Raw genomic sequence first — 72089 nt, forward strand, 5'->3', positions numbered from 1 at the left:
TTTGTGGAAGAAGACAGTGACCTGTAAATAACATACGGCATTTACTATATGTAGTTGGTAGTAATTACCTTCTTTGTTTATGCCATAGTAACTAGTTATTGTTTGTCATGTCATACCTTTCAGTTGCATAATCTGACTAATGGAGTATGTATGTACCCTTCAACCAGCTCTGAATTATATAATTGGGGGCCTGCCACAGATGACAGATAGCGGGAAATTACCAACGCTGTGTTTTGTTTCGTAAAAACGTTTCAAGACAAATGAATTATCAACACACTACCTGAAGCAGGCAGTTCTGTTTCTCAGCATTGCAGATTGATGGGGGCGGTTATCGTCGAGCGATTTTTGGAGCTGAAGAACTAGACCATGAAGGTGAAGCAGATGGTAATTCAGTGGAAGGTTTCACGACTAGTGAATGGCAAAATGGTCATAACACTTTGGAATTGTCCACGTCGATGGCAATCTGTGCTTTATCTGTTCTGAATGAGTGTAACAAACTGGTTATTAACGATTGAATCATGGCGCTATACCCCGTGAGGTAAAAGTAAAGGAGGTTTCGCTAGCCAGGAGTCATACAGATTGGAACCAACAAACACTGCAAAAGAATGGAGTGACAACGGACATTAAATGGAAGAAAAACCTAAAATTTTGGGAAACTGATATCGTTAAAGGAGGGACAAGGCACGAGAAATACCAGGCGCTAAATAAGTGGACATAGGACCGATTTGTCGAATCTCGTCGTCGTGACGAGAATGTAACAACGAGAATACTCCAGGAGTGGGCGCCAGGTCCAGCGCTTCAATATACGAGGAGCAAGGATATTGCGTTTTCTGCATCATTATCTTGGTTAAGGAATTTCAATAGAAATATAAAATTCGTCAACGACACATGACTAAATATGTTCCCATAAGGAGGAAGAAAATATAGAAGACATACAGAAAGTGGCTACTTTTTTCAGCATGCCAACAGCGTCACTTATGACCGGTTCTAATCGTGGATACATGATCGACAAACAGGATGCAAGTATCGGGTGAACATTCGACACACCTTATCTCATAAGGGATACAAACGAGCCCTTGTCCAAGTTGGTAGTAAAAAAAAATTAACATTCGTACACAGTGCAATATGCCATCACAGCTTCTGGAAAATTGTTGCCAAAAGTTTTCCTATGTTTAGAAGAAATAAATATTACATTTAGTCCTCGGGCTATAGAAGAGGTCAATCACTTAATCGACTCGTTGAAAAATGTTTGCATTACTTGCTCCAAATCTGAGAAATTGACAAATGCGATTTACAGAGCAGTTCTTGAGAATGTTTCCAGATCATACGTTGCTGATAAGAAGTTTAGTCCAATATTGGATTCCTGGGTTGGACAAATTAATACTGTAATGTATGACGCCATGTTTATAGATGACAATTCTCAACCGACATGCACGGTATAATTAATACTGTCAAACTGCACACCTGTGTGCCAGACGTCTGATGTTTATTTCTATCGTCATGTTAAAAACTTTGTTTCGAGGCTTCAGAATTGCAGTGTGCTTCTGGAAACCCAGCAGTAATTGCACAAAAGCGCGGATGCAATAACTATTAACAGCATAATTCATAACCAGCCTTCAGCACCTATTTTTCAGCCAATGATATCGTAGGCGTGGTACGCAACAAAATTATTTCCCTGAAAAGACATTTTTTAAATGTAAGCCAAGTTTGTTTCCCGCCGTCCCTTCGTAAGGAACAGTGTAACTGTCGAAAGATTGCATTCAATAGTTATTCTTGGTGCCGCGAGTATATTCGTTTCAGTTGTTTATGTGACAAGTACCATCCATCTAGGTGCTCGAAGAAAAGTGAGGTGTGTAACAGTGACTGGAAGAGCCATTCTAAAGCGACTAGAACTGAAGTTTGAGTTGTTTTCTATCCCAAAAAATTAATTTCCTACCTTATTATCATTCGTTATTGATTTACTTACCTTGTTAACCCTCAGATCAATAGCAATTGAAATATGGAAAAATACAAAAAAAGTTTCCTCGAGATTCGAACCCGTCCTCCAATTCCCAGCCAGTTACTTTGGCCGTTGCTCTCAGCGAAGAGTGTTTACCATATGGGTAGATAAGGGACAGTTACAAAAGTTTCTTTCTTCGATTTACGGAAAAGTATGGACTTTCGGACCCCATACCTGGTAATAAAAAGGGCTTTATTTACAACTACCTTTCGGTCCCACGAATTATGAGTCGATTGTTCGTCACAACCTTTATGGGTGATTTTCCCAAAAACGGGAGGGTGTTGAGCAAAAATATCTTAGATTCCTCTGTTTTACGTTGTACACAAGCGACCTGCCAAATTTGAGCCGAATCGGTTGGCCGTGTCTGAGGCCTTGCCGTCATTCCTTCTACCTAGCACATATTTTACTGTAACATTGTCTGTTATTGCTTTGCCACTTCAGCGTTAGAATTATCGATGTGTTTTTCTCTCTATTTTCGTATACCTCTACATATTGAATAGCTCACTCAATATCCTCGTATGTTTCCAGTGTCTCATCCCTTTCTGCTTATTACGTCGTCCTGTATGCCTGCGCTATTGTTGGCACTTGTTTATTCACAGGGTGATTCATCTTGCCCCACTACTGCGTTTTATGCAGTCCTCAACGCCTTCAGATACCACGCTCAAGCATTTCATATTCCGTCCACAGCTATTCGAAACCTACTAGCCCTACAGAAAAATATTAACTGGCCGTTTTTACGTTTTGTACGAAATGTAATCTAGTTTATTTCTGTACTGGGTACGTATTTGCTGGAGCCATAGTTATCGAGGTATTCAAGAAAAACCCGTTTGAATGTCAATTTTGTTCGTTTTTCTTGAATAACACGAAAAGTACAGTCCTATTGGAAACATATCCTTGTAAAAAATTTACCATATTTTTTCTTCAGAAAGATTTGTCTCCGATCCCTGTAGGAGCTATAGTATCCACATAATTAGAGAGACAATGTGAAAATGTTGTACACGTTATATGGAGTTCTTGCAGGTTGCATAAAACCCAGAGGTAATGGAATCACCCTGTCGATACAGTATATTTCAATGTCTTAACGACAAACTTAAGGGATGATATTTCACGTTACACTGAACAATTTTTGTTAGAAACATACTGCTGTTTGCTGCACTTATCTGTGACACTAAGCATCATCAAAGATGGGTTATGCCTCTGAAGGTGAGAGGGCATACGCACTGTGAGGTATTTGTGTGCAATGTATGTTGCCTATCAATCAGCCATGCACTCTGCAGGTAATGATTCTTAATTTAATTTTACTTTTTTATGGTTTTTTTGTTACTTCTTGCTAGAATAATTCTATATTTAGGAGGGAGTGGACAAGTACGCTGCTTCTGTTCCACTGATTTTTCTTTATTTCAAACTAATTTTCAGCTTATTAGACCATCTTCAGGAACAACTGACTAGTGTCTGAAAGAGATTAGTTCTTACATAACCAAACATTATAAACGAGATACTCTCAACTTGCATAGAGTGTTAAGCAGCCAACATATTTCTTAACGACGAAATTATAACTTACACAATGGACAAGTTAAGTACAATAAACAAACTGCTCAATATTGTAGGTTAAATGGTTGTAACGTTAAATTTTGTGAGGTCTTGACATTGACTTAGAAACTATTGAATTGAGCACTCCTAATTTTCGTTGTGCAATAAACATGTTTCTTAACATTGTAACTAAACATTATGCAATGGAAAGTCTTACACACAATAATTAAATTACACAATCTTTTAGCATTACAAGTTATATGGTTATGATTCCATAGCCTGTGCAGTCGAGATGTTGGTTGAGAGCTAGTTGTTCTGAATCTGGATGGAGTTTGCTTCTATAAGTTAGCTGCCCCAAAATTCTTATTTCTTGGGTGCTGAGGAAACTGATTCTCTGATTCACTTAAAGATCTGCATGACGGACGCACTTCATAAAAGTTTTCAAGTGACTTAGATGCTCTTCAAATACCAGTCAATGCGAGTTAACGGCCCAAGCCACTCATTGTATATTTTTGATAGTTGAAATGGTTACTGGCACATAGCCTCCATTTGTGAGCCTGGGGACCCTTTTAGCTCTCGAATATAAATTCACTGTTCAACTCAGGTCGAGAATGTTGATTAGAGCTCGTTTACAACTTGTTACGGTAGCTTATCAATACACAACTCCAATAACCTTAGTCTATTAGTGCTTGTGGTGCTTATGTCAAGTCACATCACAGGATAACATTATGGCTATATTCTGGTAAAATAACAACTTCTAAGTTCTACGTTCTGTAACTAGTCGTTATTATCACATTATTATTATTATTTGACATTTATGTGTGTGCTGGTCGTATTTTCGATTAGAAGCCTTCAGCGTAATGGCCTTTCCACCTTTGCACAAAATATTCCTCACCTGGCAACGAGAAACATAAGGTATCTTATAAAAGGCACCCCATAATCGACTAAGACTTCACAGATTTCTGTCGCTATGATTTCCTGACATACCGGTGAAACGTCCCCTTTGAACGATTTTACATGACTGTGCTGAAACTGACACCCAATATTTTCAGCGCAACACAGTCTGACTTTCAAAAATCACTGCAAAAGAATGGCCCTGACTAACATTAACCTATACGTTTCACAAATCACTTACCTCACAAAAATCTTCATTACTCGAACCACTGCAATACAGCAAGCGCCACTACTGCCAGCTAAATAAAAGATTCAAACTACTGAAGGCACTAACTACTGATAGGCACAGTTAGCAAAAGAAAGATTTTGATAGAGAACAAACAATGTATTTACCTTAATATTGTTCAAAAGTTATATTATATATATCTGTTCATGACATCCAGTCTTACAAGTTTACTCTTTCTTAATGAGACACGTCCAGATCGTCCGCTCTCAAAATTCCGCCATCTCTCTCCCCACATCCACCACTGCTGGCGGCTCACCTCCAACTGCGCAACGCTATGTGCTGTTAACATCCAGCTGCCCAACACTACAATAGCAAACAACAATGTAAACCAGCCACAGACTGCACACAGCACTGCCAGAAAAGAGGTGCAGACCCAGTGCAGCCCTTGTAGAAATAATGGTACTGGTGGGCCATCGAAGGTGCAGACCCACTGTAGTCCTTGTAGAGATGGCCAGCAGCCATCTGTTGCAACTGTGCAGGCGCACAATCACCATTGAAGAGTCTTGCAGACAATATAGCAAGTCCATGAACCACCACTTGTGCAATCCCAAAACTTTTTGGAATGTCCTTAGAACCAGTAATGCTGTTAACCAGTCCCTAGCTAAATTATTAACACACATGCGAGCACTAAGTCCTCTTTTTTTCACATATTGTGCATATGCTTTGAGCAACAGAAACGTGTGCGGTGAAGTGAATGCTTACAAGTTACTTAATTTGATGAACTGGTGTCAATTACAATTTTATAACATGATCATACAATAACAAAGATACAAAAAAATCATTAAAGAACACAGCAATACAGACAACATTTGTAGTAATATGGGCTTTACAAAAGATTCGAAATAACATATACATCAGTGTTACAGGAATTATGACATAAGTACATATATAAAATAATGAGAATAGTTTTCGAAACATTAATTTCACACATGATCATTAAAACAGAACAGAATAAATAATGTCTAAACATCTTTACAAAGAAAATAACATAGTATCAGAAAAATTCTACAACGTAAATCTTATTAGCTAAACACATAAAAAAGGAAGAACACAAATACACAAGGGTACACAAACACATAACGGGATAACACAGAAGAAAAGGACAGGGTTTGTTTTACTGCAGTATTTTGCAAACAAAACTTTCTTTGCTTCTTGGAGATCTCCCTTCATTCATCATTATTCCCAAAAGTTCTATCTATACCTCCTTTCTGTATTCTATTCATATTTCTTTCAAAATAATTATTTCTCATTGGACAATTTTTGGCCCAAATCTTTTTCATATAACTTCGGAATGCATTTCTTCCCTATTCTTCATAGTTAGTTTCTTATATAGTCTACCCCCTCTTAAGCTAACTTAAATCTACTGAGCTCATATATATATATATCAAGGGACGAGGCAATGCAGCAACACACAACAAATTAACACAAACAGGAATGACAAAAAAATTCAAATTGGCAAACCAAGCAGCAGTATATCTAAATCAGCAGAGCAAATGCAACATTATCACAAATACGAGCCAATGTGCAGCAAAAAGAAAAATAAATCAATAGTAAAACTGGCTTTACAGAGTAATACAAAGTGAAATTTAATAGCACTATGCCTGACAAGCGGCAGCAGCAAGTGCAATAACTTATACCTAAGCATGACAAAGCTCAAGCAGAGAAAGTATGGCCATGTCTAATACCTATGTCACATCTTAACACTAGACTGATGCATCACAATTTATTCTACAAAAGAAATTACCAAGTACTTGATAAGAAAATTCTGTATGCAATTCCTGTGAAGGGAAATGTCTTTTTGTGCTCCTTCGTTTTTTATTTTAAGTACATCACAAATTTAATTTTTACTAGATCTGTAGGCATAAAATATTGATAATAGTACATCTATAAAATTTTATTTTAACCAATGCTGCAGTGCATCTAGAAACTATAGACATTAAATAAAATAGTCAAAGCAAGGTGTGAAACGTCATTCACTAGCCATAAGGCATTTCATAATGCAGTAAACAATCTTTCAACTAGCAAGACAATAGACGTGAAATGTTTCTCTTCATTTCATTTCAGTAAATATAATAAATTAAGAACTTCACAGTGTAATCATATGTTTTCAAGTTAGAGCGTGTCGTATTTGCGATGCTTTCTACAAAGAAATGTCAATAGCGAGGATAATGGCCTCCTTTTTCCTCCACCTGTACCTCTGAAAGGCATACACTAATAGCTTTTTCCCAGGCGACTGTCGCGCAGCTGGGTGCCCATGACGCATTACGTGAAGGTGGTCACTTAACTTTCTTACCGAAATATTTACGACACCAGTTTGCACTACAGTGACAGTCTCATACAAAAAAATTTCACAGGTCGAGAATTTGCGTTACAAATGTATAGAATCAAAATCCTATAAAATGTCCAAAAAATTTTCGTCGGCATTGTAACACATTCACGCATTTACACACATTTTTAACATCACAAAACCTCAGCCAAATATAAAAAACGTCGTAGCTTTCTGCAATAATTTCGAAACCTAAAAAGAATTCTCTGCTCATTTCAATAGTGTAATCTATCACAAACGTACTTTAAAAATTATGATCCCATACCAAATACATCATTCAAAGATCTCATAGCATCACAAAGGTTCCGAAAAAATATGAACAGTTCACAAAGTACAGACAAAATAAAATTTCATACGTGTGAAGTTATCCAACTGTGTAGTTGTGTGAACATGTGTCACTGACATAGTAAAAAGATGTTTGTTTCTCTGTCAAATATTCAGATAGCTGTGTAATTCTGTGTTAGAGAAATATGGTACCGATCGTTAAAATTGTATAAGCAAATACCATATTAGCTAAGGCTCCTTGTGCTTGCCAAACACATGGTACACAAAGTAAGTGTGTACCCCACTGAGGATTAATCTAATTATGCCCTCAGGAGTTACAGATTACAGCAATGGAATGAAATGTATCACGGAGAACTTTCTTTGTAATTCACAAATCTTGAAAAATAAATGGTTTAAGTACAAAATTAATCACTCAAATGTGTCCTGTAGCGCTAAATGTGCATCTTGCTGTAAGATAATTCTGTGGAAGTGTCGTAGTTATCGTCCTCTATAAGCAAAGTTCTGTTGAAGTCAATGTACTTACCTCATCACAAACAAAAGTGAAATGCTTTGCATATTGATATCGTAGTTATTACATACCTTACCATGATCAAGAAAGTATTATAATGTAACGTGTTGTTGTGCTACGGAAAAGGCTGTCTCATTGTAGCTATACCACAAAAGTTACTACTAAAACATGTTTTACTTTCCAGAATAATACAGAAAGCTGTGCAGATACGAAACAGATGCACCACAAAAGCAACAATGTAAATTGTGTCACACATTAGTAGCGTCGTGATATAGTTGTGTAGCTGTGAAATAAACTAACCACTGTGTCTTCTGGTATCTCTCAGAAAGCAATTTAAATCCATAATGTATTTTCAAGTAAACCAAAATGTTGCAGTAATACCTCATTTGCAGTACTGTTATATGTTCTACGTATGTAAGCCTGATAGTCGTTACGTAATCATGCAACTAACAAGCAAGATTGTACAAATAACAACACTGTGTCGTCTGTTCACTATAACAATGCATTCGTAATTTCTGTTTAAATAAGTTCTCTTGGTTCTTGACTGGATATTTAACTTCAAACATTGTTGCATGTTAACAGTTTCTAAGTCTGGCAAAGCATACTAGTAACGTGAAGTGATAAGTTGTATGGCAAAGACAAAGTTAAAAAGCAGATTGTCTCTCAATAAACGGTTTTACATGTGAAATGTGGTGCAATCCTTTACTCTTCCTAGTACGCAGAGTTTCAACTTCAACGCAATTCTCATGTGGTATACGTCGGATTCTGTAAGGTCCATTGTAAACTAGAAAGAATTTGTGACTCAAGTGTTTCTTCTTATGTGACAATGAATGAGCTTTAATGAGAACTTTCTGACCAATATATAATTTCTTTGCATTTGCTTTACCGTGTAGTTTTCTCCTTTTGTCTGCTGCAGGTTTTATATTTTTAATAGCCAAATCAATTATGTCTCTGTGTCGAAGTTTACGTGTATTCGGGAAAGGTACAAGCTCTCTGATTCTGTTTGGTGGTTCTCATTCTTCAGTACAAGAGTAGGTGATAAAGCAGTGTAGCCATGAGGCATTTCATTCAGCACATTTTGAAATAAGTGTCAATATCTGTCCCAATGCTGATGCTTTCTGTGACAATAAAGTCTGCAAAGCTTATTGATTTCTTTCATAATCCGTTCAGACGGGTTACAATGTGGTGAGTACAATGAAATAAAAACAGGTATGATTTTATGATTCAGAAGCATGCGTGACCAAACAGCAGATCTGAATTGCGGTCCGTTATCTGAAATGACTTTAGCAATGTGGCCAACTTCACGTAAGAAATTTTTAACAAAGGCGTTGGATACAGACCGTCCAGTGGCTTTACATAACGGAGTGAAAGAAACAAATTTTGAAGTAAGTTCAACAGCGACTAGAACGTACGAAAATCCATTCGATGTTCTGACAAAGGGTCCCAAGAGATCAACAACAGCCAGTTCTTTTACTTTAGAAGGAATGATACGAAACAATGGAGCACGATGTGAGATAGTAGATGGTTTCGCCTTTTGACAAAGTTTACAAACAGACAAGACTCTTCGAATTCTGTTTTCCATATTGTTAAAATAACAAGTCGTTCGAAGAATATGATAACATTTTCGTGGACCAAAATGTGCGTAGCTGAAATGAATGTACCAAATGAGCTTATTAACCAAATCGTCTGGAATGCAAAGTACCAATAGCTTATCATCAACAGTGCAGCGTTTGAAGAGTATGTTGTTTCTAACCAGATAATAATGCCGAATTTGAGTATGTGTCTTTTCATGCCATTTACTTTTGATGCCTTTCCAAATCGGATCTTTATCTGGTTCATGAGCAATGTCCTTTAAAGATGTGGTGATGAAGTTTTCAAAGGCGACTTTCTGAATGTAAAGAATACTGAAATTTTTCTCGAGGTTGCCTTCTGTGTTACTTTTCTCAAGCCCAGCCGGTGCTCGTGACATTGCGTCCGCAGCAATGTTCTCCTTGCCGGGAATGTAGACTATTGTGAAGTGGAATTCTTACAGAAACAATGCCCTACTTTTTAACCTGTCATGATTTAATTTTGAAGACATAAGAAATTGTAATGCGCGATAATCACTATATACTTTTACGTGCTTGCCAGAAAGAAAGAAACGGAATTTGTTAAATGCCCAAACGATAGCTAAAGCTTCTAATTCAGTAACGGAATAATTTTTTTCAGATTTTGTTAGCACTCGGCTAGCAAAAGCAATGGCTTTCTGAACAGTAGTGTTATTTTCTGTGGCTTCTTGAAATAAATGGGCACCAAGACCGACTATAGAAGAATCCGTGCTAAGGCAGAAATCTTGTGACAGATCTGGATGAGCTAGTGTTTGCGCGTTAGGTAGCGATTCTTTCAAAGAATTGAATCCTAACTGTGCTTGTTCGTCCCAGTTCCAAATAGTATTTTTTTTCCAGTGAGAGAACAAAGTTTTGGTGTAACTAGAATTTGCATATTCAGAAAACGACGGTAAATATTTATGAGACCTAGAAAACTGCGGACATGTTTCATTGTGGATGGAACTGGAATGGCTCTGATTGCTTCTAACTTTTCAGGATCCGGCTGAATGCCTTTAGAAGAAATAATATGTCCCCTAAAACTTCACCCTTGTCCTACCGAATTCAGACTTTTTCAAGTTAACTGTAATTCCAGATTCTGTAAAAATATGTAACACGCTGTTGAGGATGCGATTGTGTTGTTCCCATGAGGCTTCTGCTATCAGAATATCGTCGACATATAAGGTGTTGTAACGTTTTAAGAACGTAGGTAATATGGAATTTAGCCCACAAATGAATGCTGCCGAAGAAATGTTCAAAGCAAAAGGAAGTTTCCGAAACTGATAACAAACGCCGAAACAAAGGGAAGCTGTGTATTTTCTACATTCTGGATGAAGTTCGATCTGATAAAAGCTGGATCTGAGATCAATAGAAGACAACACGCTTACACCATTAAAATTTTGAAGAAATTCTTCCAACGTTTGCGACCTGTCTGTTTCAGGAATGATGATAGTACTGATTTGTCTCGAATCTAAGACTAGCCTGATCGATCCATTTTTCTTCTCAACAACATGTAATGGATTGTTGTATGAGCTTACTGCAGGCTCAATAATGCACTCGTCAAGCATAGATTGTATTTCTGTTCTAACATGATCCCTATAATGTGCCGGAATTACGTATGGTCTAACACAAAATTTAGTATGCTTACAAACACGAAATTGGTATTGAAATCCCTTGATTGTTCCTGTTTTGTGAGTAAAAACTGTGGAATGTGCTTGTAAAATCTCAAAAAGGTCTTGCCTGTCAGTGTCATTACAATTCTCAATTGTTTGAATTTTATTCTGAATTAACTCATTAGTATCAAATGCGCGGTCGATATCATTCCTGTCAGTACTTGCAGAGTGATTGTTAGTGTCAAGTTCCGTCGAAAATTCCGAACTGTTGTCTAACAGGACGTAGAGCCGATTAATTTCTTCGTCATGATTTGAGAGCTAATCTTCAAATTTCTAAACTATTGACTTACCTTCTTTCTCTAAACTTATTTCAGCATCATGAAAGTTTAAGATTGCTTTGTATTCATTCAAAAAGTCTACTCCCAGTATAACTTCCGTTGACAATAATGGAACAATATGAAAGTTCATAGAGAAGCTGTGGCTTTGACAAAAGAATTCTAAGTTGGTTTGTTGGCATACATCTACACTTTTTCCAAAGATTGCACCTTGTAATTTAATCTTACATAACGGACAATTGTTTGATTTGTTGCACTTGCTAAAGGCTGTTTCACTAATTGCTGAAATGGGACTTCCAGAGTGAAGTACTGTTGTAAATTTTACGTCATTTACTGTAATGTGAATCACAGTATATGCAATGTTGTTATGTTTTACGTCGTGTTCCTGGAGTAAGATGTCCCTAATGTCTTCCATTTTTACGTAATTACTAGCTACGGCAGCTGCGTCGTCAGTTTCATAAGTATGTTTTGTGGCTGCCAGCGGTATGAGTCATTGCCTATTGTGTCTTTGTTGGTGCGCGTCCTTATTGGGATTTGGAGACGTAACTTCTACAAATTCACCTTGTCGAGAGGGCCCTGCCCTGTTTGAATCCCGCCGGTTCTGATGCAATTCAGGTCTGTCATTACGATTGTATCGTCTGTCGTCATGTCGGTAGATTCCACAGTTTCTTTCTTGTCGGTCACGTGGTGGAGAATTTCTCCCTGAATCGTAACTGCACGCTGGACCATTGCGTCTAAAGTTATTCTGTCTCCCTTGATAATAATTATTTTGGTTCCCATATTGTCTGTTTCTCTGAGTGTCTCTGTGATAGTCACTACCGCAGAGAGGTGATCTTTCCCTGTAATTATTACTACTCTGCCAACGGTTGTCATACGGGTGGTGTCTGTTTTGATCACGATTTGTGTTGTGAGAATAGCCTTGTTGTGTCCAGTTATTATTTCTTTCATCGTGGAAATGCGACAGATATGACCTGTTGTTGTTGTGTTCCTGTTTTCGCGTTCCGTGATTGTCAGTGTCAATTTATAATTCTTGTAAGAGCCCCTGAAAAGCTTCAATGTCGTCTTTGCAACGTCCTGCCAAAATAATATGTCGTAAAGGTTCAGGTAATTTGATTAAGCAAATGCGGATGAGTTCTTAAGGGCTGTATGGGTTTGACAGGAACTGATTCTTGTGCAAAATGTCTTCAAAATATTTCACAAGACTGGAGAATTCAGATTGTTCGAAATGTTTCATCATTATGATGCTATGTTTTACTCGGTCTTGTGTAGCTTGAGACCAATATGCTGAGAGGAAGGCATGATAAAATTCTCCTTCACTGTGGCAATCGTGAATGACCGATCACATTCTTACAGCTGGTTCATTCTCTAAATAGCCACACATCAATTCTAATCTGTGCTCTAGTGACCAGTTGGGAGGAAAACAATGAGAGGATTGATGAAGCCAGCTTGTGGATGGATGTCGTTGCCGGAATTCTTAAATGTTTTGAATTTACGTGTAGTAATAAACAGTTTATAGTGAAAATCATCATGTCGGCGAGTCGCATATCGGTCATTGTTACTTCGTTTCGGTGGTTCCATCTCAAAATTCGGTGTACCTTGCCAATTTCTTTCAAAATTTCCGAAGTACCCCATGTTATTATATTGTGGCTGTTCCGTATTTCCATGTTCCTCTTCCCGTATTGGAGCGCGAGTGTCCTCTGAAATACGTAATTCTTGTATTACCTGTGTCAGCTGATCTTGTACTTCCCGGATTTCTCTTTTGTGTTGCGTATTAACTTGATTCTGATTTTGTTTGAATTTCCTAATTTGTTCGCACTCTTCTGTGCCATTAAAGACTACCGGTTTTGTGTCATTCAGATTATAATTTACCTTCTTAGATAAATTATTTAGCTGATCCGAAAGTTCAACTACTTTCTCTGGTAATGAACTAATTTCCTCCATATGTCTTTCTGAACCAAATTTCAGAGTATCTACTGTGTCCTTTAAGTTTTCCTGAGTTTTTGCAAGTTGCGTAACCGAATCGGTAGATGCAACTGAGTCAATTTTACCTTGCAAGATCTCATGATTTTCATGAACAATAGTTTGCAGTTCTTTTATGGCTGCTTCGTGATTCTGTAATGCATTTTCATGCTGCAAAAAAATAGGTTGAAAATGCTCACAAATTTGTGTTTTTACGTCATTGCAGACTTTTTGACTTTTCGATTCAATGTTATGTAACTCAGTAGTTAAATCTTCAATTGTTTGTTCAAGCGTGGTGTCTAACTTCCGACGATTTTGTTCCATCGTGTCTAACTTTTGAAGCTTTTGCTGTGTTTGTCTCTGATTTTGATTCATTGTGTCTAACGTTTGAAGCTTTAACTGTGTTTGTCTCTGATTTCGTTCCATTTGTTGCATTAATCGCAATAACAATGTATTAGTGTCTGGAATCTGTTTCTGTATGCTTTTTGGCAGTGCATTTTCACCGGAAACATTCACATTTTGACAAGCAGAAAATGTGTCTTGACTCATTTGAGAAAACGGTGAGAACCCAAAATGTGAGTCTACAGTGTTTGCAATATTGTGTCCTGTCGTTCCCGATTCCTGAGGCGAGCTGTTGCCGACCTATCGATCGATAATGCTTCTCTGTTCACTACTTGTTTCACTGTCTACACCATTATTTGCCACCCGCTCCATTTCGCTATCCACAGTTACCAAATTACTACTTTGAATGTCTGTTAATTCATTACACAGTGGTGCTGACAAGCTCCGCTCGTCGTCACTATTATTTCTCTATTAACTTTGGAGCCTAGCGTTACGTTTTTCACACGCCATTATTGTCACAATATTTCACACGATAACACAGAAAAGCACAATTTGAAGAGCAAAAATAAGAGAACACATTAACATAGCACTGAAAATAACATCTAGTTAATTGCAAGCGCAGCTGCGAAATACTTGGTGCAAATCTACATGCATGCCACATTTGTTTTACTGTACAACAATGAAAGACTGCAACTACAAAGGAGATTCTCTCTACAATTACGCGCTAGCAATAAACAAAAGCTACACTAATTCACAAACAACAAGAAAAAATCAGAAGATTCCAGTGAGGTATCCTCGTCTAAAGGTCGACGTATGAAACGTCCTCTTAGAAAAGTTGTACATGACTGTGCTTAAACTGACACACAATATTTTTAGCGCAACGCAGTCTGACTTTCAAAAATCCCTACAAAAGAATGGCCCTGACTAACATTAACCTATACGTTTCACAAATCACTTACCTCACAAAAATCTTCGTTACTCGAACTACTGCAATACAGCGAGCGCCACTACTGCCAGCTAAATAAAAGATTCAAACTACTGAAGGCACTAACTACTGATAGGCACAGTTAGCAAAAGAAAGATTCTGATAAGGAACAAACAATGTATTTACCTTAATATTGTTCAAAAGTCATATTATACATATATCAGTTCATGACATCCAGTCTTACAAATTTACTCTTTCTTAATGAGACACGTCCAGATCGTCCGCTCTCAAAATTCCGTCATCTGTCTCCCCACGTCCACCACTGCTGGCGGCTCACCTCCAACTGCGCAACGCTATGCGCTGTTAACATCCAGCTGCCCAACACTACAATAGCAAACAACAATGCAAACCAGCCACAGACTGCACACAGCACAGCCAGTGATTTTCATGCAGAGTGCTACGTGGCGTTACCAATATAAAAGCCTAAACAGCCTACTTACACCGGTAACTTCTGTCCATAGATGATCATCTCATTTAGCTTATAGGTAACTGGCATTTGAGTGAGTGCTTGTAGGGCTTGTGTGTCGAGAGGGTACCACAGCGACATATAGGAAATCGACTTCGATCAGGGTGCAAAATGTGTTTTGTTGCGTAGGTCAGCTGTAGTTGTCTACAGTTATGTAGCATGTAGTTTGGCGTCTTGTGGGGTAATAGCCGTTCAGCACTGTACTTCATTCTTTATAGCAGCGACATACACGGGACGTTCACAATGGAAACATACCTACATAATGTCTTCTTTTCTTTTTTGTCACATCAGTTTCTGAGGGATCTGAATTCTTCTTTGGCGTCAGTTACCTAGGACATTGTCTGAAGTTTGCAACATAATTGTGTGGTTCCGACTCCATTATTCACTGACTGTGGGTCTTATAGAGAATGCCAGTAGTGGTCGACAACCTCTCCTTGACTTAAGGATGCTAACACCTCATCTCTGGTCGTCGCGTTCTACGATGCTACTCCCAGCCATCTGAGTTTGACAGTGAGAAACATCGTAAACCCTTGTACACCTTCTCTTACTATACGCCATAAGAGAGATGTGAGCTCCAGGCGTTTACAGTGACTTACGTCCGTCGTAGGTCTCTCGAAAGTATACAGGCATATTACTTTCCGGGGAGATGTTTCGATATGCTGACACCACTACAAGTCCACTGTTGTGGTGAAAACCTCCGGAAGAGATGGTTCATAATCCCGTATCAGGCTATTCATTAGATTAGAAACTTTGTCGGCGTCCGTCATATTTGGCTTCACATTGTAATACAGTGCCAAAGCACACCGTGTTTATTACTCAGTGGTCTCCCAGTGTCGTTGAGTTCCTCTAATCTGCTGTTATTTGCCAACCACCTGAGCTTTGTCAGCAATTTTTGTCTTAATTTCTTCCTGAAATATGTCCTAGCTCTTAACTTTTTCCTTATTGCTCTCAAGTGACTGCTGGTCTGTGACTCCCAATTAAAAGTAAAAATTGCCAAAACATATCATCTCATACCCCTGTCATAATTGGTGACTTGACCGAATCCTCTCGCTTACTTTATTGGATGATAACCATAGTTTTCAAATAACGCTTCTGGATTGTTTATGAGCATTTGTCTACATTGACAATGTTGGCCGTAAGAAGAACGTACTGTTTGTATCTGAATCTCCACCTATGAATCCTACGGGATTTACGTAGATTTATTACAAAGCTGTCGATAACTTTGTCCGAAATATCCGGTGTTTCAGTCGAACTGTACCACGTAGAAACTGGACTTGAAAAGTAGCTACGAGAGCAGTATAATGAGCTGTAAGAGCACTTTATGATGAAACGTTCGTTAGCCACACTCGAAAGTACAGATTAAAAAAATTATAAAATGCCTGTAGTCGGATGCCTATGCCAGACTAGTTCTGTTCTTTTTACATCTCTACTTAGGCAAAGTCTCAGAGTGTTTATGTAACTGTTACAAATTTTCCAACATGGAGTAATATATATCTGCCCTTTTGTGAATGTATTGACGAACAGTTATTCAAACTGAGCGTAATTACATTGTACTGCACTGAAACTGAATTGAGAAATAGTTCTAACAATGTTTCAAATTCTATTTATTAATCATGTATGACAAGAGCAATATTTCTTTAATATGACAACATAACGTCTCAAATTAGCTAATCTCGTAACAGTGTCATGTGATCAAGGAAACAGAAATCTGCAATGAATCAATTTAAACTTAGCTCTCAGGAACCGGATATTTCATATTTGAGTTCTACAATAAAACAAAATAACTAACAGTGAGTAATATTTTCTCTCCCTTTGAAATGCTCCTAATATAATACATTTATTTTTACTTTTAACTTGGGCGGACTAATTAACACTGTTCAAATGTACTTGGCTATTAACTATATAGGACTGGGTGTTGTGTGAGGTCCTTAGGTTAGTTAGGTTTAAGTAGTTCTAAGTTCTAGGGGACTGACGACCATAGATGTTAAGTCCCATAGTGCTCAGAGCCATTTGAACCATTTAACTATACAGGAATACGGCCAGTGATGTGTTATTGTATTTACGTACACAATTCTTCTGGTGATGGTAGCTAAATTGAGTCTACATGGATGTATACTTTCCTTCAGGGATGTATACTTTCTATTTTACCTGTTACTGGTTTAAGGTATGTGCCCACACAGCAATCTCATCTCTAGATTGACAGTTTGACAGAGTGCTGCAACAACACAGAATAGTCATTAGCGTCAAGCCGTAACCTGATACGAAGTTACATAGGCTTAGACTTGTCACGTAACGCCACGCTGGTGTGGTTTCCATGTCTCTGATGAAGGTTCGAAGACACGAACAACATCCAATCACCGATAGGAGACTGTAGTATTGGCACCAACTGAAGAAGACCGCCACCCTGAGGCTCAGCAGGTGATTTCGATGTAGCAGGAAGCTGACACTGGTCGCACAACGACTTTCACTGATATAAGCGTTGCTAACAGTTAAAGAGATAATGAGGATTTTTTTTCGCAAGCAGTATATCCCTGTTAGCAATCCTCTCCTGAACTACATGTAAGGTGTGATCAAAAACAAGTTGATTGAGTTGTTTTAGTAACATCTGCTGATGCTCCAACCATTCGACGGATTTTGTCCGATAGCTTGATCTCTGAGACAGGCAGTGTCAAGTTGGAAGACGTTTTCACTAGTCAGCCAGCGTCCAGAAACGCTAGAGTAAGACTGTACGTCGCGCATCACGGATTTCGAAAAACTCGTGAACATCGAGTTCTGTCTCAGCTTGCAAAATAGTGCCTGAGAAACTCATGAAATGTAGAACTGGATGTAAGGCCACAATACTGTAGCACCGAAGAGTATTACCAAGTATTATGAGCAATTTAAAAGGGAAATCAGTCGGTAAAAGATGAAAAACGTTCGAGACGTCCATTAGTCTCAAAAACAGAAGAAAACATACAAAAATGTAAAAAATTGGGCGTTCAAACTATTCGAGAGCTTACCAAGGAACTTAGTTTGCATCATATAACATTTTAATCGATAATTTGCAATGAGCCATTGTATTGCATCAGCACTGGTCTTTGGGCGTATTGCAACGTTTGTCAAACGATGTTGGAAGACAGACCATAAAAATCCGCCAATGGCTTCCTGCATCATCACGACAATGCGCCATGCCACACCTCACTTTTGATTTGCGAGTTTTCAGCCAGATAAAATGTTCCTATCCGGCCACGTATACCTTACCCACTAGATTCTCCCAAAAATTAAAACTGTGCTAAAGGGAAAAGTTGGATAAGTTCACTGATAGCGAAGGACAGTACACTGTACACGGTTAAATCAAAATCGACGAAAGTTTATTACTCCATTTCTAATAAAATTAATCATTGTATTTTTTATCACACCTCGTACTTGTTATAAGTACAAACTTATTAATAGCTTAACACATAAAAGGACCTCATCAATTAGGAAGACGCATTTGAACAATCTGTAGCAACTGTAGAAAATGTAGGTGCTAAAAACTTATATTTAAAAGGCTTATTTGGTACCAAGTCCTTTCATTCCATCGGCGAGATTCTGTCACAATCAGTTATTTTACAAGAGTTCGGAAATACCCGGTACAATGTTCTAGGACTTGTAGAGGGGAGTGAGTACATAATATTTTGAATAGGAACCCATGCCCAGGAATGTATCTTTTTTGTTCTAGGACGGTTTCAGTTCAGATGTGTGACACGTTCATGACTGCTGAGGGAAAGAGGAAAGTCTTAGAGATGCTTGTCCTGGTATGCAATAGGATAGACAGCATGATGTACACAATGTCTGCAAAATCTTTGGTGGTCGCCACATCGAGCCATTGTATTGCATAAGCACTGTTCTGCTTGTTTTGGAAGAATGCAGGCACCTAATGTTTAAGTGTTAATAGAAATAAATGATCGTAACTGATAAACGGTTGTTTCTTTAGGATCCCTTTTGAATTTTTAGCTACTAATTGTACTGCGTCACGCCTTGTGCAATTCCTCAAGGAGAAATCAATGAGTTACACATGTGAATTTAAACAGTTGTAAAACGAAACGGTACATTTCTGCTCATGTATATCACCGAAAATATTATATACTCACTCCCGTCTTCAAGTCCTAGAAATGTGTAAGGATAATTTCCGAACACGCTGTATATCCGCGTCCTGTATATATTAAATGCAGTAGTGAGATGTTTGGCCATAAGCATTACAAATTTGTTTGCATAATCGCTTATAATTATTTAACACATCACACCTATTGTGTTATTCTGTGTATGAAAATCAGTTTAAATTGTTTTTATCTTATTCACATTTGTAGAACTTTAATAAAATGATCTCGAAACCTTGGCATTCTCCTTCTCACGCAAAATTTATATTATTTATATCTGTAACGATCCTTAATCTGTAGATATCAATAAATGTCAATATCACAAACTTTAGCTACTCTACAAAACAGTTATTGGCACCATTTGAACCCCATCAATTTCCTTTCCTGTAAATCATAAAGTCGTTTAAAACCTAACGAAAGTCACTTCGGATTATTTTCAAGCAGTGGCAAAGGGATCCATCGAAGCATCACTTCCGGCTTGACTGTAATGAAGAGTAATGGAAAGGTTATCGAACGTATGTATCGATTCGCCTGGGAACCAGTTCGTGAATCTGTCGTTGCAGGTGGCGGGGTCCGGAAAAGCCTTGGGGACGACCTCGCAGCGGACGTCGTCGCCAGCGTCGCCGCCAGCAGCAGAGGCGCCGTTGGCCGCGGCCACCGTGGTGGGGGCGGGCGCGCCGTCTGGGCCCTGGGGTGGGGGCGGCGGTGGCGGCGGCGGCGGCGGCGGCGGCCGGCCTGCGTGCGCGTCGGCGCCACCCGCCGCCAGTCGCTCGCCGAAGCCTCCCGCCGACGCAAGCAGCAGCAGCAGCAGCATGGTAGACCCACTCAAGGTCTTCTGGTTGCTCACCAACAGCACCCTTTTAGGTATGGTGCGGCAGCCGCGCAGCCACTCACACGAAATGCCCTTAAAACATTGTTGCTGTTACTGCTAATTTACTTCTTTGTTTCACTCCTGCGCTGTCTGCAAGTCACCATTTCCCGATTCACTAAAATACGACACTAAAAAATGTTTATTAATATGAGAAACATACTTATTCTAGTATTTATTAGTACTTCTTTCTAATAATTGCACAATGTGATTATCGAATAGACTGGCAGTATTTCATTCAATCCGCTATTTGCAAGGGAAATGTGACAATGGACGTAAGTAACCGTTCCTGGTATCATCGATGGTACTTATTCTAAACATATCACAGGCATCTGAGAGATGAATGAAATATTTCTACCCAAGACACCATCGATATTATCAGCTGCATTGACACAAGACGACACAATTTTTGTATTATACTTACAGAGATGAATGAGAACAAAGCTTTTTAGACGTTTATTGTTATAGTCACGATTACATAGCTGCTAAAAATGTCCTAAATGATATTTTTATACTTTGAACGCTGCTAACACATCAGTACCTCTTTAAAAAGATTCAGCTCAGTTTTTTACTTAATTTTTTTTTTTTTTTGCGTGGGCAGAAAGTACCAAAGTATTCCTTCTCAATACCAAGGGTGGTTGGTGGGGTGGGGGTGGGAGAAAGGTGCTTTTTGCGCTCATTTCGAAATTTCCAGTCAGTTACATTATATTTTACAGTTTAAGAAAGTAATTATTGTTCCTAATTAATTCTTCCACCAGATTCCATATATGTTTTAAATTTTTTAGTTAAATTTATCACAAACATTTAAGTCTGAGTCGTAGATGACACTGCCCCCACTCCCCCCAATGATCGTCAGATTCAATATTTTGAGGTTCACGACATTACTTACAGATTAGTATCTTTTTAAAAAGTATGTTGTGAGTAAACCTCAAAAACAATTAAAGAAATTTGCATTGTTGAAGTTTTTTCAGGTGGGCAGTACGTCTTCCTGAAAAGGTGTTGATGCTGCTAAAAATATCACAAAAGATTTTATGTTTTGAACGCTGCTAACACATCAGTACCTCTTTAAAAAGATTCAGTTTTTTTTTTTTTTTTTTTTTTTTTTGTGGGCAAAAGGTACCAAAGTATTCCTCTCCTTTCCCCGCCCTCTCCTCTACCCGATCATGAGCGTTATGAAAAATTTGTTGAAATTCTTAGGGTTAATATTTCCATAAATATTTACGTAAATGTAGAAGTCTTCTGAGTATCGTAGTCACGTGATGGAACCAAACTGACATTTGATTAACTGGATTTACTTAAGTGTAGGGCGTTGCAATCTTGGTACAGTTGTTACCTTATTACGACTCCCTCATCATTTTTTCTTGCAAATAGTATTTCACGATATCAGTAAACACCCTTACATATGTTACTGTGATAATAGTAACAGCAATAACACAAAAGTTTTTGTTAACAATGCATGGAGAACGTAACGCCCTATTGTCTCCGTACTGCATCGTTTCCCAACTCCATATTATCAACTGAGTGAAGATTGAGGAGATATTTTACTGAAATAATGAAATCTTTACAGATAATTCATTGTCTTGCAGTTAACTTCAATGTTGTCAATAATCTCCAGTAAAACGTAATAACGTCAAAACTTGCGTTCAGAAATGAAAAAGCTTTCTTAATGGAGTGTGCTGCCAACTGAACTTTTATCATAATGGAAACCAGGTCAGGTGCAAATATTTTACCAGAGATCTGTGCCGCTCAGACGATACCCTCAGGTTGTAGATTGTTGCAAGCGGAAGGCGAAATACGTGGGCAACCACACACAGTTGAAAGACCGTATAAACCTTTGTGGTTAAATCTTCTAAATAACTGTAGAGTCCACTTGTCTCTGCCAATCCTCATTTATTGCGGGACCATCATACAGCCGGTTTCGCAACACAAAATAATCTCATCTTCAGGTTTATCTGTAATAGCTTGCATACTAATTAGTGGCCGTTAAGTACAGAAACTACTAAAAGCGTCGGCTATAAAGAAGATAGTAAAGTACCTTCCTGACTAGATTAGATTAAACCAATACGATTTCCGAACGTTCTGTAACGTACATATTCTGGCAACATCAAATGCAATGAATAGTGAAAGTCCCGTCAGTAACTTACATAATCATGGGTCGTCACTGAAGACGTTCTTAAGAACAGCTATCTCGGGTCCGATGAGGAGCCGGCCGGAGTGGTCGAGCGGTTCTAGGCGCTTCAGTCTGGGACCGCGCGACGGCTACGGTCGCAGGTTCGAATCCTGCCTCGGCCGTTAGTGAGTCATAGTTTTCGCTATTGCTTACTACCGGCTGCATCAGCACGCCATGTCATTTCCTCATCGCAGCCCATGTTACTGTTCTTTTATGTACTACCAGGAATTCCACACGTTCTAATTAGCACTGACCCACAATCACCTAATATTATTAACAGACCTTTCTATATCCACTGCATTTGATGTTGGCAGGATATATACCTCACAGAACGTTGGGAGGTCGCCATTGGTTCGATGGCTTAATGTTCTCCAGCCAAGTATGTACTTTTCTATCTACTTAATAGTAGGCATTATTAGTAGTTTTTGCACTTAACTGCCTCTGATTACTATGTATGTCGTTGTAGATTAACCTGAAGTTGCAATTCATTAACGCCAAACCGGTTATATCTTGATCCCACAGTAAATGAGGATTAGCAAACAACAAGCGGACTTTATAAATGTTAGACAATTTTACCAACTTTTTTTTTAATTATTCGACGAAATACTGAGGTCGAGCTCCTGTATTGCAGACAGTATCAAGTTAAAACCAACACCTCACTTTTTCATCCTCCCAAACCTGTCCAGGAAATATCGATGTGCTATGTATGTTGGCATCGTAAAAGTCTGCTATGTGATGAACCATTTTCACGGTCCCATTATAACGAAGAGAGTTCAGTAATGCTCGTACAAAATAATTGTAAGCTTTTCCATTGTAAACTCCACGAGGCTAGAGATTTTGCTAAAATTAAACCCGTCCGAACAGTCCTCGGAAGGCGCAACTCTACCGATCGACCGTCAAGTCATCCTCAGTCGATAGGCGACAGTAGATGCTGACATGAACCAGACTGCACCCTCGCAGTAAGTGTTCATAACCAGATATTTAACTTCCATGCACAGTACTGTGCAGTCATGGTAAGTTTTTAGCTAGTGATCTAGTGTGCAGTAGGAGAGGAAAAAAATAACCCCTCAGTCTGATACACTCTTTCTCTGGTTTCTGTAAGCCACTTCAGGCATTTGATGAGATGACTTCCTGCTTAACACCAATAGGCATAAAAGGCGTTCGTCACTGGCCATCCTCCGGTTCCTGAATATTAGCACTTGGTGGACTGCAGGGCTCTTTGACTGACTAGGAGGCAATTATGTTGTTTCACGACTCTTCTTAAACGATCTAGTACGGATATAAGCCTGAACTGTACACGGTGTTTCATTCATAATCGCGCGGGATTAGCCGAGCGGGTAAAGGCGCTGCAGGCATGGACTGTGTGGCTGGTCCCGACGGAGGTTCGAGTCCTTCCTCGGGATATTTTAGGTTACGTATTGTGTAATCTCAGGGACTGATGACCTTAGCAGTTAAGTCCCATAATGTTTCACACAAATTTGAACTTTTTTTTTCATTCACAGACATCCTTGAGTACCTCTGAGAACAACTAAAAGACACTCACAGCTCTCAAGTTACAAGCAACGACTGAGGCTGAAAAACACTACCACTTTATGTGGTCGGAAGATAGTACCAGCGGGCAACAGTAAATTACAAGGTGTTGTTCACGGACTTGGGGGTTTTTTATCTTGTTCCTCCAGCCATGTGCGTACCGTAGTTTCTCTTTTAAGCGACGAGTTGAGCTCTATGTACGCGTAGATCAAGTTTACATGTATGTTGCAATACGATATTTCTGCTGTCACTCCGTTACTTTCCACCTCCTGCAGTATAAATTTTGCAAAGTTTTTGTTTCGTGGCCTTGGTATGCAGAAGTACATAAATGAATGAGTGGAAATATTTGAAGAATTCATAGCATATATATCACCCACGTTCCACTGCAAATTTAGGTTTCGATTGATTCAGATTTCTGTTCGTACATTTTGTAAATATTACACTCGTATGTCAGTTCACTTGAGAGTCTTCTTGCACGATAAACGAAAATGATTTTTCTCCGAATCGTGGGGTACCAACAGATTTACTATCCGTTAACGATATTACCTGGACATCACGATCGGAATAAAGATGTGTAGAGACACTGGCCAAATGCTTTGGAGCTGGTGTTCGCAGCTGATAAAATTCTTAAAAGATCTGAATTACATTTTTCAGTGTTAAATGGCATCTTCTAAAACACTAAAGGAACCATACAATCGGCGTTGCAACGGTTTGTAGCACTTGAGTTGCTATGGCGAGGATCTCTGAACGGTAGAAATACCTGTTGTATATTTGTTTAGTGTTTTGTAATAAAGCGTCCTAAACGACAAAAAGGACTTCATTGAAACTGACACTGGCAGCGGAAACTTACGACGTTATATACCCAAAAGGTAATATTCGGAAGTAGAAGGTGTAAAACATGTATTTTTTTTCTAACTGCAAAAACTGAAATTCGTTCAGTATTAATACTGAGACTCGTAAAGCCAAAACAAGAAATCGCACTCACCACCATATGCTCTCCGTAAGTTTCATCGGAGCTTACACCCCGAGTGAAAAAATATTCGCGAAAGACCGCTCTGGCCTGCATTATCTCCATCAAATCCTTTCTCCAGGAGGCGCTAGTCCAGAAAAAGAAGGAAGAGAGCTTCGACGGTGTTCGTAAAGCGGGGTAGAGGTATTACCAGTTTGAAGCCGAGAGATGGGTAATCTTACCTGAAAAGCTCAGCTGCTAGAAACACTGTCAGCAAAGGAGTGTGTGTCGCTTCGAGACATAGTTCAGCACGAGGCTGTTTTTACTTTCGGCTACAACGTCTTGTGGTGATTCAATGCAGTTATTGAAATCTGAATTATATACGTTGATATCTCACATTTATCGTTATGTGTACTTCGCCCTGTCATTTGATATCGCAATTTTTCTACGCTAAAGAAAGTTTGTAACAAGTACAGAGTTACACGTTACTATGCGTTGTATGATTTTTATACTGTGAGTGGTGTAGGCGATTCCTGAAGCTGAATCATAACACAGATAAGTTCTGCCACGTTCATGTGAACTGAGAAGCAAAGAAAGCCGCGCGGGATTAGCCAAGCGGTATGGGCGCTACAGTCATGGACTGTGCGGCTGCTCCCGGCGGAGGTTCGAGTCCTCCCTCGAACATGGGTGTGTGTATTTGGCCTTAGGATAATTTAGGTTAAGTAGTGTGTAAGCTTAGGGACTGCTGACCTTAGCAGTTAAGTCCCATAAGATTTCACACACATTTGAACATTTTTGGACAAGAAGCAAAGAAAGACATTTTAGAAAATGAAATTTATGTCACTGATTAGCCACTGACAATTTACAGGTGCTTATAGTTTCAGAACGATATTGATGTGTGAAATTCCATTCTTTTTTTCCCATACTGGTTTCGAGCGGCCAGTCCCAAATTACTCTCCTGTGCTAAATTCTTCATCTCAAAGCAGCACTTGCAACTACGTCCACAGTTGTTTGTTGGATGTATTCCAATCGCTGCCTTCTCCTGTAGTTTTTATTCTCCACGTCACGCTCTACTACTATCCTCAGTGAAAATGAAGAATAATTACAGGATCTGTCTGAGGGAATGAGTAGTCTACCGTTTACAGAATAAGATTTGAGGGTAAACTGGAAACAGAAAAAGGTAATCAGATGTAGCAGAAACAAGAATAGCGAAATACTTGACGTCAAAACTGCTGATCACGAAATAGACAAATTTAAGGAATTCTGCTACCTCGGAAGCACAATAACCTGTGACGGACGAGGCAAGGAGACTTAAAAAAGCAGATTAGCACAGATAAGGAGGACATTTCTGAACAAGAGACGTCTACTGGTATCAAACACGTTATTAATCTGAGGAAGAAATTTATGATAACATACGTCTGGAATACAGCATTGTATGGTAGTGAATCTTGGGCAGTGTGAATACCGGAAGGGAAGAGTATCGAAGCATTTGAGATGCAGTGCTACAGATAAATGTCGAAAAATAGGTGGATGATAAAAGAATAAGGAGGTTCTCCACAGAATACCTCCTTTTTTTATCTTATCGTTCACCTGTTAATGATGGAAATAAATAATAAAAATCTTAAAACAATGATAAGTATAAAAACATGGTAATCTATTTTGAATTTAAAGAACGTCCGCTTAGCTAAAATTACAGAATGAAATAACTGAGGGGAAAATTTTTAAATATTGGAAATTGCCAGTGGCGTGCATGTTAATTCATGATGCTAATTAACGTAATGTTTGTTTCATCTTTCACGAATATTTTTAACTGAAATTATTTTCTTATCGAAAAAAAAACTACAATTAGGGCTTAATACAATCTCTTTCACGCTAATTTGCACTCAACTCATTTCCCCCTACTCATCGACCAGCTTGGATCCCTACAGCGTGGGGGACATTCACTAGCCTACCGTATGAGAAAACTGCTAGCGCTATCTACAGCTACAAACATTGATGCACAATGGCAAGTCTCTAAAGAGCATGGAAGATTTATGTCTACGTTTAGGTGATAAAGGCAAATCGAGGCGTGCTGCCTTAACTGGAGAAAACAACCCAGGTGCACCGAGGAATACAGGCGCTGGCTTAAGGCCATTTCAGTTATCTAGAGCCGGCAATTCCGAAATCAAAGCAGTCGGTACCACGACCGTAATCAAGATTTAAATACTTATGTTTCCGACCACATGGGCCCCTTTACAAAGAAAAACAGATTAGCAAAGAAGCAGTCAGGGAAATATAACTTAAGTATAATTCGACCCGGTGGCCGAGAGATTAGAAAAATTCAAAAATCGTGTAAAAGCAAACAGCAACGTACGAACTTTTTAAAAACGATATGGCACCATGGGCCGCTAAACATTTACCCAAATAATATATTTAGATTTAAAATTAAACTCACCTCAACGGCGGATTCCATGTAATTTCAAGGTCATAAATTTTTAATCATGTTTTTTTTAATTTTTTTTTTATTTTTCTTTTTTTTACAAGGAACCATTGGAGAAATAGTAAACTCCTAATCATAGGTCGGCAATTGACTTCCAGAGGCATTATCTCAAAGAGTACTGCATTGCGGCTAGTTAAAACTGAAAATGGTGATTAACCTTTAAATCTGCGGTCCGTACAGGGGCCGATCGGGTGAATAGCATGATACAGCAAAATTAAACTGAAACTAGTAATGTTTTTAGAAGCTGAGGACATTCACACATTTATACCTTAAACGAGTGGTGCCCCAAGTTTTAAAGTAAATTCAACCCATGAGTCGACTAACTGAATCAAACCAGATCGTAAACCAGTAAAAACTCCTCAAGGCTCAGGGCATGAGACACTTAAATTACAATTAGAGTGGTAGTTCTAATCTTTGGATTAAATCAGTCCAATGTCCGTTAAGTTAAGAGGCCAGTCTCTACCATGAGCCGCATAAGGAAACAAGCGAACACGTCCAAAGCCTCAGTACATGCCACACTTAATTTATAAATACGGCAGCAGTTATAATTTCTAGATAAAATCGGTTCGGTAGCCGATTAGTTAACGAAACCAAGAGTACAGCACGCTGGCGAGCTAAATTTCTAAACTGAGTATAAGTTTTTAAGTTGCTCCAGGCTCAGGGACCGACGGTTGCATAGGAAATTACACTAAGATCAAACTGAAACATGTATTCCTTTTGTACACTAAGGATATTAAGGCATTTATATTTTAAACAGAGCGGTAGCATAAGTTTTGTAATAAATTCGTCCCAGTAATGACTAACTGGTTCAAATGAGATCATAAACAACAAAACCTCCTAAGGTTCAGGACACGCCGCACATAAATTAAAATTAGAGCAACAGTTCAAGTCTTTAGATTAAATCGGAGCAATAGCCGTCTAGTTAGGGCATCCAGGCTCTACTAAGAGCCGCTGAAGGAAACAAGTGTTCTGAATCCTCAGTATATGCCACTCTTAAATTACAAATAAACTAATAGTTTAATTTTCAAGTTACACTCTGTACAGTTTCAAGCAAGTAACAATTTACTCAAGATGAGCTTGAGATTTTGAAATTAGCCCGCCTCTCCAGCCGAATAACCAGCAAGAAAAAGTAGAAACGGATTGTACTTTAAAATCACATAACTTTCATAGCCGTACAGCAGCTCTGTGGAGGGGCACCGCATAGGTGTCCCATTCAAAATGCTTCTGGTCGGCTGTTAGCTCCAGTAAGACCAAAACAAGTAAGTTACTCTCCACACTGATGACACTGAAACACACTAAAAGCGCGTCTAAGTTTGGGGCAACTATTTGCAGGTGCCACACTGACGGACTCCCTTAACCCACAGTAAGATACTCGAGCAGACTAAGGTTACAGGTACAAAGCACAGTATAATCTATAACAATAACCAAAGAAAACGCCAGAGAAGACACAGGCTCATTAAAATCCCATGAACACAGTTGTGCTGAGGCCAAATGTTGGGGACCAGTTAACCCACGTCTTCGTTCAAGATCGCCAAAACACGAAGTTTGAAAAACGATAAGAGAGGGAATGCGACAAAACCACACTCTTACGGACCGAGTAAGGCAGCTTCCGCTACTAGCAAAAATCAACCGACACCTCTAAGAAACCAACGGTTTCGAATGAACAATCTGAACCGATCGGACACTGCTAAGTCCCCACGGTTCGCATGTTTACAAGTCTGTTGCCGAGCCAAGGCAGGCAAAACCAATAACTCAATCGCCAAGAGAAAATGATAAACTCAGGCACACAGACGCCAACCCAAGCGCCCGGTACTGGTGGAAAATTCACTCCACAATACGTCTGGATTCACGTCTCCACTTCCCGCCTGGACTTCAGACGGTCTCCGTCCAAACTCTGGCGTTCCCCGCACTCCACCCCACTACCGCACCCTCCTCAGACGGTCACGCGACGGCAGCGCCAATAACCCAGCAGCGCCATCTACGATAGTCAACGTGAAGCTGCCACCTCGGGACGTCGAGGATGACAATTCAAACACGGACGAGCCGGTATGGTTCAGTGAAGCTAAAAATCGATATTGGTGCTATAGATGGAGAATATCATTTTTGAAAGACTAAAATTTGCATCTTTAAAACACAAAACAGGACAGTGGATAAAAGATGGGAACCACCATTTACCTTACTACACACACTGATATATGGAAACTTTTTGCCAAAGACATAACTTCTGGCATTAAATTGTATTCGAAAGACGAACTACAGAAGTCACGTTCGTCAATTTCATGTGGCCAACACCCAATGATGGCGACCTCATCGATGTGCCATAAACTTCCAGAGTACACTATTTGTCCTGTAGACGAAAAGACAAACGAAGGTCATGGTTAATGTACCACAGACATTTACGAGAATACCAGTGGATATCGAGGTCACAGGTCTGTACTAACCACTAATATGAAATTCTTAAAATCCTTCCCACTAGCACTATAGTTGCTGATCATGCCGCTTATAGAATACAAAAATAACAAATCCCTTTTAGGTATGTGGTACTGTTTTCAAGCTGACAACGAATTTTGGTTTATTATTTCTCTTCCCTTCAAAAAATTCATGAATTAGGTACAACTTGCATGCATTTTTAATTAGTTATTTGGTAAGAGGAGCAAGTAAGAAAGTATACTCATTATTTATTTAGTGGGCTCAGCCAACATAGCTATGCGGATAGCCTCTTTCACAGTTATTGATTTAGTAAAAGTGAATTATAAGAACCTTTGAACGTAATACTTACTGAAGTTCAGTAACACAGAGGCATGGCTGAGCACAGTGACTAATTAGTAATGGCAGTTACTAGAGTTGTTTCACATTCATTTTTATATGGACTGTTGTTTGAATAGCGTCAAATCATTTATAAGTTTATAAAAGAATGATATCGTGAAAGAAACAGGAAGTTAAAGTTTTGTATGTGTTATTTCCATGCAAGAGATTATATCGCGCGTGAGGAACGCCACACATTATTTTCCGAGTTCCTTGTATGAATTATCAGAGCCTTCTTACATGCCAGAGTGATGACAATACGGGTCTTCCTCAACATTATGTATGTCTTTGGTGAATGTAATTGACATGCACATAATAATATTCACGCTGCCAATTTTCTTTCATCTAAATGAAATTTGCAATTATTTGATACATTACAATCTCGCAAGTGTGGTAGATAGTCAACTAATAATTCTGCATGCTGTACTCATACAATACACAGCCTTAACGAAAGCTATGCAGTACAGTCCTCATTGGATACTATTCAGACACTCTTGTAACTCACACCAAGTACTGACTTGTACTAGATCGCGTCGTGATAAAGCTTAACGGCTTGTTATTTTTTTTTTAATCGTGAAATTTCTAGATTTTATTTACAATTATTATCAAACCGAAGCCTGAATTCCACAATGCTTCCTTATACAGTTATCTTGATTCTTATGAGAACATGGAAGCATAGTACACCTATAAATTATCTCAGAAGTTTGTAATAGCGTAAATAACATAGAAACACAAAGCATTTTTTAAAAGTAACGCAATTTATATAACTTTATTCATAACCGTTTTCTTGGAGAATCTGCGTTCTCACTTCCAGACACATGTTTACTAAATAAATGTTATTACAATAATGGATACTTAATAACAACTAAGTTCAGTTAGCCTGTTTGGCCAGTTATATCACGTAGGGCAAACAGAATATTACTCTGATTGTTACAGCAATCGTGTTAATAACAACGAAACTGTACTTTTGATGTGTTGGAAAACAAAATGCTCCAATAAAATTCGAGAAACCATTTGTTATGCAGGTCTTATCTTTATGTGACCAGTATTTTTCGTGATTCGTTTGGATGGCTAAACTGAAATATTATTCCGTCGACAAATCCGTTGCTTTGGAGAGTTTACCACCATGAGACATTTATCCCTCTCGTCGAACTAGAGTATACTCGTCCTCGATCTGTAAGGAATCTTCTCCTTCATTTTCAGTAGGTAAGAATGACGACTGAACTCAAACATAGTTGATTATCTAGATGACGAATACTGTGTAACTGCAACGGTATATGGTAATATCGGGAGATTGTTGTATGAAATCCGGCTATCAGTGACGGGATTATTTGTAATATTAGTGTCCTTTGGTAGATTTATAATAAGGAGAACAATACATTTATGTTTATAACTAAATATAAGGTACGGTTCAGCAAGATGGATGCCATATTTGTTGAACGCTAAACAAAATTAAAGGCAAAACAACTGTCTTACAAATGTAAGCGCAGCTTTAAAATGTAATCCAAATTATTTTGCCCTCCGGCTTGTTAGCATGAATGAAACGTAAGTGAGTGAAACGAAAAAGCTATCAAAGGAGTTAAGTCTGGTGGGCTGCACCAAGAGAACATAAAGCTGATGAAGAGATTATGGCTTTCGTATTCTGTGATTCAAAAGAGATACCTCTTTTTTATTCCATCGCAACAAGCACAATAGTGACTAGCGAAAACTACCCAAATTTTCTGGACCAAAGTCGTAGAAAATTACATAAAAACTGTTCTGGCTTTTAAATGAAATAATACACATATAAACAAACTGCCCTGGTAACAGGTAACAGGAGTGTGATGTATGAATTTTACTAATTGCACGATTTAACACCCTGATTTTCAACTGATCCTGCAGCTACATCTGTCAGAGTAATTAAACTATCTAGTAATAGTAATGTGACAGTCTGACAAAACTCCGAAAAATTGGCCAGCTGAGCTAAATTTCACAGTTAAAGATCCATAGAGCGTACAGCGCAGTCGAGCTGGTCCCACGGGGTCGGGACCGGATTTCAATCTTGGGAGTTAGGTGGCCATGGAAGAACAGTAAACACATCCCGGTGCTCTTCAAACAACGCAAGTACACTGTGAGCTATGTGAAATGTTGCAATACCTTACTGGTAGGTGACACATTGCGCGGGGAAAAGAGAACTCCATGTAGGGCTGGACACGGTCCCGAAGGATAGATGGATACTTGTGTGCCCGCATCTCGTGGTCGTGCGGTAGCGTTCTCGCTTCCCACGCCCGGGTTCCCGGGTTCGATTCCCAGCGGGGTCAGGGATTTTCTCTGCCTCGTGATGGCTGAGTGTTGTGTGCTGTCCTTAGGTTAGTTAGGTTTAAGTAGTTCTAAGTTCTAGGGGACTGATGACCATAGATGTTAAGTCCCATAGTGCTCAGAGCCATTTGAACCATTTTTTTTTATACTTGTGCTGATGCAGCATGTCTTCCAAAATGACGAGAGCACCCAAAGAACGCCACGAAAATATTCCCCAAACCCGACGTCTCCCTCCTCCTGCCAGGACCCTTCCGACGACTGTTCTGTTGCTGGGTCTTTACTTTCAGACGTTCCACGTCCGATGGAGCATAGAACGTGATTCATCTGAAAAGACCACCAGTCACCACTCAGTCGACATCCAGTTGAGGTTTTTTTGGTCATCAGTCTACTGACTGGTTTGATGCGGCCCGCCACGAATTCCTTTCCAGTGCTAACCTCTTCATCTCAGAGTAGCACTTGCAACCTACGTCCTCAATTATTTGCTTCGCATATTCCAATCTCTGTCTTCCTCTACAGTTTTTGCCCTCTACAGCTCCCTCTAGTACCATGGAAGTCATTCCCTCATGTCTTAGCAGATGTCCTATCATCCCGTCCCTTCTCCTTATCAGTGTTTTCCACATATTCCTTTCCTCTCCGATTCTGCATAGAACCTCCTCATTCCTTACCTTATCAGTCCACCTAATTTTCAACATTCGTCTATAGCATCACATCTCAAATGCTTCGAGTCTCTTCTGTTCCGGTTTTCTCACAGTCCATGTCTCACTACCATACAATGCTGTACTCCAGACGTACATCCTCAGAAATTTATTCCTCAAATTAAGGCCGGTATTTGATATTAGTAGACTTCTCTTGGCCAGAAATGCCTTTTTTGCCATAGCGAGTCTGCTTTTGATGTCCTCCTTGCTCCGACCGTCATTGGTTATTTTACTGCCTAGGTAGCAGAATTCCTTAACTTCATTGACTTCGTGACCATCAATCCTGATGTTAAGTTTCTCGCTGTTCTCATTTCTACTACTTCTCATTACCTTCGTCTTTCTCCGATTTACTCTCAAACTATATTGTGTACTCATTAGACTGTTCATTCCGTTCAGCAGATCATTTAATTCTTCTTCACTTTCACTCAGGATAGCAATGTCATCAGCGAATCGTATCATTGATATCCTTTCACCTTGTATTTTAATTCCACTCCTGAACCTTTCTTTTATTTCCATCATTGCTTCCTCGATGTACAGATTGAAGAATAGGGGCGAAAGGCTACAGCCTTGTCTTACACCCTTCTTAATACGAGCACTTCGTTCTTGATCGTCCACTCTTATTATTCCCTCTTGGTTGTTGTAAATATTGTATATGACCCGTCTCTCCCTATAGCTTACCCCTACTTTTTTCAGAATCTCGAACAGCTTGCACCATTTTATATTGTCGAACGCTTTTTCCAGGTCGACAAATCCTATGAAAGTGTCTTGATTTTTCTTTAGCCTTGCTTCCATTATTAGCCGTAACGTCAGAATTGCCTCTCTCGTCCCTTTACTTTTCCTAGAGCCAAACTGATCGTCACCTAGCGCATTCTCAATTTTCTTTTCCATTCTTCTGTATATTATTCTTGTAAGCAGCTTCGATGCATGAGCTGTTAAGCTGATTGTGCGATAATTCTCGCACTTGTCAGCTCTTGCCGTCTTCGGAATTGTGTGGATGATGCTTTTTCGAAAGTCAGATGGTATATCGCCAGACTCATATATTCTACACACCAACGTGAATAGTCGTTTTGTTGCCACTTCCTCCAATGATTTTAGAAATTCTGATGGAATGTTATCTATCCCTTCTGCCTTATTTGACCGTAAGTCCTCCAAAGCTCTTTCAAATTCCGATTCTAATACTGGATCCCCTATCTCTTCTAAATCGACTCCTGTTTCTTCTTCTATCACATCAGACAAATCTTCACCCTCATAGAGGCTTTCAATGTATTCTTTCCACCTATCTGCTCTCTCCTCTGCATTTAACAGTGGAATTCCCGTTGCACTCTTAATGTTACCACCGTTGCTTTTAATGTCACCAAAGGTTGTTTTGTCTTTCCTGTATGCTGAGTCTGTCCTTCCGACAATCATATCTTTTTCGATGTCTTCACATTTTTCCTGCAGCCATTTCGTCCTAGCTTCCCTGCACTTCCTACTTATTTCATTCCTCAGCGACTTGTATTTCTGTATTCCTGATTTTCCCGGAACATGTTTGTACTTCCTCCTTTCATCAATCAACTGAAGTATTTCTTCTGTTACCCATGGTTTCTTCGCAGCTACATTCTTTGTACCTATGTTTTCCTTACCACCTTCTGTGATAGCCCTTTTTAGAGATGTCCATTCCTCTTCAACTGTACTGCGTACTACGCTATTCCTTATTGCTGTATCTATAGCGTTAGAGAACTTCAAACGTATCTCGTCATTCCTTAGTACTTCCGCATCCCACTTCTTTGCGTATTGATCCTTCCTGACTAATGTCTTGAACTTCAGCCTACTCTTCATCACTACTATATTGTGATCTGAGTCTATATCTGCTCCTGGGTACGCCTTACAGTCCAGTATCTGATTTCGGAATCTCTCTCTGACCATGATGCAATCTAATTCAAATCTTCCCGTATCTCCCGGCCTTTTCCAAGTATATCTCCTCCTCTCGTGATTCTTGAACTGGGTATTCGCTATTACTAGCTGAAACTTGTTACAGAACTCAATTAGTCTTTCTCCTCTTTCATTCCTTGTCTCCTGTAACCTTTTCTTCTACTCCTTTCCCTACAACTGCATTCAAGTCGCCCACGACTATTATATTTTCGTCCCCCTTTACATACTGCATTACCCTTTCAATATCCTCATACACTTTCTCCATCTGTTCATCTTCAGCTTGCGACGTCGGCATGTATACCTGAACTAACGTTGTCGGTGTTGGTCTGCTGTCGATTCTGATTAGAACAACCCGGTCACTGAACTGTTCACAGTAACACACCCTCTGCCCTACCTTCCTATTCATAACGAATCCTACACCTGTTATACCATTTTCTGCTGCTGTTGATATTACCCGACACTCATCTGACCAGAAATCCTTGTCTTCCTTCCACTTCACTTCACTGACCCCTACTATATCTAGATTGAGCCTTTGCATTTCCCTTTTCAGATTTTCTAGTTTCCCTACCAGGTTCAAGCTTCTGACATTCCACGCCCCGACTCGTAGAACGTTATCCTTTCGTTGATTATTCAATCTTTCTCTCATGGTAACCTCCCCCTTGGCAGTCACCTCCCGGAGATCTGAATGGGGGACTATTCCGGAATCCTTTGCCAATGGAGAGATCATCATGACACTTCTTCAATTACAGGCCACATGTCCTGTGGATACACGTTACGTGTCTTTAATGCAGTGGTTTTCATTGCCTTCTGCATCCTCATGTCTTGATCATTTCTGATTCTTCCACCATTTAGGGGCAATTTCCCACCCCTAGGACAAGAGAGTGCCCTTAACCTCTATCCGCTCCTCCGCCCTCTTTGACAAGGTCGTTGGCAGAATGAGGCTGACTACTTATGCCGGAAGTCTTCGGCCGCCAATGCCGATTATTTATCAAAATTTAGGCAGTGGCGGGGATCGAACTCGGGACCGAAGACGTTTTTGAGTTGAGGTAGTGGCGTGAAAATTGTAGTCATCGTCGCTGATGAACTGCAGTCACCGTGGGTAAATGCAATAAGCTCCTGCTGCGGAGGCTCGTACGCAGCAATGTTCAGTGAACGATTTCTGAGGAGGCACTGTTGGTAGCCCCTTGATCCATCTGGATGGTCAGTTGCTCAACAGTTGCAAGTTTATTCCCCGCATACATCTCTCCAGCCGTCTTTCTCCCTTGTCATCTACGGCCGGTGGTGCACCACAGTTGTCTCGGGACCGGTTTCGGATAGCGCCATTTTGGCTTCCACGGTATATTTAATCTCGGCGGCCCGCGAACTGTTTAGAAGCTTAGCAGCTTCGAAAATGCTTGCATCTTCGACCTGCAAGCCAATGACCATGGCCTCCTTAACTTTAAATAAAACGCTCTTTCGAGCATTACGACAACGACTGCACTTTTTTCCGTGTTCCACCGAAACGCTTTATATATCTCCCTCTCTGCTAGTTCTGTCACCTATTTGTGCGGATATTTCACGTAGATGTCGAAGACAGGTGGTGGTGACATTAATGTGACTGGACCGTACATTTTACCAAAGCCTTCTTTCATCCTCTAGTGCATTCGACACCCTTTCGATAAGGCCTTACTATTCGCATATTTATTGTGGTATTCCTTGTGGAAGACAGATATTTGAACTAACATGTTTCTTGATTGGCTTTAATATTGCAGAGATAATATTCACACACACGTAAATCACTGCACAAGACAACTGTAAGTGTTTGTGAACTTACGTCTCGCCACCTCCGTACTGCCGTACGGGGATATTTTCACCCTACTGTGAGCCACGCCGCCGCCGGATGGATTGTGATGCGTCAGGAGATCATTTTTACCAAGACTTACGAAGACAAGTAGGCCACACAGCCTTGAGCTGCCGACTACCAACATTACATCCAGCTTTGCCCTCTCAGTGCATTATGTATGGTCTCAAATAAACGGGGCCCGTGAGAAATACGAACTCCACAACGAACATGTGACATCACACTTGTTTCCTTGCCCGACATACATCGCGGACTCTCGGCCCCGTCCGGATCCCACGGGACATTAATGTGCCAGTGAACAGGTACTCACTAAAGATCTCAACTCTGTCATATGTTATAGAGAGTTTGTATGTATTTAAACGAGCTGTAAGGAATAATCAAAGTGGTCTGAAACAAAAAGTCGCTCCGTTACAGAAACGGTCGCTAGGACTCTTAAGACCTACACCGTAAGGCCCATGTATAGCGTTGGCACCGCTTTCTAATACCTGCATTTGTAAGTGATTTCATTCACTGCTCATAGTTAAATGAGGCCTGTCTCGTCAATTTAAGCACATTACGTGATACAGCGTGATTCAGCTGTCCCCGCCAATGCACTTTTATGCACTCCGCAATGTTATGTCTGTCCACAAACCACCAGCGGGGTTTTCATATTCTTTCTCGCTACGCTCAAACTACTAGTCCTACAGAAGAAATGAACGTGACCTTTTTGTAGGATATTTAATGTAGCTAAATTCTGTAGTGACATGCTTTATCACTAGTCTGTAGTTCTCGATTTATTCAAAGAAACTGACAAAAGTGAACTTCAAACGCAACCCCACTTCCACACTCAGCTCCCACCGGTTAGGATTTGTAATACCTTGCTCATGGCACTCCCTTCTACTTCTGTACAAAAATTTTCGACTGCACGAATCATTTCCCACATTCGACTCATTTGATCGTAATTGATTATCCTCATATGCCATTGGCTTAGTCGAGCACTTACAAATTGCAAAACTGACGCTTAGTCTAAATTTTACCTAATAGTTTCGTGAATTTTGACACCATAAAATGAGCAATTACGTCGTTGTGTACGTCAGGACTTTTCACTACGGAACTACTATGCTTTTAAGGATTAGATTTGATCTAATGGTCAACGTAATATTCCAAAGAAGTCGTTTTTTTACGTTCAAGGACACGTTTAAAGTAATAGTGTTAACGAAATAGAAAACTATGTTGGTGGCATAATAGACCAATCAACAGAGACTAAGGCCGAACATAGGAAATAATTCGTTTAGTCAGAAATCAGTATACAGCGGTTGGAGTACCAGGAGTGAAATACAAGAAATCCTGACTGGTGAGCGAAGAGAGTGTTGGCGGATGTGCGTTTCGTACCAGTCGGTGAACTTAAGGGATTTGGCACCTAAACAAAACAAAAAAAAATTACTTCAAAAGAGTGGGGTGTTAGAGAGGGATTCTGTGCCGTTATTCATAAAGAAATTCTTAACAAAACCCGTAAGGTACAATTCTCTTAAGACCACATACATTAAAACACTACCTCAATGAGAGCAATTTTCAAAAATCATTTAAAATGAGGAAATACAGTATTCCTTTAATATTTCCCAGTTATTTTAAAGGGAACAAATGAAGTTAAAGATAATCCACTAACAAAATACTGTTACAATCGAAACCAGAGAACGAAAGTCAATTTGATAAAAGCGTGTAATTCAGTTCAGTCTTGATATCTCTCTTACTCATCCAGATTGCTATACGTTAAATTAACCTTAGTATTTCTTAATGCAAACCACAATTAATCTTAATTTTCCCTGAACCAGCGGAACACTTTTGCTGAAGGTTTCATCGAAGGATAAGATGGAAGGAAATATCACATAACAACAAGGAATATCCGAAGGGTTGTACTGATTCGACGGACATATTCAGTTGCAGTCAAAAGCGGTCCAGCAAACAAAATCGTCACCCGCCACAAAGTAGACACACCCATTAAATATGAACCACTGGCAACTACTCAGACTTAAAAAACTGTAACAGGAATTCACCCCCGTACTCACACCAGACTGCCGTAGTGCAGTCAGACTGAAAGGGCCTGTGCGGTAGTTTTAGGCGGAAGACGTCTAGTAACTGATTTCGATAAAAGACGCCCGCAATGCCGGCCGGTGTCGCCGAGCGGTTCTAGGCGCTTCAGGCTGGGGCCGCGCGACCGCAACGGTCGCAGGTTCGAATCCTGCCTCAGGCATGGATGTATGTGTTGTCCTTAGGTTAGTTAGGTTTAAGTAGTTCTAGCGGACTGATGACCTCAGATGTTAAGTCCCATAGTGCTCAGAGCCATTTTTGAACGCCCGCAATACAAATACAGCTGGAGCCGGCATCCGTATCCAAAGTATAGAAGCATTTACAGACACATATTTCACTGCATCAAACACTCCATATCGGCCACTTCACGATAATCAACGGCAATTATCCCCCCGTGCTGCTTTTCTCCCTGCGCCCCCCAATGCGGCGACAAGACTCCACCAGCCGCACCACGGCCTCTGCTACTAGTTCTTAGCACCGTCCCACCTCTCCACGCCTACAGCGTTCGTTCATGTTCCGAGCGCTCCCGCATCAGGTCGACCGCCCACCGCTCCGTTTCTCTCTACCGCCTCGCGTGGCCCCGGTGTGCCGGCGCCCAGTAACTGGCCATTCCAGCCAGATGGCGCCGAATCTGGTTTCCAGCAGTCGATCGGCCGCGCGGCGAATTCGAAATGTGCGGGCGACCGGCACAGTCTGAATGTCACTTTTGTACGATTTTCCTGAAAAACTGCTAAACCACTGCCTCCAGTGAAAACGTATCCCTGTATAAAATTCAACTACATTAAATTTCATACAAAAAAGGCCTGTTCGCTTTTTCTGTAGTAGTATTGCTTCGCCCGTACCGAGCGAGAGAATATGAAAACCTCCCGTGTGGGGGTACAGCCAGGTATGACACTGCAGGTTGCGATGAACGACATCTTTAGTTGCAGCTAGATAACATCAAAATTAATTACCGAGAGGGGTAACGCCGTGGTTAGCACACTGGGCTCGCATTTGAGAGAACCACTCTTAAAACCAGCGTGCGGTCATTTACGTAAACAGCTTAAGGCAAATTCCGGGACGGTTCCTACGAAAGGTCACGGTTGCTACACTTCTCCATCCTTCCGTAATTGTAGCTTATGCTCCAACTATAATGACTTCGTTGTCGACGAGACGTTAAACACTAATCTCCTACTGTTCCTTTAAATTTGTTAGTATTCTATACCAGATTCTACGAGCGTTTTCTAACATTTTCCTGAACATGTTACCTGTCTGTACAGAGGTGCGGTTTACACTCACAGCTTCACAGGGCTATAGATGTTGCGTTTCAAGTCATTTACACATATCGTCTACTGTAGCTGTACTACCAAATATTTGGAAGTAAGCCGGCAGTTACTGTCTCTTGGATGTTCCCAACGCAGAACGACGTACTTCTTTCTGTTTCGGAGGAAGTCTTAAAATCAGTCGCATAAGAATTTCGATGTTTCGTATATGCGTTTACCATGGGCAGGATGACAGTCTAGAAGTCAAGAAACCCCGTCTAAATTAAACTCTGTTGTTTAATGCCTTCTGGATCTCATGATCAAAGAGACGACACACGAGGAAACCACATCGAATACTAAAGAAGCGCTATTCCATATTCCACAAGCAAAATATGTTTTTCGTAATTCCATAATGCACAATGGTTGAAAATTAAGTAGTGTCAACTATTTATTCACAACCGATACAAAAGAGTTACATGTTTTTACCTGTTACTGTCCTTCACCAGCGCTGTGTAGAACCCGTTGCCAGCGATGTGGAAGGCTAGTATACCGTTAGCAGAGCCCGTTCTTTTGATGGTGTGAATGGAGCGATCTAGTGCCTGTCGAATTTCTGGAACAGTTCTGAATCGAGTGCCACTGTTAGTGTACAGTATCCGTTCGGTTTTGGAGAACCATGAGCGACCAGCTTTGCGAATGAAGTGGCCACATTTTCTGCGCAACCCCCCATCATTTTGCACGACAATGCGAGGGCGCATACATCGCAAGCTGTGGCTGCTTTGTTCGGTCGATGGGACTGGAAAGTACTGTACCATCCACCATACTCCCCGGACCAGTTCTTGTGACTTTGATTTGATTCCGAAGATGTAGGAACCACTTCGTAGCATTCGCGTCAGAACTGTTCCAGAGATTTGACAGGCAGTAGACCACTCCATTCCACCATACTCTCAGGACCAGTTCTTGTGACTTTGATTTGATTCCGAAGATGTAGGAACCACTTCGTGGCATTCGCGTCAGAACTGTTCCAGAGATTTGACAGGCAGTAGACCTCTCCATTCGCATCATCAACAGAACAGGCTCTTCTAACGCTATACTACGCCTTCCACATTGCTGGCAACTGGTTCTGCACAACTCTGGTAACTACTTTGAAGGACAGTAACAGGAGCAAACATGTAACTCTTTTGTATCGGTTGTGAATAAATAGTTGCTACTATTGAAGTTCCAACCGTCGTATTTACGTCTGCTACAGTCTCGGGCAATAAGTGGTCTTCTCTAATCACATCAGTTGATCACATTTTCTGGCGACCTTTGATACACTCGGACATGTTCTCACGCATATCCGATATAGAATCTAACAGGTATCTCTTCAGATGGGGTGGTCTTCCAACCATGAAGTGACGTGGAGAGTTTTGCAGTCAATTGTATTTCCTACAGAAAGGCAGCAAAGCCAGACGGATGTAGCGAATTGTAGAAAGACGTGACGAGGGTCAATAACTGGGGCACGGACCGGTAGTTGACACTGAACGTAAACTAATGTAACATAATGCGCGTAAATTGTTGAACAGATCCTTTACTGTTCCACTAAGCTATTGGTAAAACATCCTCGGAAATAGGAACAATTGTAAAAATAGGTAAGAGTGACCGGCTGGAACAACGTAAAGTGGATGGACGAATGAAACAAATTGTAGGAAAAGCAGATGCTACGCTGGCAGTCGTTGGAAGATCTTAGGGAAATGTAATGTATTCAGTGAAGAAAAGGTTTACAAAAAAATCTAGAACCTATTCTCATTTATTGTTCACCAGCTAGTAATCCAATCCAAAATGGTTCAAATGGCTCTGAGCACTATGGGACTCAACTGCTGAGGTCATTAGTCCCCTAGAACTTAGAACTAGTTAAACCTAACTAACCTAAGGACATCACAAACATCCATGCCCGAGGCAGGATTCGAACCTGCGAGCGTAGCGGCCTTGCGGTTCCAGACTGCAGCGCCTTTAACCGCACGGCCACTTCGGCCGGCTAATCCTATCCAAGTAGGATTAATAGAAGGAATACAGCAGATTCTTACATATTGGAGCACGTGTTCTTCGCGGAGAGAATTACTGAACTAATGTACCAACAACATTTGAGCTGCCGAGATGCGTGCTGATCGGCTATCAAACTTATCGCCATTCGAAGACGCCGACTGCGCTTATTAAGCGGTTGAATTTGGAGGCAAAATCCTGTCGGTATGTAAAGATGAAGAGCAATCGTGAAAAATTTGTTCCAGTCACTTCGGTTTAAATGTGGTCCTTGCTAAACACATCGTGATACCTGCGCAGAACAATATGTGCGCTCCATTGAAGAAAATCCACGTTGAGGAATTGGATATTAGGGAATAATGTTCAAGACGTATCTCTGCGAGACGACGCGCGTTTTGACAAGAAATAACATATTGTGGCGTTTTTTGTTCAGCAGAGTGAGCAACTCTTACAATTCATGTTATTGCAGGTTTTGACTGAAAAATACGATAAGCAGTAATATTTTTCACTTTCATTCAATAATCTGTTATATTATAATAACTGAAAGTGAATCACCTTTCCAATAAGGAGTTGCTGTTACAATACATTTAATAAAGACACAAAGAATTTAAAGACATTACCTGCCATGGACTAATGTCGTTAATTCCTTTGTGTCTTCACTCATAGTGGCTGCAGATTCAGTACAGCGTCTATTCTTTCGGACCTGTTTGAGAGAACGGGCACCGCACTTACAGTACTTTAAATATTTTGTACTCGCCTACGATTTCCCTTCAAGTATTTCTGAAATTTATAAAACTTTAGAAACTGTTCTGGATTCATACTCTTATTTTGGAACGCTATTAGCAGTTGTTTAGCGGCTGTAGCCTTGCTCGGATACTGGCTTTGTCGCAGAAAGAGACAAATAGTAGTTTAGCGGAAACGACATATTTCTCTGTCAGCATCGCGATTCGCCTGTCATCTAACTAATGGAAACACAAAATTTTTTCTTCACAACTCGTATCCCGTTTACGTATATTTATTTACTGTATATGCTTGACATTGTCAAGCTAGGGGGATGATCTAGATTAATGCAGAAAATAAGAGTACAACTTCAAACAGCAAAGATCGCTATCATTCAGCATTTATTATGAAGATCTCGTTAAATTACCGGTTCCGAGATGAAGAGATGTGCCGACCCTAAACTGAATCCACTTGGCGGATTAACTACGACGGTCGGTGTACTGGCCACTCTAGAAGTGGTTTTTAGGAGGTTTCCCATGTCCTACTAGGTATATATCGGGCCGATGTCGAAGTCCCGCCCCAGTTAGATGCTAAACTTTGGGTCCCGTATTGAATGGTGTGCATACCAGACGTGAAAGCTCATAGCTTCCACAACGCTCTGTTTGTGATAAGATTCTGCTGCGAAAATTCTAAGAAAATCATTATTTTTGCCACAAAACCTGGCTATGAACTTATATGAAAAGGTGATTACTTTGAAAATAAAGTTGGTTCATGTGAAATATAATGAAAGAAGGAATCTGATTTCTACACTATTTGGCCTATCTGGCTCCTACTGGATAACACCATGTAAATTGCTCTCGTATCTACAGCTCGCATTTACAGCTCGTCTCAGTAACAGAGCTGTAAATGCGAGCTGTCCCAGTAGCTGAGTGGTCAGCGTGACGGATTGCCGTCCTCTGGGCCCGGGTTCGATTCCCGGCTGGGTCGGAGATTTTCTCCGCTCAGGGACTGGGTGTTGTGTTGTGTTCATCATCATTTAATCCCCATCCGGCGTGCAGGTCGCCCAATGTGGCGCCGAATGTAATAAGACCTGCGATATGGCGGCCGGACCTGCCCCGCGAAGGGGCCTCCCGGCCAATGACGCCAAACGCTCATCATCATCATCAGTAACAGAGCTGCAAAATCTAGCTACTGAAGCACGCACAGTTAGCCGGCCGGAGTGGCCGAGCGGTTCTAGGCGCTTCGGTCTGGAACCGCGCAACCGCTACGGTCGCAGGTTCGAATCCTGCCTCAGGCATGGATGTGTGTGATGTCCTTAGGTTAGTTAGGTTTAAGTAGTTCTAAGTTCTAGCGGACTGATGGCCTCAGAAGTTAAGTCCCATAGTGCTCAGAGCCATTTTGAACAAGCACAGTTGCAATACGTTCTCTAAAATATTACCATCATTCTTGGTTCATAGTTTACTGTACAGTTTTAAATAAACTGAAAGTTAATCGTCTCTTGGGCAATGACGCTGGGTTAAATGAACTAAGTACCAATCTCATATCATTTTGACTTAATAACAAATGAAACTTCAATAATAGTTAAGCTTTCTCTGAAACCACGTAACAATAATCTAAGAGTTACAAAAACTAGACTTCACTTATATAATATTTCCTTAAACAAAATTACTAAATCTGGTTCTTAAATCCATTTATCTCACAATGATCGATAAATTCTAGGAAAAATATGAAAAGCAATAAGATTCCTGATCTGGATGTCTGACAAACCATGAATGTTGCTCTATCAAACCGCATCCGCAAATACAACAAACTTAATCCTTATTTGTAATCCATTCTCCACAAAGAATATAATCAGAACACTGTAAAAAATAAATTCTTTTCCTCTCTACAATAAATCTTCCATTAATACGCAATATAATTCCCAAAAAAATCTCCATTGTATGCTGTACACTGCTACTAAACCAAAACTTGATTACTGTTCACATCTAACACTAAAATTCGACTGTCTGTCGCCTCTCCTCTTCTCGCGAACAACAAGTAGATCCGGCGCCGATCTTTGCAGAACAAAGCTCACCTACAACAACTCATCGCTGTGCAGCCCTGCTTCTCTGGTGAGGCTACGCTCGCATGTCTAAGCAGTTCAGAACTTCCGAGCCCGAATCCAGACATCGAAAACAAAACAAAAAATTCTATAAAAATTTACAAGCACACATTAAGAACACTTTCGCTCAATTTAACACTCAAAACACGCAGGCAGTAAGGGTGCGCATATTCAGTCCCGGAGGTAAAGGGGCGACGAAATACAGGGCGTCAGGCCATCCCTGGAATGGCAAATGCTAAAACGTCACCTTGCCAACCTTGCGCCGATGCGTGACAAAGGCACAAGGAAAAGAAGGAGGTTAGCCTTTGAGAATGTGTCACACGTATCCTCATATATAGATGCATTGCGTTAAATAGCCCGTAAACTACTTCGTTCCACCTCGAATTCTATAAAATGCAATTAGTGTAAGAGCACTGTAATTAAGTGTGTGCTGCATTAGGGGAGAGTGTTACATATTAAAATTCAGACTTTAGCCTCTAGCCAGTCCTCTAATAGAAGTTTAATACATTGTATTATTCCATTTTGAAATGAACGCATTTTCTTAATGTTTTTTGCAGTCTTTTTCAGAAACTACAAACACTTTCCCAGAAAAGTAACGTTTCTTCAATTGCGAAAAGCTGTTCCAATGTACAGCATCGTCATTTACATATGAACTGTTGTTGTTGTTGTGGTCGTCAATCCTGAGACTGGTTTGATGCAGCTCTCCATGCTACTCTATCCTGTGCAAGCTACTTCATCTCCCAGTACGTACTGCAGCCTACATCCTTCTGAATCTGCTTAGTGTATTCGTCTCTTGGTCTCCCTCTACGAGGTTTACCCTCCGCGCTGCCCTCCAATACTAAATTGGTGATCCCTTCATGCCTCAGAACATGTCCTACCAACCGACCCCTTCTTCCAGGGAAGTTGTGCCACAAACTCCTCTTCTCCCCAATTCTATTCAGTACCTCCTCATTAGTTATGTGATCTACCCATCTAATCTTCAGCATTCTTCTGTAGCACCACATTTCGAAAGCTTCTATTCTCTTCTTGTCCAAACTATTTATCGTCCATGTTTCACTTCCATACGTGGCTACACTCCATACAAATACTCTCAGGAATGTCATCTATACTCGATGTTAACAAATTTCTCTTCTTGAGAAACGCTTTCCTTCCCATAGCCAGTCTACATTTTATATCCTCTCTACTTCGACAATCGTCAGTTATTTTGCTTTTGTTGATGTTGATCTCATATCTTCCTTTCAAGACACTGTCCATTCCGTTCAACTGCTCCTCCAAGTCGTTTGCTGTCTCTGACAGAATTACCATGTCATCGGCGAACCTTTACGTTTTCATTTCTTCTCCATGGATTTTTATACCTACTGTGAATTTTTCTTTTGTTACTTGCTCAATATACAGATTGAATAACATCGGGGAGAGGCTACAACCCTGTCTCACTCTCTTCCCAACCGCTGCTTTCCTTTCATGCCCCTCGACTCTTATAACTGCCATCTGGTTTCTGTACAAATTGTAACTAGCCTTTCGCTCCGTGTATTTTACCCCTGCCACTTTCAGAATTTGAAAGAGAGTATTCCAGCCAACATTGTCAAAAGCTCTCTCTAAGTCTACAAATGGTAGAAAAGTAGGTTTGCCTTTTCTTAATCTAATATTCCATTCAAATTTAATTCTTGTCAATGCCGTCTTTAATAATCTACATCTTACATTGTTAATTTATTACACACCAGTAATCAGTAAGTGAAATCAAATTAAGAAGAAGTTTTATCAGAAGGCAGTTACAAGTTATAAACAATCTGAAATAGAAGCTGATGGTAACTAACACAAATTTCCATTTCAAGACAGGGAAAATTGTTAAGAAATTAAAGAAACTCATTCATTTTTAAATATGAAGGCCTTACCATCCGCACTTTATGTAACTAGTGTTAAAAATATACACAATTTTACTCACCACAGAACTCTGTAACGGAAGAGCCAACAATATCCGTCAACAGCATTAGCATTATACCGCGCATACACAAATACACAGAAGTCTTAATACTTACCAACACTGGGAAAAACACAACCTTGTGTCTCACAACAACAAAAACAGCAGAAAACGCCGGCCACTGCTTGAGCTAGTGAGCATTCCTTCACATCTTTCTAAAATCGGTCAGTAGATTGAAACACTGTCTAGAAAATGCCTTGTATTCCTGGTTATAGTATCCCTCAGGTACACTCTACCCTATTTTGTCAGCGATAGAGGCAAGAACATTGCAAAAAATAAGCACTTAATGTCTTGATGGATGAGCCTCTAGTTCACAGTATTTCACATAATGTAATGTTTCATAACAAATGTAATACACCTCTTATTACCATAGCTTCTGTATGTGCAAGTAACCTACTTGCTTTCTTTAGCACGGTAATAAAGCCAGCCACGTACTGTTTTGGCGAGTTCTTTAACAACTCCCCAGTAAACACAAACGGCTAGGGTGAGGAAGAGACGAGACGGAGAATGTTGAACCTTCTTCTGATGTAAGACACGAATATTAATTTTTGTTAGTATTTCAATTTACTTCATTTCTGTTTTCATAGAACATGGCGCTACGCTGATATGGAAGAGTTCCAATTATCCAGCGTAATATTAATTAAGCGTAATATCAATTAAGCGTAATATTAATTAAGACATTCATTGGCCCATACCAGCATTGTGTACTGGAGTTACTCAGCGAATTCGAGAGGTCGTTTCTCTCTTCATTAGTTAGAGTGCCTGCTGCTCTCAGCACAGGAACATCTTTTTTTTTTTAAAAAAAAAAAAGAAGGTTTTTCCTAAATATGGCGTGAAAGAGAAAATATTTCTCCGCCTCAGAACCTGCTCTCTTTTAAACCATCAAACTTACAGCTTCAAATTATGATCACTCTTTGCACATATAATCTCACCAAAGACACGAATATCTCAGAATCCAGTAGGATTTTACATTAAGTGAACTGCTGCCAATTGCGATTTATCGTTAATCTCTTGAAAAGATAGACATTCACGGAAGTCCATTTGAAACGTACAGCAAGGTAGGGGAGGAATACTTTCTTTGAACACCATGTTGGGTTCTTGGATCGATGCCGTGATGTTAAGGTGTTTAATAAGTACTACAATTTCAAGCATTTGTTATAACTGTAAAGAAGTCCAGCCCTTTTCTTTTCATAGGAAAAGGCATGAAGATCGGCTCGATTTTTTAACGTTTATGACAAAAGAACATGTATTTTATGAAAGTGCGTCTTCTGTATTTCGGCGTCTGAGATTATTTTTCATGGTATCTATCAGAAATGAAATCTAAAATCCGTCTGTGTCTTGCATTTAGATTTCATTTCCAGTAAGTAACGGAAATAAAACATAAAAACCCACAATCAACGGACTTTTATTCATAATTTATGCAGAGTCACTGTGTGCCATACGATATCATTATAGATCCATCAACAAATGAAAAACTGTGCTTCATTTCTTTCATATCTACTGCTACACTCCTCGCACGACGTGTTCCACAAACATCTGCTCTTCTCCAGAAACTCTGTTACCAAAGTTCCGTCTCCCTCGCGCTCTGTGCTTTTAAACAGCATTTTTTCCCGTGCGTTATGACGAAAAAAAGAACTTTTGTCGGGAGGTTGACATGACAGCGCAATTCGTTGGGTGAAGTGTAGGGCAGGCGGGCGGTAGGGGAAAATATGCTGTCGAATAGCTGCACCCAGCCGACTGTCCGACAAGGAATATCAGTCCCTCAGTCGGTCAAGGAGCCTACACATGTACGGTCTGTTGGCCGTTCGTCCTATAGACTTATGCTTATGTACGACTCTTAACACAGATGAGAGACATTAGAAATGAAATTATGTAATCTATGACGTCAACAAGTCTTTCATAATATGTAGATGTAAAACACATTACAGTATCAACAGCGTATTCCTCTATGATCGTAAATGATATCACCCTTGCTTACTTCCCGGCATCAAAATTTCTATGCTCCCTACCACGGTCATATAACTTGATAATTAGACGAATGCTAACATTACTATCTACTAAGAACCAAGCGAGGTGGCGCAGTGGTTACCACACTGGACTCGCATTCGGGAGGACGACGGTTCAATCCCGCGTCCGGTCATCCTGATTTAGGTTTTCCGTGCTTTCCCCAAATCGCTCCAGGCAAATGCCGGGATGGTTCCTTTGAAAGGGCACGGTCGACTTCCTTCCCTAATCCTGTGAGACCGATGACCTCGCTGTCTGGTCTCCTCCCCCAAAACAAACCAAACTATCTACTAAGAGACCAACATCTACAAGGTAGTAAGACTGTGATATGTGGAGAAAAATAACTCGCGTTAGCACATGAAAAACACTGTATGCAAGAGAAAACCAATCTTAAATATTATTTAGTTTTCTGAAACAACTTTAGCCAAAACAATTCTACCAATATATCGGCCTTAATTTGAGGAAGAATTTTCTGAGACTGTACGTTTCGAGTAAAGCATTATATGGGAATGAATTATGGGACGTGAAAAAAAACTACATAAGACGAGAATCGAAGCGTTTGACAGGTGGTGCTGTAGAAAGACGTCAAAAATTAGGTGAACTGATAAGAAATGAGGAGGTTCGCACAGGAACGACGAGGAAAGGAAAGTATGAAGAAGACTGATTAGAAGGAATGACAAGATTACAGGACATCTGTTAACGTACTACGAAATAGCTTCCATGGTACTAGGGGAACTGTAGAGGGTAAAATCTATGGGGCAAAACAGAGACTGAAATATATCTAAAAAAAAAAACTAAGCACATTTCGTACAAGTGTTACTCTGAAATGAAGAGGTTGTCACATTAGTACAATTCGTTTTGGGCCGCGTCAAACCAGTAAGAAGATTGACGACAAAAAAATTAAAGAAGCTTTTGAAGTTTGGTATGTACGCGATTCTAAATCTGTAGTACAACAAAAATAAAACAAAAATACTGTATTGGATGGCTTATGTGTATACAGGGTGTTACAAAAAGGTACGGCCAAACTTTCAGGAAACATTTCTCAAACACAAATAAAGAAAAGATGTTATGTGGACATGTGTCCGGAAACGCTTAATTTCCATTTTAGAGCTCATTTTAGTTTCTTCCACCTACGCTCAAGACGCACGTTATCATCATTTCATACGGGATACTCTATCTGTGCTGCTAGAACATGTGCCTTTACAAGTACGACACAACATGTGGTTCATGCTCGATGGAGCTCCTGCACATTTCAGTCGAAGTGGTCGTACGCTTCTCAAAAACAGATTCGGTGACCGATGGATTGGTAGAGGCGGACCAATTCCATGGCCTCCACGCTCTCCTGACCTCAATCATCTTGACTTTTATTTATGGGGGCATTTGAAAGCTCTTGTCTACGCAACCCCGATACCAAATGTAGAGACTCTTCGTGCTCGTATTGTGGACGACTGTGATACAATACGCCATTCTCTAGGGCTGCATCAGCGCATCAGGGATTCCATGCGATGGAGAGTGGATGCGTGTATCCTCGCTAACGGAGGACATTTTGAACATTTCCTGTAACAAAGTGTTTGAAGTCACGCTGGTACGTTCTGTTGCTTTGTGTTTCCATTCCATGAAGAGAAGTAATAAAATGAGCTCTAACATGGAACGTAAGCGTTTCCGGACACATGTCCACATAACATATTTTCTTTCTTTGTGTGTGAGGAATGTTTCCTGAAAGTTTGGTCGTACCTTTTTGTAACATCCTGTACAGAAGGTGTTAGAATAAAGTATTCCTTTAGATGTGCTGGACTGGACCGAAATAAGATAAAAATGTCCAGGAAAGATTGGCTCTAAAATACATACCTTATGAGCTACGAGCAACTGACCACCCTCACTGCTGTAAAACACATCTCTTCTACTGAGTGCTCATAGCTCTTAAAGTCAGATGTGTCGTCTTTCTTTCTACATGCTTCGTTGTTTGAGAAGGACGTCATCTATTTCGTGGCATGGATTTATTTAAATACAAGAACCTCTCAGAAAGGAGGGTAGAAATTCGTCATACTTCTTCTTATGATTCTCGCTCACTGCCACCCAAGCCAGTAGCACACTTTCTTTTCGAGCCCAGAGGGTACGAAAATCTATCTTTTTCAATTGCACAACGGCTATTACCATGACCCTACTATGACTTCACTGTGACAACAGACGCACTGAGAATGTTATATTACATATCAGAGTATTCTTTCCTTTTCCGAAAATCGGCCTGATAAAAATAACCTGTATTAATTCAGCTTGCTTCTTAACTTCGACATTTTTCCGTGTCACAGCCCTTGTTATTCTTGTTGTTCCACGGGCAGAACAGGCCAAACTCTTTCTTGGTCACAGGCGCCAACCACATTACTCCTAAAGATGGGCACCTGCATAAAGATGTTCAGAGTACATTATACAGACACATTACTTTTACCTACATTAAGAATTGGGTAGCTAGCAGCATTCACACAATCCTCTTCCTTTAGCAACACGTTCCACATTTCTTCAATATTTGTATAAGATAGAAGGGGTTCGCTTTCACTAATTGTATTAATTCTCAGTCAACTCTTTGACAGGCAATTCTGCGCAGCATCACTCTCTCCTGCATTCCACTCCTAATTCCTCATATCAGTTATCCGTGTCTCTATGACTCTCTGCGTTTATTCGTGATTGACATTCCGTCGCTTCTGTCAGTCTTGGCTGTCACTGAATCTGTTACGATGCGACTGAGCGCCTGTCTCTGAGTTTTGGTCTCACTGGTAACTTCTCTGACAGCGGAGGTTCCGTGGTTGCCAATCCCATTGCTCCATAACACCACGTCTATTTGGCAATTACTCCTCACCGTTATGTTTTCTCCAAATTTCTGACATCTCAATCGTTGCCTAGTTCTTGTAAACAATGGGATATTCTGATGTCATTCATGTTGCTTCCCACGATCACAATTTCCCTCTGCAGACGATCTGGTAGCTTCCTCAAGCCAATGCTTACTACTTCAGGATGCTCATTTGGTGTAGCTAATTATTGATCCCTTAAAACACATAACTGGTTCACATTGTCAGAAGATCTATATATCTCCATCATCAAGATGTTTAATTTGACTTGTTCTTGGACCAAAACTCGCCCAAGAATGTGTATCTCTGCTCCGCTTAGGTCCTACATTCACGCAATTCAATAGATGCTTATGAGCTGCCATTTCGTCCCCTAGACGCCAAACACAAAATTCGGTTTGAGCAACAGGCTTCACGAAATTTCAAGGTGTCCACAAAATGGTCAATACATATGTACTGCGATAGAGTGCCTTTTGCTCTCATCAACATAAAATTCACTGGTGACTTAAAGTTCGTCTGCTTCGGGCGCATTAGGGATCCACGCACATGACCTAATCTTTCTTCAGAATACTGCAGTTCCTCAGAATCTGCTCGCTTCCTCCTTTCTCCATTCGCAAAATCGTCGTATATGCCACTCGCACTTTCTCGTATTTTTTTCATCACGAGCAGCTGTATGTTGAAGACATTACAATGACCGCTATAGTTCATTTCCATCTCATTTTGCTTAAGTCACAGCAGTTACTTTACTTCCTCCTTTCCAGTAATCCCAACTGTACGTGTGCGATCTGATTCATTTTAGTTCCAGCTTAACAACTGATCAACCATGGGTGCTAATACTTCTGATCTATCTACATCTTTGTCAGCTTCCGCCCCACATTGTTACATGCCGTGATACTTACTGGCGTAAATTTTGCAAGAATTAAGTTCGTTCTTTGTTCACTTCGCTCAAGACGTCGCATTTTCTCGAGTTCAATTAGCCCACCATCAGATCACAGTAGAAAGATTACTCGGTGTTCAAGTCGTTAGGTTTATTGGTCTTGATCATCAGTAGCTGGTTCTAGGCTCCAAGCTGTTGTAACAGGACAGCCTGAAAGTGTTGAAATTGAAAGTAAGCAGTTTGACTGTCTCAGATTCGCAAACTATTGTCTCCACAATCGTGCTCTGATGGACATCCGCCTCTCCCAGTAGCCGGCCGGAGTGGCCGTGCGGTTCTAGGTGCTTCAGTCTGGAGCCGAGCGACCGCTACGGTCGCAGGTTCGAATCCTGCCTCGAGCATGGATGTGTGTGATGTCCTTAGGTTAGTTAGGTTTAATTAGTTCTAAGTTCTAGGCGACTGATGACCTCAGAAGTTAAGTCGTATAGTGCTCAGAGCCATTTGAACCATTTTTTGAGCCTCTCCCAGTGTAGATTTAGTGGTTAGCGCCAGGTTCATACTACTTTCTGCCTGTGCTGACGTGCGGTGGCTTTGTGTGACTCCTGCCTAATGGTTTCTTCAATAGCCATGTTTTGTACCAAAAACCTTAGTTTTATTGTACCATCCAGCAGTACAATGCACCACTGGTTCGATATTACAGCTGCGCTATCTAGCCTATCCTGTTCCAACATTTCATTTTGTGTACTATTCATCCTTCCTGAACTTCTTGCCCTTAAATGGGTCGTCATGTAAATTCATTAACAGATTAATTTTCGTCAGACAAACTAACGAAATACTTCACCTATGTAAAAGAAATTTCCTACATTTGGTGACACAATCACACAGAAAAGCAAAGCCTACGCGTAAGGAATAAAGTTTCCGCTCAAAAGAAAACGCAATTCTATACACATCATGGAAACGGAATCCAGGCAGTGTTGCCATGACGTGAGTCGTCTTGCTTTTACTTGCTTCATTATTTAAACAGGGGACAATCTATCTCATAATGAAAACTATTATAATCTCATTAATGATCTGTTTTTGTCATACAGCAGGGATTTATTTGAATTCACTAACCTCTCTCAAATAGGAGAGGACAAGTTATTCCTATGTTTCTTATGATCATCATTCGTTGTGTGTGCAGTGTCACATAAGCCAGTGGCAAAGATTCTTATCAAGCCCAGAAGTTTAGAATAGCTATTTTTTTAATTAGACATTGGATATCGCCTTTGCGTCGCTACAGCCAAGGAGTGATAACATTGGAATTATTATATTACACGTCATAACAATCTTTCCTTTTCCTTTTCTGAAAGTTGGTCTGATAAAAATAGCGACTTTAAGAATCTGAATGCTTTGATTAATGATCTTTGAGAGAATTATAAAACAAGGGTAATCACGTTGACTTTAAGAACAGTAGCGGACCATATATCAATAAATGAAGAATTATTACCACTAAACATCGACTACCTTACAAGCAATTGTCACAGGATTAAATATGAATATCCCTTAGCATGCACTGTGGATCGTAAGCCAACTCACTGTAGCTTATCAACGTGAATATCCCATGAGAGGATTAGGATGCGGGTATCAACAATCGCTAAGAAAAGAACAATTCTGTTTCGCAGTTTACGTAACAAATCACATGAAAGAAATTACTTCTATACTCATCACCCTAGGCAAGCGAACCCTCACGATGTGAAATAGGAAAGCTACTGTGGATGGAGGACAACTTAAGAGTCTTTTTGTTGGAAGAATCTGATAGATTCCGATTATTGGAAATATCTCAAAATATACAGGGCAAATTTTTTATGTCAAATAAAATTCCTCTCCACCAGAAACCCATTGCTTCTGTTACGCGAGCTGGGCGCGCGATACCAAGGAACAGTTCAGCAGATGGGAAAAATGGCTTGGAAACAACGATCAAATATATTGATCACAAGAATACCACTAATAAAATCACTGAGCGCGATTGTTCAGCTGAATATCTGAGGATTTTTTACAACTGCAACAAAGCCCCAGACTCCATCTCTCAATCCCGCGAATCTGATAATATCACTGAAATCACTCACTTTAATGAGTTTAATACTTTGCACATTAATTATTAGGCTAACTGTAAATAACTGAAAACTAAATACGGAAGTTATAATTTGAAAATTTTGAAAATGTTATTAAGATAAGTGAGTGATTCCCGAACTGTAATTAGTACGTATTCGTCATATAGCAACTTGAGCCTACATCATAGCTCTGTTCCAAAGAACAGTGATACTGGAGGGTGGTGGGCACAAGAGTGTCTTCAAAAACCTCAAACGGGGTCTGTTTTATAGCATGGAATGAAAAGGTCATGCAGGTTTGAATCGAAAGCAAGTCACTCTATTAGATATCTATTTAAAGTCCTAGCGAAGCTGATCCTGTGTCTCTCACCACTAGCGGCACATTTGAATTCATTTATGCACTCAGCCACACTTTGCAGTAGTTATTCAAGGAAAGGTGGGGAAGGAGAAGAGGTTGCTGATATCTAGGTGAAAGATAACAAGTAGCTCCTATGTTTTCATTTTCCAAGCACTTCATCAGACAACTGTGAGACATTTCAATATTGCAAGACATCATAATTGAAAGAAGTATGACAGCTAAGCATTTTAGAGCCCACGTTTACTCAAGACTTGAAGTACCTTGACACCCTGTACATAAAACGACATTTTGTCAACTCTAGGTGAGTTTTGTGCAAGATTCTGAGTGCTGATGAGACGAAGTAAGAGAACAAAATTTTCGCCAATGTCTCGGACATTTAAAACAAGAGCAATGGTTTTGCATTTACATTCACTTGTTGACTCAGAAGAGTTAATTATTTCATGCAGAATAATGTCAGCAATCTATGCCGTATGTCGCAGCCAGTTTCATTGCCACCAACAGAGATGAAACTGATTTCATATCTGTGACTCACGTGCAAGAAAATTTGTTGCTAATGTTTTCTGAGACGTTTCAGGGAATTGAGCTTACTGATTGCCTTTTAAATGGTAAAACAACAATAGGAAAGTACTGTTTAAGCCATCTAGATCAAATGGATGATACAAAAATTAGAAGAAGCCTGTTTAGGACGGCAACGAATCAAGGAGTTTCAGGATCAAATATTTGTTAGAAAATGTTTTGCAGTGTGAAAGTTGATGGGACTTACGTACGAATTTTTGGAACGTCCTCTACAGCTATTCATCTCTAGTGATAGTGTAGTCAAACTGTCCTTATACACTTATATTTTTTCACTTCCCAAACCAACCGTCGCGCTTCGCACTTATGCCCACTTATGCCCACATCTGGAGATACTCATGGATTGAAAAAAGCTTTCGACGAACTGCGCCGTTCTTAATCGGGTACTGCGTCATAAGAAAGTGTATTTTTTATCTATAAGGAAACAAGCTAAGAAAATTTCACCTTTCTCTAATACTGGAGAAGAACTCTCAACGCAGTGTGTTCTGATTTTCCTGGTATCTGTCCAATTATTGTGCTCCAGGCGAATCGTCGCATCCATTGAAAGCAGTTGAAGCAGAAGTGAGGCTTTGAGGCCCTGCTGAAACGATTGATTTCATGTGCCCTAGGTCTCACAATGTGTCCTCATATAGATGGTAAAGGGCCCTACGCTGAATATATTGAGATAAGAAACTTATGAAAACAAATATTTAGTGTATAACGACATGAAAAAATCACAGTATGTATACCAATAACTTGACCTCATAGCAAGTATTCAATGTGAGGACTGCCACTCATAGTAGAACAGCGCATAAAACTTTTCCGCACTTTCTCAGATAACCCGGTCGTCCGATGCACAGCGAGACAGGAAATTAGAATTCTACCAACCAGAAGTTAAGGTAATGCAAAGCAAAAAGTCCACAGGAGATCCCGCGATCACGAGCACCATGAGTAGTATCCAGTAATTATGGATCATGTTGTTCAGGCGCTCTCAGGCATTACTATATTGAGTAGTGTTACATCGAGTTGAAACCACATTTTCTAGTGGACAACAGGAGCTACAGTAGACACTCCTGTGGCAACACATCTGCAATGAACACAGGCTAACGTGCGGCATTCACACGGGGTGGCAGCGAATGAGTCATATCAGTAGATATCACACATCTACAGAATGAATTTCTTTTATTTCCGCCTGTGATCACAAAACTTTCGATACTTCGACTACTGGTTTCGGTCGGCAATGATCATCTTCACATCTGCAGCAAAACATGGGAAACGAAGTACAAGTAGTGAACAAGCTACGTCTGAGAACAGTAAGATACGCCATAGGGACATTTATTATTCTCTTTGACGTGAAAACATGACGTTTTACCCTCTTGTTTGATTCTCCCTTCTTCATTTATGTAACTCATTTAATTAACAAGATTGTTACATTTTATTATGCTTTTCTTGGAACGGTGTGTCGTAGGATACGTGAGGTCCTCTGGCGGTTAATTTCCTCCGAGTTTATGCCTTTGTTTTGTTTTCATCCTTTTCCATTTCTTTCTCTAGTTATTCTATCAACTTTTACTTTGACGTGAAAACATGACGTTTTACCCTCTTGTTTGATTCTCCCTTCTTCATTTATGTAACTCATTTAGTTAACAAGATTGTTACATTTTATTATGCTTTTCTTGGAACGGGGTGTCGTAGGATACGTGAGGTCCTCTGGCGGTTAATTTCCTCCGAGTTTATGCCTTTGTTTTGTTTTCATCCTTTTCCATTTCCTTCTCTAGTTATTCTATCAACTTTTACTTTGTTAGCTCCATAAGTTTGTTCTTCTGTATGTTATTAGTTTTATCTAAAATGACCAAAAGAGCGTCTCTGAATCACATATAGTGTCGCTTAACCATTTCCTTTTAACAATTTGAAGTTTATCTTTATTCGTGTTTTCAGTTATTACAATTGATCACTGTAGTAACCAATACATTTGGCAAGCCCGCTATAAACTTCACCTATAGTACTCTCCATTTATTGCATACCGTGCAACTTTGTAATTGACGAATATCTGTAGACTTACAGTAGCGACATCTAACGAGCTTACAGCAGAGACATACGTTGTGGCTACTGTACTGCAGTTTGTTATGAAAAATAAAAATAGAGACTGAATGACTCTGACAAAACTGTGACCTAGTTTACACCATATTTTAAACATGGGCGACGATTCTAGGCTGATTTAGTGTACATTTGGTGACGATGGCACTATGGCTTTATTATATTAGAACATGTTTTAAAAATATTTTGAGCACACGTTTTCACATCAGTGGCATATTTTGTTTTTCTAATGCTTGATCTGTTCAGCTGTAGACTTGAAAATAGACATTACTGACGAAAACCGGTAGTCTAAGGACCAAAAGTTTTGTGATCGCTTTCGGAATTAAAAGAAATTCATTCTGCACTTCCCGGACTACTGTTTTAAACCGAAATCATGTAGCAACTAGTTATACAATTATAGCCTGCAAGATGCTGGGTAATCGTTGTAAACGATCTGATACGAGTGGCTACTGCACGCACCCAGACTAGCGCTCGGTTATTTGAACAACTGCTATGATGTGAACGCCGACATTTCCATCGGCCTGTTATTTTAAAATAGTACTTCATTCGTTACTACTAATTAGATTTGAGAGTTGCGCATTCTCATGTGCATCTACAAACGTAATAATAAAAATAATAATAATTTTGCCACCAATTTAAGTTTAGTGTGTAGATGAAACCAAAATTGAGCAACGCTCAAAATTAGCTAGTAGTCTTCAATGAAGAACCATATTAAAATATCAGCTTGATGGCAACGACCCAGAAGAATTCAACAGATAATGACCGACTGAGGCGCTGTGGTTAGCAAACTCGCATTCGGGAGGAGGACTGTTCAAACCCGCGCCTGGCCATTTTCCGTGATTTCCCTAAATCGCTGCAAAGAGATGCCGCGATGGTTCCTTTGAAATGGCACGGCCGATTTCTTTCCCCATCCCTCCCTAAACCCGATCTTGTGCTCCATCTCTAATGACATAATGACATCGTTGCCGACGGGACGTTAAACGCTAATCTCCTCTTCTTCCGCCTCAACTGCTATGAGCTTACCTTTTTGTTATTAGGTGCAACTTTCGTTTATATATAAAAAAAAGAATGCTCATTTCGAATATCTCAGTTTATGGTTTCGTATAGTCTAAATAAATATGATCCTCAGGGTTGTGGACATTATATTGATAATAGGGAAGAAATTTGCTTCTCACTCTACAAGAAACGTACCACATATATGGAATCTTGGTTAAATGATTCAGCGGGTGAGAAGAGAGGAGAGCACAGTTTCACAAGTCACTGTACATTTTAAAGACACTTAGTGATGTCTTGCAGTTGTTTCCAAACTCAGCCCACGTTCCGAAGGACAGGGCTTCAAAGGCTGGTTCAATAATTCCGATTTAGGTTTCACAAGTATTCAAAGAACTGTTACTGACGCCCGAACAACAGGGAACTAACATGCATCGCGATCAGTAAATAGTGCATTGATAATGGCTAGTCACTAGCCGAAATCTTCATTTGCGTAATAAAACCTGTAAAAAAAAGGATGACTGATTGCTGCGCTCTATAATTTACAAATCACATCATAGTCGCTGAGTGCACCCACTTTCCTAATGGAAAGTAACCTGAATCAAAGAATTGTTATCGGCCACTAACGACATGTTCGTCTATACGATATTAATCTTTATTCTTATTTCCTTCTTCCACTTCATAAGCTACCTTCCTAGTAGGAATTTCGATCTAACTATTCATATAACGTATTGTTTTCCGGTAACTGTGAAATATCATCTGAAGCTGTTTCAGTAGAGAAAAGAAATTAGTCTTCTCGTATGTATGTGTGTGGGGGCAGGGGTGAAGGTAGGGAGAGGAGAGAGGGAGAGAGTGAGAGAGTGAGTGAGAGAGAGAGAGAGAGAGAGAGAGAGAGAGAGAGAGCAGTGAAAATGATTACAGAAAGTGATGAAGAATAGTAACATGACTCTACAATGGTAGGATGGTTCAAAGTTAGAAAACTTGCGACGATGATTTACTAGCAGACAGTGATCGATGGAGAAGGGTGACGTAATGGGGAATATTATCTGATTTTCATATGGGCCTAGTAGCAATAATTCTTCAGTCCTCCGCTCTTATGTTGTTGCCACCGGCCCTTACTCGCTAAATTCAAAATTCATCTAATTCATGGAACTGTGAAAAACCCTAGACGTCAAACATAACTGAAAAGCATCTATCGTGAGTAGCTTACAGTATTCAAGTACCATTTCATGCAATTCGTAACACATGGAGTGGGATACTAATAACAGTTTCTTGTATTATTTACTTTCCTGTACTCGTTATTAACGTTCTCCTGCTAATTATCTCTACTTCTTGCTACCTTGTTGAAAGTATAGTCTTAATCATTAAACAATATCCCACATTAGAATTTATTATACATAAATTTACTTCGCCTTTCGATTTTTAAATTAAGTTCACTGCACTATCAAAGAAATATTTTATTCATTTGAAGCTGAGCCGGGCCGGCCGCAATGGCCGAGCAGTTCTGGGCGCTACAGTCTGGAACCGCGCGACGGCTACGGCCGCAGGTTCGAATCCTGCCTCGGGCATGGATGCGTGTGATGTCCTTAGGTTAGTTAGGTTTAAGTAGTTCCAAGTTCTAGGGGACTGATGACCTTAGAAGTTAAGTCCCGTAGTGCTCAGAGCCATTTGAACCATTTTGAAGCTGAACCACGCTTGTAAATGTTTACCGTGTGTGCAGCCATTAAGCATAAAATGTTGAAGTTTAAAGTGTTTTCCCGTCAACATAACAGCACTGACGTATTGCGTGTCTAAAAATGTGTTACTCTAAAAATTTTTTACAAAAGCACGGGGTGATTTCGTCACGTAGATTAAGCACGTAAGTTTGGAAAATTTCACGTTATACTGAGTTTAAAGCCATTCCATGAATGTTTTGATAGAAGTCAAAAAGAAGGAAACCTCCAGTAAATATTATCGAATTGTAAACAAAAAGCTATGCACATCCTAGAGCAGCAATGAATAACGAATACAAAACGAGGCCCAGCAACAAAGCAAGGAAACCTGACAATTGAATTCAATTGCTGTTAGTTGTAAATGAGATTCTACTGAGTAAAAAAATGTTTTATCATTAACATGCTGCCATTTACAAGACCATGAACAGATTTTGTAAACTATGGATTGTCACTTTTTAACCTCACGCGCTTCCACAGCACTAAGTAAATATAACAATATTTCATTTACAGCACCACTAAGGAATTATATTAACAGTTCAAGTGATTTCGTCAGAATGCTTCAAAAAGATATGTTTTGTGACGTATGAAAGAAATGTCTTCCACCTACGTACTGGTTGAAAACATAAGTTCTTGATACACTTCGAATGCGCATGAGAATCAGTTTCCGTTTGGTTATTTGGTTCTCTCCTTATTATATTTTCTGAGCCCAACGACGTATGTAAGTATTTTACACTAACCCTGTGGTGTAAAAGGACTGCGAGTGATGCTGCAGTCTCTGGAGCTGCATCCAGTATGGCGACTCCTCTTTCTTGAATATTACGTAATTTGTTGTTAAATTAATTGAGGAAGGTAAATGACTGATCGATCAATGTAATATAGCAGTTAATGGATGAGTATGTTGGTTTTTTTCTCAGTGTCGAACAGTCTACCCACAAACACAGCACGGACTTCAGCTTCATAACCTGATATTTTTCGCAAAGCGATTACTGCACCAGCAAGTAGACTAAGCTTATTGGTGTAGACAAACCTTTTACATCCATGGGTCCACAGTTCGACACCTGACCTGCTGCGCAGGGGAAAATAAGCATTAATATCTCGCTCTTGTCACATGTACAGTGACGGAGAAAAACAGCAACACCACAAAAAAGAGTGCAGAGCAAAGCAATTCGGGAATACATTTGTCTAGATAACATATTTAAGTGATTAACATTGAAAGATCACAAGTTAATGTAAGCTTGAGATAAATCATTGAAAATGTGAAATGCAAGTACACTGATAATCGCTGTAACAACCAGAATGTTGAATGCAAACATGCAAACCTTCATGCATTGTGTTGTACTGGTGCTGGATAACATTTAGTTGGATGTAGTTCTATGCCTGTTGGACTTGGTTGGTCAATACAGGGACGGTTAATGCTGGCTGTGGATCACCATGGAGTTGTCGTCCGATTATGTCCTATTTATCCATTACTGGAGACAGATTTGGTGATCGAGCAGGCCAAGGCAACTCTTCGTCAATCCGCAGAGCACGCTCGGTTACAACTGCCGCTAGTGGGCGAACGTTATCTCGTTGGGAAACACCTCCTGGCAGCTGTTCATGAACGGCAGCACAACAGGTTGAATCACCTAACTGACATACATATTTGTAGTCAGGGTGCGTGGGATAACAACGATAGTGCTTCTGGTGTCATACGAAATCGTACCTCAGATCATAATTCCAGCTATAGGTCCAGTGTGTCCAGCACGCGGACAAGTCGCTTGGAGGCCTTCAACTGGCGTCCTCCTAACCAACACACGGCCACCACTGGTACCGAGGCGCAACCAGCTTTCATCAGAAATCACAACAGATTTCCACGCTGCCCTCCAATGAGCCCACGCTCGACACCATTGACGTCGCTAATGGCCGTAGTTTGAGGTCAGCGAAATGCACGCTACAGGGCGTCTGGCTGGAGCTATCCTTGGAGTAACCGATTCATAACAGTTCGTTGTGTCTCTGCGGTGCCAACTGCTGCTCAAACTGCTGCTGCAGCACAGCACGATGCGCCGGACCCCCACGCCGAACAAGATGGTCATCCCTCTCGGTAGCGCCACGTTGTCGTTCGGAGCCCGGGCTTCTTTCTACTGTACATTCTCGTGACCACCGCCGCCGGCAGTCATACATAGTACCTACATTTCCGCCAAGTCTGTCTGCAGTGTTGCAGAAGGAACTTCCAGCGCCTCGTAACCCTACTACACTAAATCGTTCAGACTCAGCGAAGTGTTGACAATGGCGTCTTTGTCACTCTGAAGGAATTCTTGAGTCACATAAGCTCACCATATCCACTCCCAAACGTAAATAACGTTCACGACCGTTGCAGCGTTTATTTAAAGCCAAACTGATTTGCAGCCTCATAGTGGCTTTAGTAGCGCCACTCTTATGGGACTGGCGTCAAATTTGAACAGACCTTATCTCTCACACGTAGAAGCAAGCCTACTAACTTTACGTCGCATGGCTCCTTCTTTGTGTCGCAATTTTTTTTTCGCCAGTGTACTTGGAGGTACTACCGAACATAAAAACACACGACTTGTTGTAGCTACAGTTGTTGGGCTGCAGATTACGTAAAGACAGATGTAATTTTGTCCAGTATACCGTCGTCAGTCACCAATGGAAATATTTGCAATTACACACGTTACAGACTGTGTATAAAGAACAGTTTATCGTGGAATGTTCAGACAGGTTGGAAATTTAATACTCACAGACACTGATTTCATTTATATAAGACGACTCATTCAGTTTATATTTAAGTAAATGGTCATCGTTTATTGGTTATTAAATACCACAAATTATGCGCTCAATCCTTTCACAGTATCATTCCTACTTCCACAGCACTTTCCAATCGCTTAATAATTGCAGCATATTAAAGATTCTGTAGCTGTAACTTTTAAATATTGCAGCACTCCTCCAACAACTGAGCACACTTTATACCACTTTTTACCCGATAATAACCATAACCTTTTGTGCCTCTCGAACATCCTGCCATCAAACGGGGCAACAAAACGCAGTTATTCTGTCTCCACTCCACTGATCTTCAACTGTCTCTGTCTCGCTGTTCATAGCCACGTTATTTCTATCAGCATACTGTTAATACAATTACTGAAAATATACGTAAATAGTTATTTACAGGGTGTCGTCCCCCCCCCCCCCCAAAAAACTACACTTGCAAAGTTCAGGGACTGGTTCCTTACACTAGTAAAGCTAGTGACTCAATAGATATGAACATTTGTTCATATTCAGTACTATAAAACACATCTGCTGCAAGCTCCTTGCTTTTAATTTCTTTGGAGGAGGTACTACGGAACAAAACAAGAAAAAAATTCGAGTAAACGTGGAAACTAAACTGCATACTTTAAGAGCTATGAGCACTTCTTCTGTAGAAGATATGTGCTTCACACTAGCGAAGATGAACTATTGCACATACCTCTAAAGGTACGCATTTTAGAGACCGTATTTACCAAACATCTTTTGTCATTTCTGTACAAGTAACCTTTCCCTAAAGTTTGTAGTTGTTTTCTTGGGACACCCAGTATAAGTTTGCATGTATTATTTAACACAGATGGCATGAATATAAAACTAAACAATAAATTGGCAGCCAAGAAAAATTCCGTCACAGTTCGACTAAACAACAACACTCAAGTCCGTATACTTGGTCGTGGCTTATCGAGCAGGTATGGACCCTCTACAAGAGCTAATATTCTGTTTCCTCCCATTTATTAGACACGACGTTATCGCAGCGAACGTCGCTAGGCGATGACTCTCTACATCCATTGGCAGTATCGAAGATGAAGTCATGTAGTTAATACCATCAGGGATATTTTTACAAGTCCTTTCACGCACGGAAGCCTGCTAATAGCTGAGACCTAGCTGTGATCTGGCAGCGGTAAATAACTTCTTGAATATAATCGGGAACACAGTCAGCTCCATTGTACAAGTGAAAGTTACAACATACAAGAAGCATCTGTATTATATATACAATTTTAGCGACAATTTATAGCAAACTAAGACCACAAAAACGCAATACGTGCCTATTGAACTGAGAACTGCGGAACACTTTAATTTCTGTTGCAGTACACGCCAAGCGAAATACAAAAACCGGAGTTAATAGAATGGGCACTCGATAAACTCTCAATGCAAAGAAATAAAATACGAGCTCTGCAGTTAACCGATCGGGCCACTTCCTGCCACGAGTTTTATTCCTTTTCTTTCTGTCCACGAAACCAGAAAATCTCCGCCTGCCCCGTAGCTGCATTTTTCATTGATCGATGGCTCACACGCAATAGAGGCACCTACCGCTCAATTTGCGATCCATGGGACCACCGAATAAAGCTTTTCATCTCCGCACACACCCGTCGTTGCTAAAACCAATTCCTCCTCCGCTTTGGCCCGAATCCAAGCTCGCAACAGCAGTAACTCGATATAAATGGCTTTTTCGGTCCATTCTTCGTACGTAACGTAAAGAATTCATTCGACAGGCGTCTATTAACTACATTTCATTCTACCACAGGAAGTACGAGGGCAAAGGAAGTACGATCCACTTTCACAAAAAGTGGTCTCCATAATCTCTATCGAATTATCCCTCCTTCGGCATCTCCGTAACGGCTCCATTACGTGTCAGCCAGCAGTTACGGTGAGGGTTACTGAGTTTGTGTGTAAATTGCCAAATGTGTCAGACACCTCCCCTCTCCTTCGACAGTCAACACAAGATTTCGGAACAGCTCTCTCTTTACTTCTCTCGCATTCCGTTTCTTAGTTTCTTAAGCGTTCCTTTCAACGTAGAGCATGTGTCTTCAAAAGGAAGTACATAAACTGTAAAATCTAATGGTCGCATGAAATTTGTATTTGGGATATTTTTTTGTGTTACCATCATTATCATAAGCAAATATGTATGCGCTGACCTTACCGAAGAATTAGATGAAAAGAGAGCAAAATAACAGTGAGACTCCAATTGCATCCACACAAAAACATGGGAAAACTCTGTCTACGTCACAGGTTCATATCAACGAATTTTAAAAGTAATATCGAAAGAAGTGGCGCTGTGGTAAGAGACTGGACACATGTCTGAGAGAACGGCGGTTTAAAGCCCCGTCTAGCAATCCTGATTTCACTAAATCAGTTGACGTTAGTGACGGCATGGTTCTTTGCAAAGGGCACTGCTCGCTCCCATAATCCGATTGTGAACTCCGTTTATTTTTCACAAGGTTATGTAAGTGAAACAAAACCTTCGGTGCTAAGCCATTTTCAAATCGTTCAAGTCGACCTGTGGAAGACATGAAATATAGTAAAACGGGTAGGACTCTTCAAAATATTCAAATGTGTGTGAAATCTTATGGGACTTAACTGCTAAGGTCATCAGTCCCTAAGCTTTCACACTACTTAACCTAAATTATCCTAAGGGCAAACACACACACCCATGCCCGAGGGAGAACTCGAACCTCCGCCTTAGACCGCTCGGCTAATCCCACGCAGTAACGACTCTTCAAAGTACATTAACTGTTATGTGTACAACAGGTTATCTTGTCCCATGTACAGAACATCGGCAAATACAACCGACATCATACGAGAGTGCATACAGGAGAGTCTTGGCTTTTCGTTCAGCCGCCACGAGTAACAACATTCACTGTACACAGTTGCCTTTATTTATTTCTTGTGTGATATTCATACGACGTAACGATACGTTGGCACGTGTCATACACAAGGTATCGGAATGTATTCCTTAAAAACCGCTTAATGCTTAGCTTGATCACCGCAGTACGTTGCACCGTCACTCTAAAACATAAACAGGAACATCATACGGCAGAGCAGCGAGACCATCTGTTATTGAAACCGTTGAAATAATTACGAATGCCTGGATCAGTGAACCGCTACATTTTCAGTGGTGCTGTGTTTGACAAATTAGTACCCACTGAGATACATTATGTAATAACGTGCACATTTCGCAGCGCGAAACAACAGGAATCCAATACATGGCGTAATGCCTAATTAATTTTAGTTATCACTTTGTTTTTAGTCGCTGAATACAAAATAAAACGCTGATTACTGCTAAATACGTAAAATGCGTAATAACTGATCACTGGTAAATACGTAAAATGCATAATAACTGATTCTGTATGAAAAGGTAAAGAATATTAGTAATAATAATGAAATTTATCCCTGAAATTCGACTTAATAGCTACGAATGTACTACCTAAAGCAATATGAAAATTTTTTCCGGTCCGGGACTCGAACTCTGCTTTCCAGCTTATCACGAGCGGTCGTCTTACCACTTTGTTTGGCACTGCTAAGAAGGTTGGATCGGTGTCAGAGTGGGCAAGGTCTGTCCACGATGTCCCGTTCTTGCCCTCAGATCTAACAAGGATAGAAGCCACAGAATCAAAGAGGGCCAAAATGTACTGCTGCAAAAGCTCGCTTCATGGCTTGCCCCTTACTACCGAGGGGAAGATAAATGAAAGCTGGTTCTTGTCGGCTATCAAACAGCAAGAAAAGCTAAAGGAATCGTCTCGTTAAGACATGAGCGCACTCCATGGTGCTACTCGCTACGGAATTATCGATGCGTGTTTTCCCGTCTCAATGTGGTTGCCGTTGATAGTTCAATCTAAACGAAAAGAAGGTTCGTGGTTCAACTTCTCCTGTCATGGATAATCCAGCTGCGAGGAAGGTTAAGGAACGCATTCCGGAGAAAGTTTGAGAAGTGTTGCGGATAGATGGGGTTTTGTACGATCGCACAGTGTCGTTAGTTTAAGTAGTACCAAAAGCCGAGGACTGTCTTCTCATTGGAACCAAGCAAGTACCAGGCTGCGTGGCTGCGTATCCACGTCACATAATTTTTTTTTGCTATCGGAAAGTACACATGAAACGGTAAGAGGTGCGATTGTGCAGTTATCCTGTCGGGAGTCATGCACGTGAGGAAAGCCAATGTCTGGCGCCTATCGTTATCCCTATACATTACTGGGCAGGTGACAAGCAATGGAGAGTCCGTGAGATGATTTTGATGTGGGTGAAGCTGGCGCACCTACTTCCCGCTAACCGTTATGTATCAAGCGGACTAGTGGTCAACACCTGCCGCCAATACGCCACTCTATGTGGAGTTATTTGCTTACAATGACGTTCGGCGTCCTACTCATTTAATGATGATTGTATATTGCCCTCGCCGATGTCAAGCGTATGGGCAATAGTGTCGTGTGGATGTAATTTAGTTCAATTGGGCAATGAAGTAGAAAGGCACTGGGATGTCCGATAACAACACCTTTGGAGAGAGAGAGAGAGAGAGAGAGAGAGAGAGAGAGATAGGTACTAAGGCCTCCAGCAGCAGGATTCTGAGAGTTGTCTGAGCACGTCGGGCACATCATGTGTGAGCTGACAAATTGTGACTTCTCTCTGTCCTGAACATGAAAAAGCCTAAGCCCCCTCTGTTCCTCGGAAGGGTGAGGGACTCGTAGCGGATCTTAAAAAGCATGTCCAAACTAACAAAGTTCCTAAAGCTGCCTGTATGCTGCGGGCCAGAGATGGCGGTATCTGAAGCATGTGCACAATATGGAGAATGGGAGACGCCAAACAGACGTTGGCACATCGCATCCGTTGCAGGATGCCTAGAGTCCTAAGACGGTTATCAGTTAACCTGGTTTAATAGACACCTGCAGTAGGGGGCTAACGAGCGCGGCAGATCAGTTGTGAAATCCATGGTCAAGCAACGTATCATGTCGCTTACTTGTAAAGACAATGCATCCATCGGACAGACCATGTAGGCTTTCGGACCACGTTCCCCTGAACGACCCAAACTTCCACATGTAACGAATTTATCTATTCCTTCTATATACCTGCACGGAAAATACGAGATGTGCAACTGTGGGTAAATGAATAAATAATCTCTCAGAAATTATCGATTTAGGTAGCACTTCAATATCTATTATAGTTAAATTGAATTTCATTAATAAATTTCACGTGAAACTGCAGTTCTTCTTCGAATAAAAACATAATTACAAAATTGTCTTGATATTTAACACTGCCTATTTTCCAAGCAAATCTTAAAGTATTTGTAGATGTTATGAGAATTAGAGACCTTACATATAGGTGCAAAGCAGATTAGAACACCGTATTTTTTTGGTATGACTTTCTTGACCATTACGAAACCAAGGACAAATTTCCAAATTCAGGAACAGAGTGACAGTAACGTGAAACTGAAACAGAGGTTGCTCTGTTTTGAAGATATGGGATGGAATTATTTGAGTTGCATGTGCCTTGTAATGGAACTGTCAACTTCAGCGGCGTCAGCCAGGTACTGGACTTCTAACTGGATTCACTGAGAGCTTTCCTATTCGTGGAAAGCCACCGCCGGCTAGAGACAACAACGTGACGATGGCAAGAACTTCCGTATCTTATCAAACGTTGTAGCAAGGCTGTACATGATCTCGAGTTATGCATAGGCTCCTGCAACAGACTGATATTAGCGACATTGGTTGTAATTGTGGAAATCACATCCTCCGTCCTTTCTATGATCAGACTTGCAATCTTTTCTAGTGAAGTAGAAACGTCCTCTGCACGCAAAATTTTAGGAAAGCAGTTAGTTCGACACGGATTCGTTGACGCCTTCACACACACCTTCTTAACGATGAATGAGTTGCTATTTTCTCTGTAATTCTGTTTACAGTCTCTTTTTGAAGCGCGATAGGTTTTTGCAACAGTCTCCAAAGTTTACACATAGGAAATATGGATATGAACAGTGATCGATGATTGTAATTTACAGCATAAACGTACTAAAACCCTTTTCTTTGTTGCTAGAAGATGCAAACGGTTTCATTTTACTCCTACAACAGTGAGAAACAGCACTACAATAAGCAAACCAAAAACTGTTGCTGAGTTTAGTTCCAGTATCGTCAATAAGTTAATATTTAATTTTATCATTGATTCGAATATTCCTGACGGCATATTTGCGCCTTTACAGGAAAATAATTGATGACGAATTTTGAGGCTATTGTCTTCTCCATTCTACTAATAATTTCACTACCACTTAACCATTCTCACTTCCATTATTTCCGCAAACATATCACTGTAACGTCAACGAAGCATCATCTTCCTGCTAGCCTCGTGACGTTAGAAGTACTTTTCTGTCAATTCACTTTCTGTCAGCTCATGTTCTTGCCTTCATTGCTACAAGAAAACTCAGTTTTTCGAGTGACGTGGCGCAGCGCTAATAGCTCGAGTTCGGGAAGACGGAAGTTCAGAACCGCGTCCGGCCATTGAGATTTCTGTTTTCTGTGGTTTCCGGAAATTACTTAAGGCAAATAGCGCCTTTTTTCCTTTAGGAAGGGACAAAGGATCGCTTAATGCTAACACTTGGTCGCAATTTTAGGCAAGAGGCAGTTTGAAAGAATGCGAACGGGTCTCTGTTTTGCGCAAGGCTAAGAAAAAGAGGATCGGTTGACCGTCATTCGCATACATAACTGTGTAGAATATTTATTTTGATTGTAAACCCAGAAGTACAACATCAGTGGGGCGGCCTCTGCGCATATTCCATTTATTGATTAGGGTCAGTTAAGAAATAGGAACGTTATCGTTAAGCTTTCAGTAGGAGTGTAGGTGAAACCAAATCAATATTTACTCGTGTGAGTAACGCACATACTAGTCTTATTCACGTAATTACGATTTCCAAAACCCGTGTTCGTTGAACATTAGAAATTTTTTTTAAAGGAAATGAACTTAACCGCCAGTGTGAGGAACAGAAAGACATGGATAATCAAACGATCGTCGTATGCCGAAATGCCATACGTATTTACAGAGGAATTACTGATCGTACTACGAGAGTAATGAAAACATAGAAGAGAAACAAGGGTACGCTACAAGGATCACTTAGGCTCGTTACCTGCATAAACGCCCCCACATGATTGGTTCACGAAGGAACGCCAATTACATCCCTCCATTTTCACTCGCGAACGATCGGGAATGATATTATAGCACCATTGAAACAAGACTGAGATACAAAATGAGCACAGTAATATTCTATCCAAAAGGCACGATACATTCAGAAGACTACCTGTACCGCGTGTGTCTGCCGACAAAGAAATCTTGATGAAGACTATGAAATTACTCAAGCAAAATGTAAAATCTGGTTTTAATCAGTTTCTTTTCGGAAGAAAACACAATGAGTTACATGTCCGGCACCGTACGCAACCAGTGACCAGGAGAAGTTGGCATTGTAACAAAAATTACATTTATAAATTTTCGAAAACGACGAATAAACGTTATGGAAACACTTTATATTGCAGAAGAAACGCTTTGGGTATTTATTTGTTTAACCCCATGATCCATATAAAACACTGTCCAGTGCCACAAAACGCGTTTGCTTGATGAAAAATATGTTCGCGAAGTATCAGAAATGCAGGGGAACCAATATTTAAGAATATATTGGAGAAGAAGCATTGCAGAACCTGTCTGAAACCACAAGGTGTGGCAAGGGCCCATCCGGCCACACGTGAAGAGAATCACAAGGAGACATCGACTAATTTAAGTGGATGAAAACTGCGGAACTTCGGAAATATCGTAACCCACTGTTGAAATAAATTGAATTCAGAAGATACTAGCAGATCATCAATTAAATTGTAACAACCCTGAACTCAATGGTCTCTCACAGTGCACCAGAAAATCAAACTTCCACGGACAGCCTTACTCCGGACGACCTAAAGAAGAGAGCATCAGTTTATTTTCGTGGCACCTCTCTCCGCCACCCCTTCGCACCCCCCTTTCCCAACACACACACACACACACACACACACACAAGTATACACACACACACACACACACACGCACACACACACACACAAAGCCAGCAACGCCAACTTCTGCAACTAAAGTGGTTTGACCTCTGTGGACAGCGATCTCATTGTCTGTTCGCACAGTAAAAGATGTCGCGCTTCCGTTGTTTGTAAACCGACGGCATTATAAAAGATTCTATCCGACTGCTGCGGCTACTTTTACTATAAACAGTAAGAAAAGGAGCGGGGTCAACATGCCATCGACATACGGGTGTCAGTCATTTCTTTCATTATTTCTTCATTTTACACTACTGAAGCAAAGGGATGTTTAATGGCTCTCGTGTCATGAAACCAATCGGCCCAAATTCAGCTGATGCTTTTCAAAGAGCAAGGCAGATTTTGTTACCCTTCTTCTCCCATCTCACTCCGCTTCTAATGACCTTGCAGTCGCTCTCACGTCCTTCGTAATTCAAGTGTGCTGCACCTGTACGTCTTCCTATTGAGATCAGCTCTGGTACCTGATTTAAAATTGTTTTGCCAAACCTTGATTCACATCAAGTGTTATATAATTTAGAGCCAACAAGGAAATAAAGTAAATACATTGACTCTTACAAAATATGAGCAGTATATCTGTGGTTCACAACACACAGCTTGCACACAACGCAGAGAATCTAAACTAGGAGGTAATTCTACATGAACAATTAAAGGAATCAAAATAACGAACAAAATCTCTTTAGTTATGATTTATTGATGCGGTAGTTCAAACGGTAATTTCTCTATTCCAAGGTCCATCAAGCGTACTGATTACCAATGAAAATCATAATATATAGACATTTAATTAGACGAAGTTGTAGTGTAGAAACACCATAAATAAGACAATTCAGGGGACAAAAAAATAAG

The sequence above is a fragment of the Schistocerca americana genome, chromosome 5 (genome assembly GCF_021461395.2).
Source record: "Schistocerca americana isolate TAMUIC-IGC-003095 chromosome 5, iqSchAmer2.1, whole genome shotgun sequence".
NCBI classification, from domain to species: Eukaryota; Metazoa; Arthropoda; class Insecta; order Orthoptera; family Acrididae; genus Schistocerca; species Schistocerca americana.